This window comes from Ambystoma mexicanum, chromosome 2q, assembly GCF_040938575.1.
Source record: "Ambystoma mexicanum isolate Mex_15411 chromosome 2q, UKY_AmexF1_1, whole genome shotgun sequence".
NCBI classification, from domain to species: Eukaryota; Metazoa; Chordata; class Amphibia; order Caudata; family Ambystomatidae; genus Ambystoma; species Ambystoma mexicanum.
In genome coordinates this window covers 236,434,343-236,506,431 of record NC_090924.1, presented here as the reverse complement: position 1 = coordinate 236,506,431, position 72,089 = coordinate 236,434,343, and positions in this window count along the sequence as shown.

Sequence of the window (72,089 nt, the reverse complement as noted above, 5' to 3'; positions counted from 1 at the left end):
GTTACCCCTGATTCCCAAAAAGTCCAAATTAATACCACATTTGGCATTCTAATGTGCCTTTATTCATGACAGTCAGGAAAAAACAAACTTTAAAACAAATGTATATACTTTTGTCTATTTTCCATCACATACCCCTCATTCCACCGCGAAGCCAACACTTTTACATTTCGATTCCAACACTTACATGTACACGTTGGCCCACAGTTTTTTATTTATTCCATTGTTCCCTGAACCCCTCAGATGGGCGATCAACGCAGACGTAGCAGGGGGGTGAGTGCTGGGGGAAGAGGATCTTCTAGTGCCCTAGATCATCAGAGAATGTGCATTTGCTGTTCCAACCCATGTCCAGCACTGTAATGCTGCTTTCTCAGGGGTAACCCCTCCCCCCGGCTCACTCTCCATAGATTGACTGTAAGACCAATTGCATTTTTACCCCCTCACCCCACCGCCTCACCTCAAGCCATCCTGGCATGCCTCAGCATGGTGGAGTCTCTTCATCATATTCTCCTTTAATGCCCCAAACATGAATTGCTCACACAGTCAATTCTTCCTCTGTCAGCGGCTCAACATTACCGGTTCCCCCAACCTCTCCCCACGAGCACATCTGAAGGCCCTCACACAGAGCCATCACTTGATGTCAACTGATTCCAACAGCACATTGCACTAGGGCAGCTATCAATCCTTCAACATATTCCACAGTGATGACTATCCCTCAGCATCCTGTTTCGTCTCCCTCTTTTGGTGATTAGAGTCTGGGGGCCTCATCATAAGTTGGGCGGAGCAGTAAAAATGGACAGTAACGCTATTACCGTGGCATTACCGCTCCCCCCCAACTATGAGTTGGGAGAAAAGTCGCCCAGCTCTACCTACAGCTTTGAGCTGGATGTAAATCTGGCGAGTTACCGCCCATTTGCAGCGCTATTTCCGCAGAATTGTGCCACAGTAATAGCGACCCAAATGTGCCTTTGGGTCCAATGGACCCAATAGGAGTGGAGACTTCCCGCTCCCCTCAACTCAGGATCCGGCGTTAATTGTGTCAGACCGAGTTGCAGTAACGCTATTAGCATTGGGCGGTATCCTGGCGCATTTAACACTGGGATACCGCCCAACCACTGATGAGGACCTGTTTGTCTCATCCCTCATCTCTCCCTATCTTTTCCCTGTCACTGCTACCCTTTTTCCATTTTTCTTTTCATCCCACGGACCATAGTCTGGTTGTCTCTCCAAGCAGGGTCACAAATCACCACAAGGTCCAGTGCTTTGAGACGAGACCACAACAGTGGTGATGTGTGCAGTAGAAAAGGCAAATAACATAACATCGCTTACGTGTTTAAATCTTTTATTTTATTTAAGTGTTTGCGGTTGGGCAATCAACCTTTTACACTACACGTATTAAAGCTGTACAAAATAAACTGAAAGTCACAAAAACAACATTTTCCACAATCAAGACATGCTAATACTTTTCACTTAAAATAGAATATAAAAAGCCTAAATTGTCAAATACACATTCAAGAGGGAACAGCATCCAACATTGTGTAGTAGGTACTTGTATTGAGTACACAAATGTAAGTATCAGCCTAGAAGCCTGGAATCCTATCCTACACTACACCAAGGTTCCAGTAGTGTCAGTTGGGACAGACAGGATGGGAGGGAGACTAGAGAAGATGTATATACCTTGAGCTCCTACCTCCTTTCTATAGCTTGCCCTGTAACTAAATAAAGTAACTTCCTTTTATACATACCTGTCTCCATTATGGTTCCTGTGTACCTGATGAACCCTAATACTTCACATTTCTTTTTGCCCGCAGGCATATGTAGTAAGCAGCACCAACGATTCCGCGCTGCACCCGCAAAACTGGTCAGACTGGTAACTTTGAAATTTAAAATAGCCTTTCTCGTGGTTAGGTCTGAGCACTATGCATTCCGTTAGTATGTGGCGCAAGGTTTCCACTTGAAATTTGCACAAACGGCAAAGGCGCTCCTAGCACAATACACCCTTCCAGGGACCTGTACACTCACATATCGGTAAAATGCTCAAGCGCTGAAATAAGATAAATCAAATTAGCGCCGGAGTGTGCAGCTTGATCAAGTAACTGAAAATTCCTTGTTGTGTATATAGAACATTCTTGTTGGCCAATCCAGCAAGAGAAAACACTTGATCACATACTATAGACTTTGCTCCTACATTTTTAAAAAATAGGGCCTTCTTCGAGGCCAACGGAACTGGCAAACCTATGTCCTCACAGTGGCTGCTAACAGTTGCCTCCATGGCCCTGTACCAAAGACTCCCGGATGGAAACTTTGCATGGCCAAGTGTCAAACCCACTAAAGACCCACTGGGTGGCCCGGCTGTGTTAATTTGGACCCAAAGCTTACAAACAGACATCTTTCATAGCAACATCAGGGACTGCAGTCACAATTCCAGTCTAATAGCCTCCACTGGAACCGCCTCAGGGAGACCAAGTAATGATCGCAATATTTTGGCCTCTAACTTGTGCAGCCATAGGACTGCCTTCTCCGGAGGGACGTCCAAAGTGTACAGAATGCCTGGTATTATAGAGATCTTATATGCAGTAACCTTGGCCCCAATGGAGCGGCCCCCACAGTTGTCTATTACTCTTTTTATCACGAGCCATTTCTGCCAGGCTTTAGGGGGGATCACCTCAGAATGGTATAGAAGTGAAGGAGATGCCTTAATGAGTACTTGTTTTAAACGGGTGCCTCCAATCCCCCACAAATAAGATGTGCCTCCATATGCTCTTTTACCAATTGTCATTATTTTTGTTGAGTTCATGCGATGGCCATTTTGCTCAACATACGGTTGTAGGACATCTAGCGCATGCTGTCAACCACAGCCAGAGGCGTTGCTAGGGGGGTGCTGAGGGGCTATAACCCTATAACCCTGGGTATGTTGGTTGTAGCCCTAGATAGAAGCTCAGGGTCTTCAACCAAAAGGCGAGCTAGCCCCGAGTCCCGTCAGTCCCGTCAGTCCCGACATTAGCGTAGCCTCAGATCTTTTCCAGACCTAGCAACACCCCTGCCCACAGCCATCCTGTCTAGTAAGACAGTGCCGTCCGCGTATGTGAAACAGAGTATGCTCTCACTACCAAACTGAGGGGGAAAGTTGTGGGCAGTTTTCAGGATTGTGGCTAAGTCTGCTCAGGCAGAGTGTTTTCGAAATGGCTTCTTGTTCTGTCACACTCACCTGGGTCTCTGTGGGAGCGATGAAGCCTTCCAGACCCCTTCCCTACTTCCTGGGGTTAGTAGAGTGGTACTACAGGTACCTGTCAAGAGAGAGAGGTGAGATGCTTAGTCTACCTGGATTTGGACCCCAAACCCTCTTTCTCCCTCCTCCCCTTGTGTGCACTGTGGTGGTGAAGTGTAGGAGTATGGCTCACCTTTAGGATTGATTAGGCGAACTCTCCAAGAACTAGGCAGGGGCACTGTGTCTCTGTGACCCTCAGATCGGTACTTCCTTAGACCCTGGGTAAGTCTCTGTTCTGCCACTCACTGTGTTCCTTCACCCAGTGATGATATAGCTGATAAGTTCGAATTCCAGTTGCTTCACTGGTGCTGTTTGCAGGTAAGTTCTGGTTTCCAGTTGCTTCACTGAATCTGGTGCATTGGCAGGTAAGTTCTGGTTATTCTGTGTGTTTGCTGCAAATTCTTATAATGCAGCGAGTCCTGTTCGCAGAAGGAAATTGCAGATACTAATTATAATCCTGTTCTTTCTCCACAGGTTGTTTTCAGAAGAGTCAGCGGAAAGAAGACGTGCGCGAGAACTCTGAATGCTGCTTTGAAGTTTCCAAGAAGCTCGGGTAAGTGATGCTGCAGATTGCCTGCCCGCTTGCAAGAAGAAGTTGGTTTTCAGCGCGAGCGCTTACAGGTACTGATTTTCCTAGATCCGCCAGCTTTTTTGAAGCAGAACCTGGGTACTGTCAGGCAGGAGGTGTTAGTGGATCTAGTGGTTCTGGCAGCTGGTTTCTGCGTGAATTTGTCTGTGAGATATGGTGGGGCTAGGTGGTTCAGGGCTTTGTACGTGAGGCAAAGGGTTTTTAAGTCAATTTTGTTTTGTATAGAGAGCCATTGCATAGCGTTCCTGTGGTGGAGATATGCTCTCTTCTAGGAATGTTGAGTGCGGCTCTAAGTGCATTATTTTGTAGAACCTGTAATTTATTGATTATAGATTTGTTGGCACCTAAATAGAGGTCGTTGCAATAGTCCAGTTTGCACTGTATAAGTGCTCTGGCCAATATAAGGCAACTGTTTGAGGAGGGAGAGGGTCTGCAAGCTCTAATTAGCTTCCCTGTGTAGGCGGTGGCTGAGGCAGTCATGTTTACTTGTTTGGTGATATTAATGTTGGCATCAAGGTAAAAGCCAGGGGTTTTCACATTTTTGGCAATTTGGATGTTGTTACCATCAATGGGGATGCTGTTATAGTTGGGACTGAGTTTGAACAGGTTGTTAGGTGAGCCAACTAGGAGAAGCTCTGTTTTATCATCATTCAGGCAGAGGCCATGTGTGGCCATCCATGCCTGAATGATGGTATAGACTTCATTGATCCGGCAGACATCAGAGTGGTATGGCCCTGATAGTGTTAGGAGTTTCTGGGTGTCATCTGCATAGTTTGTGTAGGTTACACCCAGAGGGTCCAATTTGTCGAAAAGGGGCTTTGTAAAAATATTGTACAAAGTGGGCGATACACATGAGCCTTGAGGGACACCGCATGTGATGGGAATTGGGTCAGCCGCCGCTGTGGGAGAGAGCACCCGCATGGTTCTGTTTGCGAAGAAGGATTCAATCCACATAATAGCAGCGTTGGAGAAGTGTGCTGCCGATGTTAAGTGGTCGCATAAGATGTTATGGTCCACCAGATGAAAGTCAGCAGATAAATCTAGCAGTAGTAGGATGGCGACTTTACCTTTGTCTTTAAGGTCGTCAATTTGGCTCTTGAGGTCAACAAGTCCCATGTTGAGGTCTAAAGCCGGATTGGCGTGTCCCTGGGAGTTGGTTTGTCTCTAGATAGTCTTGTATTTGCAAGTATGCAACTCTGTCTAAGATTTTCAATAAGAAAGGGACTGTGGTTATTGGTCTATAATTTGTGGGTATAGAGGGATCTAGAGTTTGTTTTTTGAGTAACGGGAGAACCCAGGATTGTTTCAGGTTACTTGGGACAGTGTTACTGGCGAATGAGGAATTTATGAGTTTAGTGATAAACGGAGATAGGTCTCTGGCTGCACCTTTTATGATTTGTGCCGGGCAGCTACAACCTTTGCAATTAGATGGTTTCCATGAAGCTATGATTTTTTGAACCTCAGGTATGGATACCTGGTTGAATGAGGAACCTGAGTGGTGGGTTTCGGATGGTGGCATGGTTGGATTGGAAGGATTGCTAGTGGCAAGTTGGAGTCATTTGTTAGCTATTTTGGTCTGGAGCCCTATGATTTTGTTTGAGAGAGCATTTTGAATGCTGGTGAACCAGAGTTTGTCCTTAGTGCAAGTGTCAATAGGTGGATTGGGGTTTTCCAGTTCCATTAAGATGTTAAAGAGTTCTTTCGTGCTGGAACCTGCCTGGTTTATTCTAAGATCAAAGGATTCTTTCTTAGTACGGATAAGTAATCCACCCACCTTACCTGTCACCCCCGCCTGCCATAGCAACCGCAACCCAACCTACCTTCGACTCGTTCACACCAATATCAACAGACCAATTTCTCAAACTTCTCTCTTCCCAGAAACCATCCAGCTACCCCCTAGACCCTTGCCCAGCCTCAACCCTCAAAGAAATATTTGCATCTACCTGCGCAGGACAGTGCGCAAGAACCATCATAAATGACTCCCTCTCATCAGGAATTTTCCCTGACGCCTTCAAAACTGCTCATGTCAAGCCTCTTCAGAAAAAAAACTTCCCTCGACCCTCCCGACCCCAAAAACTACCACCCCATCTCAAACACTAGGTTCCTTGCTAAACTCATTGATCGAACTGCATTCTCCCAACTAAATGCCTTTGTCGAAGCCAACAATCTCCTAGACCCTGCACAATCAGGATTCAGACCTCGACACAGAACCGAAACCACTCTGACTTCAATCTGGGACGACCTTAAGATCACTGCAAACTCTGCGGGATGCAATGCACTAATCCTTCTACACCTATCCGCCGCCTTTGACACAATCAACCACTCAATCCTCCTCAACCGCCTCCGCTCCCTAGGAATCCGTAGAGACACTCTCAAGTGGATAGCATCCTTCCTCAACAATAGGAACCAAATAATCCTCCTCTCCTCCTTTGCCTCCGCCGCCCGTCCAGTCAATACCGGAGTTCCACAGGGAGTGTGCCTATCAGCCCTCCTGTTCAACCTCTATATGTCCATCCTCCCAAGAATAATATGCTTGCACAATTTCCTGTGCTATAACTATGTCAATTAATCCTAAAACTCATCAACTCAAACCCCAACTGTCAGCCCGACCTCGCTGACTGCCTCCTTGACATTGATCGCTGGATGACCACAAACCACCTCCTCCTAAACCCCACCAAAACTTGAATCATAGTATGCGGCAACACCAAGCTTCTCCCCCACCCTCTACACTGGCCATCATCCATGGCAATCCACCGACCACCTCAACCTCAGTAAAAAACTTTGGATGCACTCTCGACTCTGAGCTAACCTTCTCTTGCCAAATCAACAATGTCTCTAAGTCCTGCCATTACCACCTCAAAATTCAGAGACACATTTTTCCATACCTCTCCTTTCCCAACAGACTTGCTGCTGTCCAATCTATTGTAATGTCAAGACTGGACTATGCCAACTCCCTCTACCTCGGGGTCCAAGCACACCGCCTCATTAAACTATAAAGAGCACAAACCGCTGCAGCAAAATTGCTTCTAGCACTTGGCCCAAGAGATCACACCTCTCCAGCTCTCAGAACTCTCCACTGGCTCCCAGTTGGACAAAGAGTGACTTTCAAAACTTTGTGCATCTCCCACCGATAAATGCATAAAATTGGACCTCTATATCTACAGGACAAGCTAATACCCAACCACCCACTGCGCACCCTAAGATCAAGCTCTGCCCTCCTCCTAGTGATACTAAACACCAACTCTGTCAGGTTAGGAGGATCATCATTCTCGGCCTTGGCTCCCACTCTGTGGAACTCGCTTCCACCCCACATTTGACACACCGAAGAAATTACTGAAAACGTGGCTCTTCCCTTAAAGAATCGATGCTTAGAACAAACGGAATATATAACCACAATAAACAGAAACCCAAGGTTGTTGAACAAAGAAAACTAAGAGCAAAGGGAGTCGATCGAACAGATAGAAAGACTGAAATGGATAGTGTAACTAAAACGGATAGACTGAGTAGAACGAATGAAGTGGATGGAACGGACGAAGTGGATGAAATGGACGAAGTGGAAGGAACGGATGAAGTGGATGGAACGGATGAAGTGAATAGAACGGATGAAGTGGATAAAACGGATGAAGTGGATGGAGGGATGAAGTGGATGGAAGGGATGAAAAAAGAACAGAAAGGATGGAAAAGATGGAAAGAATGGAATGGATGAAGTGGATGGAACGGAGGAAGGGGATGGAACAGGTGAATGGATGGAATGGACGAAGTGGATGGAATAGATGAACTGAATGGAACGGATGAACTGAATGGAACGGATGAAGTAGATGGAACGGATGAAGAGGATCAAATGGATAAAGTAGATGGAAAGGATGCACTAGACGGAATTGACGAAGTGGACGGGACGGACGAAGTGGATGGGACAAACGAAGTGGATGGAACCAACGAAGTGGATAGAACGGACAGAGTGGATGGAACGAACAGAGTGGATGGAACAGACATAGTGGACGGAAACAGACGGAGTGGATGGAACGGATGGAGAAGACGGAATGGATAGAGAAGATGGAATGGATAGAGAAGACGGAATGGATAAAGTAGATGTAACCAGATGGAACCGGATGGAACGGATGAAGCGGATGAAACGGATGAAGTGGATGGAATGGATGAAGTGGATGCAACGGATGAAGTGGATGGAACGGATGAAGTCGATGGAACGGAAGAAGTGGATGGAATGGATGAAGTGGATGCAACGGATGAAGTGGATGGAACAAATAGAGTGGTTGGAACGGATAGAGTAAATAAAACGGATAGACTGGAACAGATGAAGCGGATGGAACAGATGAAGCAGATGGAATGGATGAAGCGGATGGAATGGATGAAGCGGATGGAACGGATTAAATGGATGAAGCGGATGGAACGGATGAAACGGATGCAGCAGATGAAGCGGATGGAACGGATGGAACGGATGAAGCAGATGGAACGGAAGAAGCAGATGGAACGGATGAAGCGGATGGAACAGAGGAATGGAACGGACTGGAGTTTATGGAATAGATGGAAAAGATAGAGTGAATGAATGATAGAGTGGATGGAGTGGATGGACTAGATGGAAAAAAGGAAAACAAAGGAAAGGGATGGAAAGGATGGAAAAGATAGAGAGAATGGAATTGTTAGAATGGATGGAATGGATGGAAAGGATGGAGTAGATGAAAACGATGGAATGGATGGAAAGGATCGAGTGGATAGAAAGGATGAAGTGGTTGGAAGGATGGAGTGAATGGAAATGATAGAGTGGATGGAAAGCATGGAGTGGATGGAACGGGTTAAGTGGATGAAGCGGATGGAATGGATGGGATAAATGGAATGATGGAGTGGATAGGAAGGATTGAGTGAATGAAAGAGTGGAGTGGATGGAAAGGATGGAGTGGATGGAAAGGATGAAGCGGATGGAAAGAATGGAGTGGATAGAAAGGATTGAGTGGATGAAAAGGATGGAGTAGATGGAGTAAATGAAGTGGATGGAATGGATAGAACGGATGAAGTGGATGGAACGAATGGAACAGTTAGAGTGGATGGATGGATGGATGGATGGATGGATGGATGGATGGATGGATGGATGGATGGATGGATGGATGGAGTGGATGGAATGGATGGAGTGGATGGAACAGATGGAACGGATGAAAAAAGTGAATAGAGTGGAAGGAAAGGATAGAGTGAACTGAGTGGATGGAAAGGACAGAGTTGATGGAGTGGATATACCTCGATATATCCCGGTATCTCATATTTATGCTATGTGTATGCTATGTACCTGTATCCCCATGTTATCTGTATCACATGTTTAGCCTCTCCATCCTGTCACTGTATATTTATACCGCTATATGTGTACGCCCTTATCCTGCTCTCGTGCTTGGTCTCAGACGCTTTACTGATAACCACCATATCACACTACTATGCTTACTCTCTCCTATACACCATCACTCAACTAGAACACAGCAATACTATGACACATTCGGTATAGCTGTTCTCATACTAACATGACCCCACAAACTCCTCATCATCTTAATAAAACACAGCTAGCTGAGCACCTACCGCTAGCTTTAGGCGTTTCCTCAGGCCTAACGCAGCCAGAACTCAGTCTGGGTGTCCACCTTCCACACTGACCACATCCAACTGATTTCCTCAGCACCACACCTACCGCTAAGAAGCAGCTACCATGCAACAACCACACCAGCTGCACACATATCTGGTGCACCCACGCACTATACAACACTCTCTCTCTCTCTACTGACTTGAACTGGGGTTCCCGAGGGCGTTCAACATACCAGCGCTTTGAGGTCATACCAATGATACATAAGGCGCTATATAAATGCCAAATAACATAACAAGTAACATAACAAATATAAATTATTATATGACTACTCTTGGTTATTGGAATGTATGTATGTACGTCATTTGAAAAAAAGATTGATAAGTTATATTGAATTACTGACTGGTATATCCAGTAATAATGGTGTACAGGGGCACAGGTCTATCTCTGTAAAGATACCACAATGGATGCCCTGGACAGCAACCATACTGTATGTCTTCTCAGTGTCTCCGTTTATTTTCCTGTGGGTTGTCTGTCTCTTGATTGAGCGATCAACAAATTCATGGATATTAATGTGTGTTTGTGTGTACGCATTGTGAGCATTGCAGTTAGTTTTATGCACTTGGCAGTAGTACATTCCAGAATTGCTTAAAGGAATGGTTCGCCCAAAAAATTTTATTGCAAAAAAAGATGGGCAATAATAAAAAAAATCAATTGCCACTTTTTTTTTTAAGTCCCTATGTAAAATTTTGAGAAAATGAAGCTCAAAATTTTAAAAAGTAAGCACATGGGGGCATCAATTTTGTGAAATGGATGCCCGCCTGTGCTTGCTTTTGCGGCACCAATGAAGGAAAAGCCAGCCAGCTGTAATAAACAAAAGCTACCACTGGGTGGCTTTTCTTTCATTGGTGCCGGGACTCGGAGGACGCAGACCGGAGACTACAGGCAGAAAAGCTGCAGCTGCATCTCGGTAAGTGCTATTTATTTTTAAAAAAATAAGCACTAGCTGCGTTTTTTTTTCTATGTTTTCACTGCTGGAGGAGCCCGGAAAACTTTGAAATAAGACTGCAGCTTTAAAAATGTTGTATTTATGTGTGCAGTAGCTTTTGAAGCTACAGCACACATAAATACAACGTTATTGTGTTTGAAAACGCTGCGGTTTTTCTTTCCAAGTTTCTCAGGCTCCTCCGGCTCGGAGGACCCTGAGAAACCGCTACGGGGAGCCCGAAAGCCCCAATGGGAAAGCAGCTTTAGGCAGAAACACAACGCGGTTGTTTTCTGATATGCTAAACGCTGCAGTGTTTCTGCCTAAAGCTGCTTTCCCATTTGGGGCTTTCGGACTCCCGGTGGGGAGCCCGAGAGCCACAAATGGGAAAACAGCTTTAGACAGAAACACTGCAGCATGGAAACACAACCGCGTTGTGTTTCAAAAATGCTGCAGTTTTTCTTTCCAAGTTTCTCAGGCTCCTCCGAGACGGAGGAGCCTGAGAAACTTGGAAAGAAAAACCGCAACGTTTTCAAACACAATAACGTCGTATTTATGTGTGCGGTAGCTTCAAAAGCTACCGCAAACATAAATACGTTTTTAAAGCTGCAGTTTTATTTCTAAGTTTTCAGGGCTCCTCCAGCCCGGAAAACTTAGAAAAAAAAACGCAGCTAGTGTTTATTTTTATTTAAAAAATAGCACTTACCGAGATGCAGCTGCAGCTTTTCTGCCTGTAGTCTCCGGTCTCCGTCCTCCGAGTCCCGGCACCAATGAAGGAAAAGCCACCCAGTGGTAGCTTTTGTTTACTACAGCTGGCTGGCTTTTCCTTCATTAGTGCCGCAAAAGCCAAAGCAAGCACAGCGGCGGGCATCCATTTCACAAAATGGATGCCCCCATGTGCTTCCCTTTGAGCTTCATTTTCTAAAAATTTTACATAGGGACTTAAAAAAAAAAGTGGCAGTCGATTTTGTTATTATTGCCCATCTTCTTTTGCAATAACATTTTTCCTTTAAGTTTTTCTGACTTACAGCGCACGTGTTTCATGTTGGGTATGATAGATGTGGATATTTATCGGTCTGTGAAAACTGTCTTTTCTTTGTTTCGACAAACTTACTGTGCATGTATTCCACATTGGGTCTGTGGTTTGTGAATATGCCTGCCTGGTTGGCTGCCCAAACCGCCTTTCTTTTTGCAATCCTTTGGCCTTACGGTAAATGGCATGTGCGAATATAGCAATATTTGTTGGCATTAAAAGTGACTATCTTGAGTTTGGATGATGTAATTTTCAAAATATTTGCGGCATACGTTGCCTAAAAGCCTCTACAGTTAGTTCACTGCATTTTCTCCAGCCTTTTCTCTTTCGGCACTAACACGTTGATGAAACACCAAATTTAGCATGAGTGTTGGGATTGGGCCAGAGCAGTGGTGCACCACATTTTGCACACTTTCATAGATGGGAACGCATGGTACAGAGGAAAGCATGTTTGCATGTTCATACATATAAGTTCATATAACATGTAGTGAGGGGGTTGTCGCCACATTCAACATAAAAGGATACCAAAAGAAAACTCAGACTAGAATTGTCTTGTGGTCCAACAACTGTGAACAGAGAACAAAAGGTTTAGGGGACGGCAGATTTCAGGTGGAGTTGGATCTTTCAAAAATACTTTTAAACATAAATTGGCACCTATTACATGAAGGCTTTGATTGCGTTGAGCTATTTCCATGAAAGTGCGTCATTGATGGCTCCAGTATATCGAACTGGGAATATTGCGATCTCTACTTTTAAAAGTAACGCGGAAAAGTACTTTTCAATGAGTACACATATGTTTTGTAATTTCCAACCATAGGACGTGTGTGTGCCAGTGCACACAGATGTGCAACTAATAATGCACGTAGAGCATATGAAAGTCCTTTTTACTGGCCTCATTTACCTCAGGTGACCTCATTAGCAGCAGTGCATTCTAATTCTGGATCTGCGCGCTTTCTCCCAATCTGAAGACACCACGGTAGTCGGGGGCAGGGTTTTTAAAAAAATGTTCATACTATTTTTTTGTGGGAGAGCAACTGCTTGGTTTTGAAGCTAAACATGGCCTCCTTTTTTTCAGAGGCCCCTATGACATTGCATCCGTACTACCAGGCTCACTGTCAAAAATATATTGCATCTTATTAATTGGTGCCTTCGCCCGCAATCATGCGTGTTGGGAAGCAGGGGATAAAAGATCTGGGTCTGTGTAACATAGGGTTGGCAGTGTAACCTGGTAGACGGGTAAAAATTGCCTCAAAACAAAATTGCATGTATGTTACACATATGTCCACCCAAGCAATGTTTACATAGGTACTCATTCTGCCAGTTGAAGATTGGTCTGTGCCAATGTAAAGTCCCTCGTTTGTTGCATGTGTGAGAAAACAATTGTTATTCACCCCCCCATTTGAGAAAGAAACGTTTGACAGTGTTTGTGAATACTACTGGATTTCCTGGATTTTGTCCTTTTTTTGTAAAAATTGTAATACAATTAAAATCAAAATAAAAAGTCAAATAAAAAATACTACAAAGACAGCATTGCCAGCGAAGGCTGGGCAATACAACATGAAAGGTAACTTGTTGAATAGAAGCTATTCAGCATTTTACCAGAACGGAGCGTGCGCACTAGGAAATTCAGCGTACAGCCGGGGTGCTAACAGAAACGTTGCACTGGTGAAAGTGCAATCAGAATTCGGGCAAAAATGTACCTAGTGCAAAAGAAAAATATTTCAATGTATCTTTGAAACAGGAAAAGGAGTATCGCCAGGGCAAACATTAGCCTTTTGCAAAATACGATAAAAGAATCTGTTCTTCACAGTGGGGTCATTTTTGCCCTAGTGGTTGTTGCACTTGAAGTGGTGCACAATTTCTGCAATACCACCCAAGCAGTTAAAAGTGGGTCAGTCATCATTTGCACATGTGTTTGCATTGTAACTGTGACCCATTGTCCGCGAAACCAGCTTATTTGCAAGAATGTCCACATTGCAGAACCGTGAACTAAAAAGAAAAAAGAAGTCATCTTCCCTGTGGTCGTGTCACGCGTTGAGCTCAGTGTGACAAGGATGCCATTTGACATTACTGTGACCTGGGTCTTGCCAATGCACAACATTCTGATTCCATTTTGCTCCGCTGAGACAATGGTTGCAGGCATTCCAGCAACTTGGGCGGGAAAGAAAGGCCTCAAGGCAGGGGCAGCATCAGCAGCTGCTTTGCAGCAGCGTCACTGACACACATATGAACTATTTAGGTCTCTGAACTCAGGCATCATTGCTTCGCAGACATGTTCAGTTAAATGAATGGTGCTGTTTCATTAAGCTACTACCCTGATGCTACAAATACTGGCTATGCAATGTGAAGCGCCCGGAGGCTGCGCCCGTAGAACACGACACTGAGACAACATGCCACTTTCCCTTCTCCCGTCTGACAAGAATCAGTCACATGACTCTTACAAAGCTAGATTTATAGAATAATGACCGGAATACTTAATGTGCCTGTTATTTCATTACAACTCTCCACCCTGCGGTTGCTTCTCTATATGCTGTATTCCTCTCTCTCTCCAACCTACTGCTAGATCTGGGGCAAGATTACAGAACCTTTGCACCGGTGCACCTGGAAAGTTGCACGGTATTAGCACTAGGGCAAAGTTTGCCCTATTTTTTAAAACGCTGGGACACATTAGAAAACCACTGCACCGCGACAAGCACAGTTTTGGCATATTAAAAGCACCAGGGCATTAAATGACCCTGTGAAAAAAAGATACATTTTTTATGCTTTTTTGAACCAGGGCAAAGTTTGCCCTAGTGCTAATACCATTCCGTATTAGCACTAGGGCAAACTTTGCCTTGGCGCCACAATGCAGTGAAAATACATGTTTTTTGCACTAGGGCAATTTTTGCCCTGGTGCTTTTAATATGCCAAACTACGCTTGTCGCGGTACAATGCTTTTTTTTTTTTTTTTTTTTTTTTTTACACTTTGGTTTTATTGGCATTTTATTAGTTTTACAAACCGGGTTGAGTAACCCATAAGGCACACAAAGCGATTGACTGTCCCATTCAACCCTTAACCCCCCCCTTCCCTCCGCCCCTCTCCCAACAAAGCCCCCCCCCCGCAATCCTGCAATAACTTCAAACGAGAGAGACAATGAGCGGCTTTATCCTCCCCTGTGCTCAGGAGACAATGTGGTAGGTGACAATTCTTTCCGGCTGTGGTCGATGGTGCCGTACCCTCGGTCGTGGGCATTCAATACGGGCCCAGCTGGGCTCCGAGCCCTCCTCCCCTCCCTCGGTGCGGGCCAGTGTCTCAAGTCAGTGTACATCCCATCCCCAAGATTGTTGCACCCCATACCAATGTGCCATGAAAGGCCCTGAGTCATTGTTCACCATAGCAGTGAGTTTGTCCATCAAGAACATATTCTTTACTTTCTTCAGCCATTCCTCCTTGGAGGGGAGTTCCGGGCTCTTCCACTTCTGAGCCAGGGCCACCCTCCCCGCCCGCAGCATTGTTTCCATCATCCTTGGATATCTATATATTTCCATATCTTCCGGGGGTACCCCCAACAACATTGACAAAGGGTCCTGGGGGAGGGGTTCGTCCGACACCTCCGCGATCCAGGTCCGTACTCTTCCCCAGAAGACCTGAACTTTCGGACAGAGCCACCACATGTGCTTCCTGGATCCCCTCTAGCCACAACCCCTCGGGCACACTGGAGTAACACCTGGGAACATTTTAGACAATTTTACTGGGTCCCTGTGCCACCCCTGCAATACCTTGAAGTTATGCTCCATGTCTGCGGTGAACAAGTTCCCATGGAAAGCGATTTTGAAAATTCTTGACCAGGTATCTTCTGAGATGACCTCTCCCACCAAATCGTCCCAAAAAGAGCAGAAGCCCCTTCTCCCGGGGAGGTTGAAAGTGTTCAAGATTTTACATGTTCGACACCGCGCCCTTTCTCGAGGTCGCTGTATCTAAGAACTTTTCAAAGGGGGTCAGCTGCCTCCTCAAGTTTTGGCCCCATGATTGGTCACACAGTATACCCTTGAGGCGGAGGTATTCAAAAATGGTGAGGGACCCCCGGCCGAGGGCCTCCCTCAGGTCCTTGTATGAGAGAAACTCTCCCTCCCTGAACATCTGTCCAGCCCATTCCATCCCCAAGTCGGACCAGATCTGGGAATTCCGAAACCCCCTCCCACCCAGGTCAAGTGGGAGCCCCCAAAGGGAGGACATCGGGGACGGCCATGAAGTGAGGTAGGCGGTCTGTGGGCCCTCCCTCCAAATTTCCCAAAGAACTCCCAGGGTCGGGTGACCTCTTAACTTCCCCGGGATAGATTTGCGTGGGGCCCACAGGAGATCCCTAACCTTCAGGGGGTGGGCGTCCATGTCCTCTAAGTAAGACCAGTATGTCCCCATCCCTTCTTTCATGTGTTCCAAGAGTACCCTCAATTGTGCAGCCTGGAAGTACAGGTGGAAATCAGGGAGCCCAAATCCCCCCTCCTCCCTCGGCAATGTCAGGGTCGCTCTCCCGGTCCTTAGGGTTTTCCCCTGCCATATAAATTCTTGGACTGCGTTTTGTAGGACCCTGAAGGTCTGCTCTGGGATGATGGTGGGGAGCGCTGTGAACAGGTACAAAAGCCTTGGTAAGACATTCATCTTGACCGCTGTCATCCGGCCGTACCAGGACAGGATCATCTTGTCCCATCTCCTCAGGTCCGACCTGATCCCTGCAATTATAGGGTCATAGTTAGTGGAGGCTAATTTAGATAGGTCCCTAGTTAGCAGGACTCCCAGGTATAGGATGAAGGTCTTTCCCACCGCGATTCCCTCGAATCTGTCCAGGGGGTCCAACTCGGGGTCTCATACTTTCATTGGGAGGAGGACTGATTTGGTTGTGTTGATTCTCAGTCTGGAGAAGCGGCCAAATGTGGACACCAGGGACAAAAAGGGGGGGAGCGAGATGGCCGGGTCCACCACATAAGCGAGGATGTCGTCTGCAAAGAGGGAGAGCTTAAACTCTACGTCGCCTCTGCTAATCCCCTGATGCCCGCATGCGCTCTGATCGCTATAGCTAACGGTTCTATCGTGAGGACGTATATCAAGGGGGAGAGGGGACAACCCTGCCTGGTCCCTCGTGAAAGTGCGAAGGACTCGGACAACCTCCCATTCACCTGGACCCTCACCGTGGGGGCTCTATAGAGTGCCGATACCCAGCTCCTAATGTGCGACCCAAAGCCCATTTTCTGGAGAAGGAGTTCCATGTATCTCCACTCCACCCTGTCGAAAGCTTTTTCGGAGTCTAACGAGAGGACACATGCATCCAGGTCAGATTCCTGTACGAAGTGGAGCAGATCTATTGTTTTACGGATATTGTCCGACCCCTGTCTCCCTCTTATGAAGCCCACCTGGTCCCCATGAACCAACCTCGGCATTATCCCCTCCATCTGCCTCCCCACCACCTTGGCCAAGATCTTGACGTCCGTGTTCAATAATGATATTGGGCGGTATGAGGAGCACTCTGCGGGATCTTTCCCCTCCTTGGGCAGTACTGCTATAATGGCTCCCATCATGGAGTCGGGGAGAGTACCTCCTTCGAGGACAGAATTGAAGAGCCTTGCCAGATGCGGGGCCAAACTGGAGCAGAACCTCTTGTAAAAGTACACTGTATAACCATCCTCCCCCGGGGAGGTTCCCACCTTCATCCCGCTAATCACTTTGTCTATCTCCTCCTCGGTGACCGGGCCCTCTAACCCCTCCGACATCTCTTTTGTTAGGGCCGGGACTTGAATAGATTCCAGAAAGCCCTCTATCTGGGCATCGCCCTCGTCATATTCTGAGGTATATAGTTTCTCATAGTAGTGGCGGAAGGCCTCTCCTATGTGGGGAGCGTCATAGCCTATCGTCCCCTGGACGTCCTTCACTGCCTTGACCATTCTGCTTCGTTGGACTTCCCTCAGTTTCCAGGCTAGGATACTATCTGCCTTATCCCCTTTGTCGTAATATTTTTGTCTCACCATCTGGAGGCTCCTCTCTGTTTTGTGCAGGAGGAGGTTTTTAAGTTGGAGTCTGTAATCCTCCAGGGCAGTGACCTGGTCACGTTCAAGTGGCCGTTCCGGAAGGCCGCCAGGCCGATGCTGGGCTATCTTATCCCTTAGGGTCTTTTCCAGGGTCTCCCTTTCTCTTTTCTTCTGGGCTCCTATTTTAATGAGCACGCCTCGTAGGGTTGCCTTGAAAGCGTCCCACAGTGTGTGTATGCCGACTTCCCCATTGTTGTTCAAGTCAAAGAACTCCGTTATGGCATCTAGCACTTCCTGTGCAACGACCTCGTCTTTGAGAAGGGAGTCGTTACATTTCCAGCAGCCTCTGCGTTCCACGTGCCAGCCCTCAGCTATAGTGACGCGGGCCATGTCATGGTCCGTCCAGGGGATCGAGTCCACACTGTAGCCCGAGATGTGTGGGCGAAGCGTCTCGTCCACCAGAATATAATCGATTCTGGAGAATGAGGTATGTATGGCCGAGTAGTACGTGAACGAGGGGACGTCGGACCTGGGGGGTGGAATCGTGTCGACCAGGCCCAGCTCGGTGTTGACTCTCCGGAAGCAGCGTGCCGTGGCCTCGTCCACCGGTCTGACGTTCGGAGAGCCAAGTCGCTTCCTATCTAAGGCCGGATCTAGGACCATGTTGAAATCCCCCCCTACCACTATTTTACCGTGAACAAAGAGTTTAAGCCTGTCCCTTACTTCCTCCCAGAACTAGGCTTGGCCTTCATTTGGGCCATATACAACTGCAAGGGTTAAGGAAGCCCCCTGTAGTGAGCCCCTCACCATTAGGTAGCGTCCCTCGGGGTCCTTCAGGGTCGCCTCCTGCTCAAAGCCTACGCTCCTTGCTAGCAGAATTGCCACTCCCCTCTTCTTAGACTTATGTGATGCACAAAAAATCTCGCCGATTCCTCCTCCCCTCATCTTGGGTTCCTTCCCCCGGGCCCAATGAGTCTCCTGCAGGAAAAGCAGGTCTAGCCTAGCTCTTCTGAACTCCCTGCAAACCAGGGACCTCTTTGTGGGGGTATTCAGACCTCGCACATTCAAGGTGCCCACCCCCAGGGCCGGCAAGCCATCAGCCATTGTCTATGTAACTCTCCCAGCTGGCCACCCAGTTCATGTCAAAAAACCTGTATCGCTTCATTTGTCTCACTTCTAAATTGCTTGGATTCTCCCTACCCCCTTCCCCCGGGGCCCTAAAACTGACCCCAAACATCCCCTCCTCCCCCCTCCCTGAAAAAACATCCCCTGCCAACTTGAAAGAACCCCCCACCCCCCTACCCGACGTCCAGCCAGTAAGTTCCGCCATCACTGGCTTGTGGCCGGACCACCAGCCTGACCTCCCCTGGCTAGGCCCACAGTACAATGCTCATCTCCTTGAGCCTCCCTTTCCCCCCCGGCCTCTTCCCCGTCGGTTGCCCACTGTATACTTGCTGTTCCAGGGGACAGAGTCGTCACTAGGACCTCACGTACTTCCACACCTGTCCCGCAGCTTGTCGGGGCTCCCCTGCCGTCAACCCTCCGAGTCCATTTGCTCTCCCTCCTGGGCGGGAGGTGGAGTATTCAATTTTTTGTATTTTCGTGAAGCTGTTTTCCTTCTCCTGGGTCCCGACTGACCTGGCCCACCCCTGGCCAGTGCCTCCGGGCCGATTGGGCTTCTTCGGGGGGCTGGGTCCACCACGTAGTCGTGTATGGCTCCTCTAATATCCACTTCTGTGACCAACGTAGTGCTTTGGCCCATGTATTCGAAGGACAGGGAGAAAGGATACCCCCACCTGTAGCGCACCCCCTTCTCCTTGAGTAGCTGTGTCAGGGTACGGCACATTCTGCGCTTCGCCAAGGTGTAGGCGGAGAAGTCCTGAAAAATAGTGATCTGGGCATTGTTGTAGGTGATCACCCCTGCCTTCCTCGCTTCTTCCAAAACCTTGGTCTTTTCCGTATAGTAGTGGAATCGGGTTAGGACAGATCGGGGGTTCCCTGCCCTGCCCCCTGCTCTATGCACCCTGTCGAACGTGGGTTCTGTGGTCATCTCCTCCGCGAACAGGAGGGTGATAATGTCTTTCACGACTCGGGTTAGGTCTCTCTCTGTCTCCCCCTCCGTTTCCGGGATCCCGAAAAATCTTAAGTTATTCCTCCTTTCCCTGTTTTCAAAGTCGTCAAACTGTCTGGCCTTCTCCTCATCCCTTTTCTCCAAGGCCGAGAGCCTCATGTCAAATTGGACCTCCTGTGCCGTTGACGAGGACTGGTTGGTTTCTACCCGTAGGAGCCTCTCCTCCACTTTGTCCACCCTCTGTTCCATTTTTTCGAATTTCTGGGCGATGTCTGATCGCATTTCCCTAATTTCCTGAAGGATGGAGGCGAAGCCCCTCTCCATCACCGTCGAGGATTCCGACATGTTTCCCGGGTGGGTCGGATCACTGGAGCCCGTGTGGCTATTGTTGCGATCCCTGTACCTAAACGCTTGCAGAGATTCTAGCCAGTTCATGCGATCCCCCTCTGTGCCCCTCTCGGGGTCCGTCGCTGGCCAAGAGCCCCCACGTCTTGGTGCGGTCCCGTGGGGAGGGGGGGGCTGCCAACGTCGTGTTCCAGCCTCTGTTTACTGTCTGAGTTCTCCCCCCGGGGGGGGAGTCAGGCGGGCACACCCCCCGGGGTTGTCACCGGGGGCCACCACCTGATTAAGCCTGGTCTCTGTACCTCCGGGCTCGCTGGGTTCCTTGTTGGGTGGGTGGGTGATATCCCCTCTCCCCGGCGTGTTTGCGCTGGGCGGCAAGGCCAGGGCCCCAATGGGTCTGTGGTAACGGGGTGGGGTGTGCTGCGGGGGTAGCCTTGGCAGCCGCCGATCCCAGGTGTGCTCCCCTTTTCCCTGCGACTGTTTCCTGGGGGTATAAGGGGGGCGACGTTTTCAGGCCCCGGATGCTGGGCTCGGGGCCGCCGGTTGGATCGTTCCGGCCCGGTGCGGGAGCAAGAGCTGAGGGCCCGGTTCCCCTCTCGGGAGCTATTGCCCGGGGTGGGTCCGGAGTGTGGAGCTGGTGCCGGCGGGAGGGGCTGTTCCTGCCCGTCCAGCGCTTCGCCTTTTCGGGCCGCTTCCTGCCGCCGGGGTCTGGCAGGGGTGGGCCTGGGCCGATCCTTTGAGGTGATCCGTCGGAGTCTGTCTGGGGATGGCCTAGCCCGCGGGCCGCCTCGCTGCCGCGGCCCCCCTACCTCCTCCGCCCAGTGTTGGTGGCCGACTCTGTTCGCCCGCCCCTTCTGGGTCGGCGGGGCGCTGCACTCCGGCTGGCAGTCGGGGTCCTCTGCTGGGCTCCGCACGTCCGCAGGCCTCTCCCCGTCCTCACTCGCTCGGCCGCGGCTCCGACACGGCCCGAACTCCGGTTCTCGGGGGGCGGCGAGATCCGCTCCTTCGTGCCGGCATCTCACGGGGGGGTCCCCAATCGATGGCCAGTTAGCTGTTCCACCTGGGAGGTCCGGGGGGGGCTCAGTCCCGCTAAAAGGCCCTGTCCTGGCGGGAGCTCGGCACTAGGCAGCCATTGCCTCTGCGCCCCCTGGTGGTCTCCGTGCAATGCTTTTCTAATGGTACTCCCGGTTAAGTGGTGAAGATACATGCCCGCTGTACAAAGGAAGGGGGAAAATATTGCATTTGAATTGAAAGGGTTTGTGTGGCTGTTTCCCACATATTGACAAACCCTAATGAAGTAAGAACTGCAACGATGAATAGAAACGAAATTCTAATGGTATTTTACAATAATGGTACACTTCTGTATTATCTTTCCTTTAAAGGGACATGCTTCATGTAGCATTATAGCATGACACGACAATCCTATGGAGATAGCTTGTTTTTGCCTGAACATTTAAATCAGTTCTTTCCAAATTCCAAATATTATTAGAGAGGGGTGCATGGTAGAAGGCTCAAATGGGAGCTCCCTGGCAAGTTCTAGAAACTTCTAGGATGGTTTAACGCGCATAAAGCAAGAGCGGTAATATGAAGGGTAGGTAGGTAAAATATGTAAAATCAAGGGGACGGAAGAAAAAGGCAGACCGAGATTCTGAGCCAGAAGGAATCTGAACCATGCACTAGACGAATAACCTGGAATCCAAATGGCGGTGTACAAAGGTTGGAGATGAGACCTACAGATACAAAGCGAAGCTCAATGCCTCTGTGCAGGTTACTTTAACAGATACTACCCTGCAAGCCCATGGAAATGGCCAGCAAGAGAGGCTTCTGTGTCTGGGCCCTAAAGCACAAATACAAAGTGGAAACAACAATTGGTTGCCTCCTGGAGTAAAGGACCCATTCTCTGAACAAAGGAATAGAAAGAGATACAGGTGACAACATGGTGGGACACTTGCCAATCATTAAGAGCCAACGCAGGGTACACGTCAGGCCTCAGATCTAAAAAAGGTTTAAGGTGAAAAGAATTCCATACAGTTAAGCAGGAGTAAGGATGAGGATACCTATAAAAGGGTACTAGAAATAGATATTTGTGGGAAGATACAAGAACAAGTTAACTACAGGAAGGGACTGCAAACTAGATAAATGAATCAAGCTGTAGGGCGGGACTAAAAAGAAGCGAGCTATAGAAAGCAGGGTATAGGGCACAGCATTCAATGAAAGCTAAAAATAGAAAACAGAAGCAAGAGAAGCAGAGGATGACTATATGGAATAAGGCTTGACCCTACATAGACCTGGGGAAGAGGTAAGGGAGCAAAACTAGGGGAAATGGCGGACACTGCAACACCAGAGCATAAGAAATAGGGAACGGAGACTGCAGGAATACAGTGCAAGAAGCAGGACCTGGAGGCTGCAGGGAACAGACCTGTGCCTCCAATGCGGGGCTTTTTGAAAATGGAGCATGGCAGCACAGGATTAGGATATGGAAACTGGCAAAGCCCAATAAGACAGCACAGGATGAGGACCCACAAACTGGCAAAGTGCAGAGTAGAACGATCAGCAAAGCAGAAAGGCATGCATAGCTGAAGAGTTTTAAAAATCAATGTCTGAGCAAAGAGCTTAAGGGAGTGGCAATTTACTCATAAGCAGCCCTTGCAAAGGGGAAATCAAGGTTCAGTCATGTGATCGGGCTTTACTCAGGCAGTCACAAATGTTGTTTGTTCTACATTGACTTTGGGAGTGGAGTGGAGCCAGTGCTGACGAACACCAGGAGCTGAAGTGTTGAAAAGAAAACACAGTAATGACCATGTCATTGTGAGTATTGCATTCCTTTGAAAGATAATTCACTTGTTTGTTTGTATGTTTTATTATTTATAATGCGTTCCAGACCCAAGGGTATCAGGGCGCAGAAAGGACACAAGAGTATTTTCAGTTTGGTTACAGTGCTGTACAGGTATATACAGTAGTTATACGTGTATGTACAGTAGGGATAAGGTCAGCAGATTAAATACACACACAGTAAAGTAAGAGAGAAATGAGGTAAGTGTAAGATGTAACATATACAATATATACAAAGCATAAAATGTACGATATACTATATATATATATATATATATATATATATACAAAACAAAGCTAGGGCTGACACAGGTGGCGGCAGTCCTTTAGACAGTATGTACAAAAAGCTAGTGTGAGGTGTGGGCTGTTAGGGTGGGGCTGGCGGGGGGGGCTAGTGTTTAGCGGTCATTTTCTTTCTTTACTTCTTCAAGAAACCTGTATACTTACCAATTGAAGTCAGAGAGGACTTTTGGATTGGGGTGCCATATTCCAGAGGCGTTGCTAGGGGTGCGAGGGCTATAGCCCCAGGTCTTTTGGTTGCAGCCCTGGATAGAAGCTCAGGTACTGCAACCAAAAGGCTATAGCTACCCTTGAATCTCACCAGTCTCGACATTAACTTAGCCCCTGATCTTTTCCAGACCTAGCAACACCCCTGCCAGATTCACCGCACATCTTGCAAGGGCATTATGGAAATGGTAGCCCATTATTCTGGTATAACAGGGCTGTGCAAGCAGAGATCGAATTGAGATGCTGGGTCATATTTAGCAATAATTGGCAGCAGAGAACTGGTTTGCAGAAAGCACGGGCGAGAGGAAGTCTCTGGTGGGAGTGGCAAATTGTTCTAAACTTAATAAGTGCCCACATGCTACTTAGTGCATAACAAACATTCTCCCAGTAATAAAGCTTAATTCATTTGATTTACGCCACTGTGAGTAAGTTGAGTGTGGCTAAAGTTGAAAAAACTGCCTCCCGACACAGAATAGACTTTTTTCTTTTGGTGGGAAAGAACTTGTAGCAGATAAGGCATATGGCAGGGACAGACCTTGAGGCGTGGTTGGGGTTCGTAGTTGGATGGGCCTTGGAGTCAAGATGTGTCATGATGCAGGGATGGACCTCATGGTAGTGGTGGATCTCAATCCAAAGGAGGGCCTTTGGGTGGACATAGGCCACAATGTCTTGATAGGCATCAGGGAAGGGATGGGACTAAGGGCAGGATGGGTCTTGAGCTTTGATGTGCCTCAGAGGAAGTATAAGCTTCTCAAGGGAATGGGCTGCAGGCAAGGAGCAAAGATGGCACGTGGGTGAAGTGGTTGTCCAGGACTAAGAGGAATGTTTGGTATGCTCATCTTTGGCTGGGGGAGGCAGTGAAATAGTGTCTCCCATCTACACTGCAGTGAGACTTCAGAACACATGGATTATGTTACAATCGGCTAGTCATAACTAGCTCTTTATCACAATGTTCTGAATGGCTGAGTATGTATATAGTATGTTACACATGGTATTACATTTGGGATAAAATACTCTCTACCTTATGATATGCAGATATTCAAAGTCAGTAAGGGGTTCCTGGACTGCACAGAGGAACACAGATATTGCAAAACTGTATTTATGGGCCCAGAAACTCTGATGCAATGCATGGAGCACATCTTTGACATCATACAAGAAGCATATGTCTGGCAAAACCTTTTACAACTTGCAGATACACCTGAAACTAAGTAACTGTAACCATGCCCCGGCCCTCTGACAACACTTCATTGGATAAGTACTACCCACCCTACAGTGGAAGCTGTGAAGACCCCAATATAAAGCTCAGGCCCATACTGCATCAGTAAAAACATGCATGGCTCACATCACAGCCCACCACTGAAAAATGTAGATACAATGACAAGCTTCAGTGCCATTTTGGAGCACCCCACCAACTCTACCTTATGCTTTCTGATCATGACAAGTGCGAAATATATGTTCAAATATGTGTTCAGGACACCTGACTTCAGGCTTTTGGTTATAGTTTGCATCTCCACTCTGCTTTCCGCCTCGGTCTTGGGAGAGGACTAATTGTTGCATGTGATTTTCATTGTAATCCGTGATAGAAAATGACTTAAAACATGGTACCGGTGCGTGGTCATTTTGGACATTCACTTCTAACCGCAATAAAATTCTACATTTCTGGGAGCTCAGTTAAAAGGCAGACATGAGTTCTGCAACGGTTGCAATATTTTAGTGCGAAGCAGATGAGCTTATTGTGGAGGACAGTTTTCACATTGTTCACTCAAGGACGAGCCGAGAGGGGAGTCATAGATGTGCAGGCTCATTAATAAGGGGCGCTGAGAATGTGTGCGGCAGAGATGAGCTGGCCTTCTCCACTATTGTCTGGATATTTCCGCTTTTGCCTCCATTGCTTGCTGCCTGTCCTTTGGCCGGGGGCAGTCGGCAAATTATGAGGGGTGGGAATTTGTCCCCCTTAAGAAGAGAACTACCCCTAGAGAAAACAGAGAATTGGAACCACGGATGAAGAAGTCTCTTTAAGAGGGGTGACGCTCCGCTCCAGGTCCCGTTAGTTGAGATGTGGCCTCTCTACCTACCTGCTTGGGACTGGGTAGCGTTGTTGTGACCGAGATCAAGTTTTCTCCTACAACTGCACTAATGATGATGTATATCTATCATACCTGTTCTTTTTCATGTATTCATGTATAACTAGTTGCATTTATTCTACAGTTTATGTAAGCCTATTTTAGTATGAATAAAGGGCTTGTAAAGAGCGAAATACTTTCTGACTAATGGTCTGAGTGTGCATTATTGCCTTCCTGTGTCCTAGTACTTTTAGTCCGAGTAATAGGGGACGTAATTCTAAGTTCATTACATGAGTATTAAAAGCACAATAAAATGGTGTTGTGAGCAGGGTATTTTTGATGAAATTGGTTCCAAATACTAAACAGAAGCGACATTTTCTTGTGTTTTTGTGTTTTGGCGAATTACGCAATTGTGTTTAAGGTATTTTGATAAGGACGTGAAACATTCATTGAAACAATGAGTTCCTTATTTAGGAAAAAGTGAAGTTCCGCAGCCGGAGATTGTCCCGAAGTGATGATTCCAGGGTGGACAAAGAGCTCATATGACAAACTTGCACAGACTTGGGCATGTGGTGCAGGTTTGAGTGAGACTTGGGATATGAGTATAGGAGTAGCAAGTCCAGCTGAGGTGGCGGCTTGCTCGCAACAAGTACTCATAGAGAAGGGAAAGGAGTGCTCAGCTTTGGGCAGAAGAGGTTGAGTTTTGTTGCATGCATTTAGAAAGGTGCATCAGCAGAATGTAGAATTGCAGGCAAGTGTCTTGAGGTTGGAAAAAGAGCTGTCTGCTGAGAAACAGATTGTGTTATTGCAGCAACTGCAGATGAAATTGTGTCATGACAAGGCAGATAAATATCAGGCAGTAGCCGAAAGAGCGGCTGTAAGCGTGGCTCGATAGAAATATCGAAAGAGAAGAGGGAGAATGAACACCGTGGCAAGAGTGAATGCCTCTGCGATGGTTGATTGGGATCCCGACCAATGGGAGGGAGATGTATTTGACAGCATCAGTTCAGAGAGTGGTTGAGACAGGGAAACACCATCTAAACCAGAGCCTGACAGGAAAGAGGTGACAGTTAAACCAGTTACATGTAGGCGAGCAGGGCCACATCTGAATAATCCCGGGGGTGGTCTAATGGATTTGACAATGTTGGAAGATTATTCTCAACAAGAGGTTGGTGAAATAATTAATCGATTGAAACAGAGGGCTGGTGAGTCTCTGATGAAATAGATGGTTAGGTTATTTAATTGAGGTGTGGCAGGCCTTCTTGTAGATCCAACAGATTCTCCAAGATTTCTGTCAGTGTCCCATGAGACCCATATTCAAGAAGTATTGTATGCAGGGCCGCCTCTGGATGGTCAAGGGAGAGAGTCACAAGTGTCTTTGATACAGTTAGCCGCTCACAGATGTAATCGCAAATATCCAATCATGTCGGATTGGCTTAGTGAGGAGAAGAGGTGGTACACACTGCGAGAGGCAATCCAAAGGCTTAGGGAACATGCTATGAAAGAAGCCATTCATATTGATGATCCACAACATATTGGAGTAGTGGCATTGTCGGTCGTAGCACGAAATACAATCATTCGAACCACCCCACTGGCTTATAAGAATGTAATTATGACCTTGCTGGTGTGAATGACAGGTAAATTAACGGGATGAGGTGGTGAATGCTATCAGACAGTTAGCAGACCTAGGGGAATGGGATAAAGCTGACGAGAGCCCCTGTGAAAGAGAGAGAGAGAGGAACGAAGTGACAAATGGACCCTGGAAAGAGGTCAGAGACTCTAGTGTATCAAGAAAATACATGCTCTTGGCGCTACTAAAAGATGGAGTGCCGCGAGAAGACATTGATGGACTTGAAAACTGTGAAATGTATCAGCTGTGTAAAAAGCGAGGGTTTGAAGTGAAAGAGCAGCACAAACAAGTTAAAAGACATGCTATGAACAAGCGGGCTGGGGGCAAGTCCCCTTCTGTGCCGCCTGAAGAGGACATGGATGAAGAGTCCATGGGGACACCTTCACCATATCATCCGACTTATGCTGATTTACAAAAAGTGGTGAATAGGATGTTGGATACAGATTCCAAATACACGCATTCGAAATACAAATCGGATTGTGGTCAAACTCTGGTAGCGTCTGCCCGGATTAAGGTAGACAGACGGCCTCATATGAATGTGAAACTATTCTGGCAATTAGGGAATACACAAAAGGTTCAAGCTTTGATTGATACCAGGGCAGAGGCTTCATTGATCCATGGCAATCCCTCGAGATTTAATGGTAGACATTTTATTATAACTGGGCTGGGAGGAAAAGCGACCCCTGCAGTCCATACGAAAGTTGATGTGAAAATTGGAAATTTGAAAAGGAAGAAATAGCAAGTGTTGATTGTTCCCATCCCTGAATATATTATTGGCTTTGATATTCTGGAGGGATTGCCATTAGGGCTTGGAGGTAAGACCTAGCTGTTTGGGGTGAGTGCATTGATGTGTACCCCTGGTATTGTGGGAAAATTGAAGATGTGCCCAGTGCGTGCAGGTTCCTTTGGCAACAAAACGTGTGTCGATAAAGCAATATCATATTCCCAGTGGACATAAGGAAATATCAGATATTATCAAGGGATATGTTGAAGCAGGCGTGTTGCATCCTGTAACCATGGCTTGGAACAACCCGGTCTGGCAGGTTAAGAAGCCAGACAGCAGCTATATAGGATGACTGTAGATTATCGGGAGTTAAATAAGTACGCTCCTCCGTTAATACCTGCAGTCACAGATGCTGTTACTTTGATTGAAAATGTGCAGAAATTTGAGGAAACTTGGAATGCAGTGATAGATTTGGCAAATGCATTTTTCACCGTAGCAATTGCAGAAGAGTGATAAGTGCAGTTTGCATTTTCTTGGAATGGGAGGCAGTATATGTTTCAAAGTTTGCCCATAGGATACTTGCACAGTCCGCCAATCTGGCACTGGCTGGTGGAAGAACATTTGAATAAGATACCGTGCAAACATGATGTACAGATTTTAAATTATATCGATGTCATTTTAATTCAAGGAAAGGATGAGCAGTGTGCAAACGCACCTAGAGGTGATTTTTGAAGGATTGAGAAAAGAAGGGTGGGAAATTAATGAAACTACAATTCAAGGGCAAGCAGAGACCGACATTTTTCTGGGAATTCAGTGGCATAATGGTCATCGTGAAATGGTGCCAAAGGCCAAATAAAAGATTCTGGAGTTCACTACACCTGTAAATAAGAAACAGGCTCAACAGTTTATAGGGTTGTTTGATTTTGGAGACAGCATATACCACATTTGGGGCAGATTCTAGCACCTCTTTACAAAGTGACCCGAAAGAAATTCTACTTTGAATGGGGTGATGAGCAAGAGAAAGCATTTCAACTAGTGAAAGATACGATTCAAAAAGTGCTTGATTTAGTCAGGTGAGGATGAATTAAATGTATCTGTGCATGACAATTATGCCAATTGGAGTTTGTGGCAAAAACAGGACTGGAAGCAGGCTCCTTTGGGATTTTGGAGTCGTAAGTTACCCGAAGCCGGTGACAGACACACTGCCTTTGAAAGGCAGTTGTTGGCATGCTATTGGGCTCTTGTAGATACAGAGCAAATGACAGTGGGTCATGATGTATTGATACGATCCGAAATCTGATCACGCAATGGGTACTGAGCTCTCCTAAAACAAATCAAATAGGACATGCTCAAGAGGCTAGCATCATTAAATGGATATGGTCCATTCCGCATCGGGCCAAAACAGGGAAAGGTGGAATTGCAAAATTACATGAGCAAGTGGCTGCCGTTCCGGTGGTTGGAACCACCCGATGGGACTGAAATCTGTGAGTCTCTGGTGAAATGGGGGGTCCCTTATGGAGATTTGATGAGTGAACAAACTGAACATGCTTGGTTCACGGATGGTTCAGCCAAATATGTTGGGACTGAGCGACACTGGAAGGCAGTGTCGTATATTTCCAAAACCGAGAAAATATTGACAACATCAGGGAAAGGGATGAGCAGTGTCACGACCCTCGCCCAAAACCCTCTCTGGCCAACCCATTGGCCAGGTGGAGTCAGGACTCGGGCCTCTAGAGCCTGGCATCCTCTTCAAAAGCCCTCATGTATTGTCAGAACAACATGGAGGCATCCACATAGCTTGGTTCCTAAGAACCAAGCTATGCGGTCTAGTGTTTTGGGTGTGGTAGCCTAGGGACTACTTTACCTGGACTATTTTGTTGGGACTATTTAAACCACACCCAAGCAAGACAACACGCTGCGCATTACTTTGCAGCTTGCAACGAGACGCTCACCGTGTCCAGCTATTCCCTCGAACCTCGGAGAAGCAGAACCTGCAAGGAGACAAAAGGAACATCAATAGCATCAGCATCCTACCTGCAGTCTTCATCTTTAAACACTCGCAGCTACTGAGAACAGCTTCCTCAAAACTGCACGCCTCCCAGACAGAACGACCTGAAGGAGGAAGATAGAGGCAACATTAAAGAAAGCAGTAGAGACATTTACAAATTATGAATTGCTCAAAAGGCTTACCTGGCTGGTTGCCTCTCGGCTGGCACCACTCCGGACTTTCCACTCATGCTGAAGAACACCGCGACGTACAGGGAAGGAAAACACAGCTTAGCAAAGGCAAGACTTTGCAGCGCTGCGCATAGCGCTTTCTTACCGCATAATAGCGCTCTTAATGCGCCATTATTTACCAGCGGGGCTCAACCAAGCCAGTTCGCCGCGCTGAAGCTCTGCATGCCTAAGGGAGAAAAAAGAGACATTTTAAACAAAGAAATGCATGCAGGATAGAAACAAAACTAAAGAACAGCAATAAGACCTAGCTGAACAATATCAAACGGGCCAGCGTCAGTGAAGTAACTGGACCACACTCGCCCATGAAAGACAACACGCCCCTGCAAAGAAGTCAGGACGGAGAGCACGCCTAATTCTACCACAAGGTAAGGAGAGGGCGCCAGAGGGACTGAAATCATACGGGGGTGGAGGGAGGATACTTACCCCAGTCGGTCAGTTTTGAACACAGTCCTCCTGTATTTTCAGGCAGAACCTTCCCTGCAGACCACATCAGGGCAAAGCTGAGAAGCATACCAGCGAGTAACCCGGCTGGGTGGCGTCCCTGTGGATACCAGGTGAGCGTAACAGAACGCGAAGCCTACCATAACAAATCCACCTGGGCGCCATGGAGACATCAGAAATGGACCAATTGGCCCAATTACTAGGAGAACTTCATGCTGAGGTTCATTCTGCCCGACAAGAGTCTAATGCCCTCAGGAGAGACCTAATAGTGACCAAAGAACGCACTGAAGAGATTAGAAGGCAATACTTGCAATCACAGGCAGGACAGATGCCTCTACCTGGAAGCAATCCAACGATGCAAAACCCCACCATACCACCCACTCCGGTACAGATCACGTTACCTGGAACAGTGCCCCTGGCACCACCAGAAAGGTTCTCAGGTGACCCACGGAAGTATGCGGCATTCATCAATCAGTGCCGCCTTCATTTTCTTTGTAGGCCTCGAGCATTTCCAAATGACCAAGCTCGGGTAGCTTTTGTCTTATCATACCTGAGTGGTAGTGCAGCAGATTGGTCGGTGCCGTTGGTAACCCATGACGATCCTCTATTACATGACTTTGGGGGGTTCCAGAGAAAAATGGAAAAACATTTTGCTCGCCATACCCAGGAACAAGCAGTAGACAATGAACTCTTGTCCCTCCGACAGGGGAATCAGGACTTGTTAACGTACATTGCTATCTTCAACAGACTGGTTGCCGAAGCTAGGTGGCCAGAAAACAAAAGAACCACGTTATTCCATCGAGGCTTATGAGGCAAATTAAAGGACGTCTTAGCCCAGGTGGTTGATCCAACCAGAGACTGTGCAGAATTCATAAATCTGGCCGTGCAGCTAGACCACCGGTTGCAGGACCGAAAGGCAGACTGGTCTAAGATGGACACTCGGACCATGTATGTTCGATCAAGGGAAAACACACCCCGTGTACCTGAAAATGCTGTAGAACCCATGCAGATTGGAGGAATACGGCCTCCATTAACAAAACAAGAGCGGGACAAAAGAAGACAACAACACCTTTGTTTGTATGAATCGGAAAACTACCAAGCTCGACAAACGTAGAGATCAGTTTGTCGAGTGAGAAGAAAGAGTTGCTGACCTCGCACTTTGCAATACCAGTGATCTTAATTAACCACCAACAGTCGTCAAGAATGCATGCCTTTGAAGCATACATCGATAGCAGAGCAGTTGGAAATTATATTGATCAAGAACAGCAGAGATGGGGCTTCCTTTGTGTTGTAAGCCAACTATGGACAAGGTAACCACCGTGGACGGGGCAGAAATCGCTTCTGTACCAGTAACCCAGTGCACAGCCAGGGTAACCTTGCTGTGCCAGGACGGACATCGGGAGTCTATTTCATTCGATCTCATCAAGGCACCTCAGTTCAGGCTAATACTAGGGATGCCATGGTTGGTTGCTCACAACCCTTTGATAGACTGGCGGGCACGAAAATTAACCTTCCCTGGTGACTGTTCCCCTGCCTGCTATTACCAAGAGGAGATACCCAACGTCTGTATCCGCATGACTCCCGGAGCAACAGTATTAACCCTGGGAGCAACTAATACCTTGCCAAGTGAATACCATGATTTCCAGGATGTTTTCCGAAAGGAACAAGCCAATACATTGCCGCCGCACAGGCCCTATGACTGTCAGATCGACCTTGTTCCTGGTGCACAAATCCCTTGCGGCAGGATCTACGCTCTCGCAGAACCAGAAAAGCTTCATTTGAAATCCTATTTAGACCAGTACCTTGCAAACGGATTTATCCGTCCTTCGAAGTCCCCCGCAGCCAGTCCTTTGTTCTTCGTACCGAAAAAGGAAGGAGACTTGATAACCTGTATTGGCTACCGCGCATTGAACCAGATCACAGTGAAGAACCGCTACCCCTTGCCACTTATCCCTGAGATGCTAGACCAAGTTAAAGATGCCCAGATTTATACCGAATTGGACCTTCGAGGAGCGTACCACCTGGTCCGAGTCAGAAAAGGAGATGAATGGAAAACCACCTTCCGTACTAAGTATGGCTTGTTTGACTATCAAGTCATGCCCTTCGGGTTATGCAACGCTCCTGCGGCATTCCAGTATTTCATGAATGACGTCTTAAGGGAGTTAATTGATGTGTGCGCCTTAGTGTACATAGATGACATCTTAGTATACTCATCCTCGGAACAAGATCATGTCAGGCACGTTCGTTCAGTCCTCACCAAGCTCTGTCAACATCGCTTGTTTGCAAAGCTTGAAAAATGCTTTTTTCACGTCACCTAAGTAGAATTTCTTGATTTTATCCTTACTCCAGGAGGCATCAGAATGGACATGCACAAGGTAGATGCCATTCTGAAATGGCCTTCACCGACGTCTTTGAAAGGGGTACAAAGGATGCTGGGCTTTGCGAACTTCTACCGCCGGTTCATCCAAGACTTCTCTCAGGTTGTGCACCCAATCACAGTACTATTACGAAAAAAACAATAAAACGTTTGCTTGGACCGAAGAAGCAGAAGAAGCCTTTCAGGAACTTAAACAAAGGTTTACCTCCACTCCAATCCTGCGACATCCTCGTCCAGACCTCCCTTATGTCTTTGAAACTGATGCGTCCAGTCTCGCAATGGGGGCTGTCCTTTCACAGATAGACCCAGAAACCGGCCAGCTACATTCTGTGGCCTTCTGGTCAAAAAAGTTCTCACCTCCAGAGATTAATTATGCCATCACGGACAAGGAACTCCTGGCTATGAAATCTGCCTTTAAAGCCTGGAGGCACTACCTTCTGGGGGCCAGACACACCGTTACAGTCATCACAGACCACCGAAACCTGCAATATCTCAAAACAGCGAAGGCCCAGTCCTCGCGCAAATTACGGTGGGCCCTTTTCTTCGCCGAATATGATTATGTAATCACATTTCGACCAGGAGTCAGAAACAGAAAGGCGGATGCCTTATCTCGCATGGGCATAGATGAAATAGTATATACAACTCCAGACCCAGTACCTATTATACCTGAAGACAAACTCTTGGGTATCATGACAGCCTTAACACAAGAAGATCTACGAAAAGAAATCCAACGGACAATGAATCCTGATGCGTACTTCGCATGGCAAACTCAAGGAGAACAATATTCCATCAAGGACCATCTACCCTTTTTTAGGGAACGCCTATATGTACCCAAGAAGGAATTACAACAGCATATTATCTCAAACTATCATGATTCACTGATCAAAGGGCATCCTGGGATCGCCAAAAACCCTAGCTAAGGTGAAAGAGAACTTTTGGTGGCCTACCTGGCGTAAGGACATCATTCAGTATATTCAGTCCAGCGGTGTCTGCGCACAAAATAAATCACAGAAAGAAAAACCATCTGGCCTGCTACAACCATTGGACATTCCTCCAGTTCCATGGCACACTCTTTCCCTTGACTTCATCACTGATCTACCTCCAAGCCAAGGGTTCAACACCATCCTTGTAGTTGTGGACTTATTCTCGAAGATGGCCCATTTTATTCCTCTCAAAGGCCTCCCAGACGCAGCCACTTTAGCAAAAGTGTTCCTGGCGGGCGTTGTTAAGCTACATGGCTTCCCTTCGGTTCTGGTCTCTGATCGAGGCAGCCAGTTTGTTTCCAACTTCTGGAAAAAATGTTGTGCAATGGCGCAGATCGACGTTCGGCTATCTACCAGTCACCATCCCCAAACGGACGGCCAAACCGAGAGAACCAATCAGACACTCGAGCAATATTTACGGTGCATGCTGCACCACGAACAAAGGAATTGGAAAGACCTACTATGGATAGCCGAATATGCATATAACAATTCTTTGCATTCAAGCACGGGACAAACGCCCTTCTATACCCTTTATGGCAGACATCCACGTACCTCTGAATTAGACCTTCCAGCCAGCTTGGAAATGCCAGCGGTAAAGACTCTACTCACAACCATTGCTCAGGCTTTCAAAAGGGCAAAGGAACACCTTATTCATGCCAAAGAAAAACAAAAGAGATTTGCCGACCAATACTGGAAAAAGTCCCCTGATTATCAAGTAGGAGACAAAGTTTGGTTAACTGCTAAATTCGTACCCATCAAGGGAACCCGGACCTTTCATCCCAGATTCTTAGGACCCTATACCATTAAGGCAATTATCAACCCAGCAGCTGTGAAACTGGATTTACCACCTAATCTACACATCCACCCGGTATTCCATGTGTCCCTCCTGAAACCAATGCAACCCGGCACACGGATTGGGACACCACCTAAGCCCATACTTGTTGACGGAGAACCAGAATTCGAAGTCAAAGATATCTTGGACTCTAAATACTCTACGACCAAGCTATATTATCTCGTCGATTGGAAAGGATTTGGACCACAAGATAGATCCACCAAGTCTAATCAGGAAATTCCATCGGAACTTCCCAACCAAACCTGGGCCGGACAGAAGGAACACCATGGGAGGGGCCTTAGGGGGGAGTGCTGTCACGACCCTCGCCCAAAACCCCCTCCGGCCAACCCATTGGCCAGCTGGAGTCAGGAGTCGGGCCTCTAGAGCCTGGCATCCTCTTCAAAAGCCCTCATGGGGCCAGTCCTGGTGCCTATGGCGCCAGGCTCATACACCATGAAAAACAATGTGCTTGGGAACTACTTTATTGTATTGTCAGCCAACATGGAGGCATCCACATAGCTTGGTTCCTAAGAACCAAGCTATGCGGTCTAGTGTTTTGGGTGTGGTAGCCTAGGGACTACTTTACCTGGACTATTTTGTTGGGACTATTTAAACCACACCCAAGCAAGACAACATGCTTCGCGTTACTTTGCAGCTTGCAACGTGACGCTCACCGTGTCCAGCTAGTCCCTCGAACCTCGGAAAAGCAGAACCTGCAAGGAGAAAAAATGAACATCATTAGCATCAGCATCATACATGCAGTCTTCATCTTTAAACACTTGCAGCTACTGAGAACAGCTTCCTCGAATATGCACGCCTCCTGGATAGAACGACCTGAAAGAGGAAGACAGAGGCAACATTAAAGAAAGCAGTAGAGACATTTACAAATTACGAACTGCTCAAAAGGCTTACCTGGCTGGTCGCCTCTCGGCTGCCACCACTCCGGACATTCCACTCGCGCTGAAGAACACTGCGACCTACAAGGAAGGAAAACACAGGTTAGCAAAGGGAAGACTTTGCAGCGCTGCGCCTAGCGCTTTCTTACCGCATCATAGTGCTCTTAATGCGCCATTATTTACCAGCGGGGCTCAACCAAGCCAGTTCACCACGCTGAAGCTCTGCATGCCTAAGGGAGAAAAAAGAGACATTTTAAACAAAGAAAGGCATGCAGGATAGCAACAAAACTAAAGAAAAGCAATAAGACCTACCGGAACAATATCAAATGGGCCAGCGTCAGTGAAGTAAATGGACCGCACTTGCCCATGAAAGACAACGCGCCCCTGCAAAGAAGGCAGGACGGAGAGCACGCCTAATTCTACCACAAGGTGAGGGGAGGGCACCAGAGGGACTGAAATCATACAGGGGTGGAGGGAGGATACTTACCCCAGTCGGTCAGTCTTGAACACAGTCCTCCTGTATTTTCAGGCAGAACCTTCCCTGCAGACCACATCAGGGCAAGGCTGAGAAGCATACCAGCGAGTAACCCGGCTGGGTGGCGTCCCTGTGGATACCAGGTGAGCGTAACAAGCAGTCAGTTTGCTGAATTGTATGCAGTTTGTCAGGCATTGAAGCAAGAAGCACTTGGTCATTGTTATGTATATACTGACACATGGTCTGTGGCGAATGTACTAGCTGTTTGGCTTCCTACATGGCAGAAGAATGGATGGAAGATTCATGCAAAAGAATTATGGGGAAACAAACTGTGGCAAGATATTGACAAAATGTTGATGCATAGGACAGTGACCGTGTATCATGTAGATGCACATTGTGCGACAAACTCATTGGAACGTTGGTTCAACTCTGTTGCAGATGAACATGCCAAAATTTCAGCTATGGACATGAGGTCTGAGGAAGATGATCTGGAAGGGATTGCTAAGTGGGCACACTAGAAATGTGGGCATCTTGGAGAGAAGGCTACTATCAGGTGGGCGCAAGATTAAGGAATTAGCGTTCCTCTAGAAATAGTGAAAACATTGATTTTACAATGTTCAATGTGCCAGCATCAGAAACAGAGATCTATTCCACATGTGATTCAAGGCACATTGAAATGAGTTAAATCACCTGGACAAATTTGGCAGATTGATTACATCGGTCTGTTGCCAATCAGCAGAGGATGTCGGTGTGTTTTTAAGATTGTGGACACGTATTCAGGATACTTGATAGTTTTACCATGCAAAGAGCTAAGCAATTGAATACCATTAAATTATTAGCTCAAGTGGCAGTGTACTGTGGTATACCTTTACAAATTCAAAGTGACAATGCGTCACATTTCAAAGGAAAACTGATTCAGGTCTATTGTCAGGAGAAGGGCGTCAAATGGATTTTCCACATCCCTTATCACCCAGAAGCTTCGGGATTGATTGAAAGAATGAATGGTTTGTTAATAGAACAGTTGCGAAAGACTGTTGATGGTGACTTGAAAGGGTGGCGTGAGAGCATTCTGGATGCACGGCAGGTGTTAAATAACAGACGATTGCAAATGGTGAGACTCCATTGATGCGTATGTTAACGCCAGCTTTGCAGATGAAACCAAACAGGGCATTTGAAACATTGATGTATTGGGAAATGTCACCTGGGGCTCTAGCTCCTTATCGAGCGACACCAGAGTCTGCAGAGGTGGATTTTCATGTTATGGAGGGGATTAGACTTGAACAAAGAGGAATCAGTGTAAATTGACACAGGAATTGGAGTACAAATTCCATCAGATCATATGGGATTAATTGCCCATAAATCTGGGTTAGCATTGAGAGGAATCCAGGTACCGGGATGGATTATTGATGCGGATTATCAAAGTGAAATAAAAGTGATCCTAATCAATAGTTGAGAGAAAATTCTGCCTGTCCATAAAGGTGATAGGGTGGCACAGTTAATTATTGTCCCTGTGAAATTGTCTATGGTAAAGAAGGGAGAGCCACCCACAGTGGTAACTACACGGTGGGATAAAGGTTTTGGCTCATCAGACAAAATGGTTCCAGGAGCGAAAGTTTGGGTTCAGAAACCTAGTGGCCCGCCGGTTCGGGCAGATGTAATTGCGGCAGTGGAGGATCAAGTTGTTCTAGTGGTGGAACCACGAAAGAGGAAATGGAGCCACATTCCCACTGACAAATGTTATTTACGTCAGTGATGTACTTCAATGATATCTTGTTTTTTTAAAATAATTTTTTCTCCAGATTCCGTGTGTGATGTTTGTGCTTGGGGATTTGTGTGGAGTCCATTCGGGAGGGTCCGGGTACAGGCGCAAAGATGTGGCACATCTCTCCATCCTGCAACTGAATCTGCTGAGCTGGATGATGACTAGCGCCTTGAATGTTACTACGTTGCCTGAGTCGACTGCAGTGTACCGCAGTTTTTTTGAGAAAATGTCATGGTCATGGGCGTGATGTTTTTCCCTCATTTTGCGACTTCTATGTCTTTTGTGCGGCATGGCTATACTGAGATTGTTGAGCAGCCTGAAAATGTATGGCCTTTTCTAGCCCGTCGAGTATTGAACATCTCACACTTCTGCCTAGCTGATATTCATGATGCTGCAAACTTGATTTCAACGTGTCTTGTGGTCGTACCTATGCCGGCCTCTGTGCTGCGACACGTTTTTGGGGTACTGCATAATAATTCCTTAGTAGCGGATTCAGAAATCCCTTTTCTGTTTATGAACACTGTTAATTTTGTGCTGACACCGAGTGCAAATGGAGAAATATGACGTGTATTGTCATCTATGCCGTTGCTCCACTTGACGTCTGCTATATGATGACTTGTGATCCTTGATGTATTGGCAAATGCCAGCAACTGGACTTTACGGATGAGAGGAGCAGAACTAATTTTGAGAAGCGTTTATGTGCACGTTTTACTAATGCTTGTACTGATGTGTCTAATGCAATGTTATGTAATTTTACTATTATAACTGCCAGCCATCTTCGACATGTAAAACTTCAAATGGGTTCTTTATTTTCCTTTGGTAACTTTACCTACACTTACATTCCTGTGAATATTTGTGGTGGCCCTTGTGCCTTAACACGACTCAGTGTGATGATATGTCCTTTAAAGCCTGTTATTCATTGAGCTACCCGTTCTGTTCATCACTTTGACCTTTCGTCGGACTGTGATTCTAATGTACATCTGTTGTCTGAACCTAGGTTTTAGCGCTTGCTCCTTAGTAGGTGTATGGGGGTTAGCTGGTGGTGGTTATAAATCCTTGATTAGAATAGCATGTGTTATGGTAAATGGGCTTAATGAGACCTTTCAGGCTTTGACGGAGTTGCTGTTTGACAGCAGAAATTTTAGAAAGGCTATTTTGCAAAACAGGGATGCTATAGATTATTTGTTTTTATAGCACAATTTGAGTTGCAATGTTGTTGAAGTGATGTGTTGTTTTGATTTGGATGACCATTCCCATTCTATTGAGAAGCATATTGGTGATTTAAATTACCTGATTTCCCAAGTCACTCAGGACCGGGCGGCAGCTGGTGGGATCAATTGTTTTCTTGGATTCCTGAGGTGTTGCGCTATGCTTTCATTTGTGTTTTTGCACTTGTGTGTGTTTTGGTTGTTTGTTGTTGTTGTATTTCTTGTGTTCCCAATTTGGTAAGGATGTTTTATCAGTTTTGGAAACCGTCTTTTGTTTCATTGGGATATGGTAGTTGATTGTCCAAAGGGTGGATTGTAGTGCGTGTGCAAAAATGTGTTAAAACTGGCGCCAGTGCGCATCCATTTTGGACGTTCACTTCCAAACCACAATGAAAGTCTACATTTCTGTGAGCTCAGTTAAAAGGCAGACATGAGTTCTGCAACGGTTGCAATATTTTAGTGTGAAGCAGATGAGCTTATCATGGAGGACAGTTTTCGCATTGTTCACTCAAGGACGAGCCGAGATGGGAGTCTGAGATGGGCAGGTGCATTGATAAGGGGTGCTGGGAACGAGCGCGCGAGATACGAGCTGGGTTTTTCCACTACTGTCTGGATTTTTCCACTCTTGCCTCCAATACTTACTGTCTGTCCTTCGGCTGGGGGCAGTTGGCAACTTTAATCTTCATGCTTACACTCTGCTTTGAGTATGTGTGTGTTGAAAACTGAATGCAGTGGGACATGAACATTTAAGTGCATTGGTTGGTGGTCCACTGCATGCAATTAACTTATCTTTTAAAATGACTGCTACACTCCTTTCCTTCCTGCTCTGCCTGTAAAATCTTTTTGATTTACGCCTGCATGAGATTTCAGCATTCATAAAACAAATGGACTCCTATGGAATCTACCTGCATTTAGCAGCTAAGGCAATTAAATAAGAAGGCATTGTAAATGCTGCCTGCAAAGCATTATTTGAAGGTGTCATGTACAACTTTTACTGAACAGCATTTAAATCTATTTACTCTTTTACTCCTTATTTATGCTCTCCGATTTGCTCAAGTAGAAATGATGGGGACCCTACATGTTGTAGGGTCTAACTTTTGCGGTTCAGTGTTTGCATTAAGCATTTCTTTAGAAAATGAGCCCTTGCGCCCTTTGAAGTCGGAGGAGAAATGAATGGCCGAATTGATAAATCTGTCTATTGCTTCTTCCCCCACCAAATAGCTCTCAAATAGCTCTCAAATGCCTTGCAGTGTAGATGTAAGGTTTAGATAGCTAATGCCTTGCTTTTCCACCTTCCGCATTCTGGGGCTTAGAAAACAAGCCCCAAAGTGCATCAATCTATTTGCTAGTGAGTCTACAGTAAGTGGGGACATTTCATAACAAATGACAAGTGCATACAGGGCACTGCCATCTGTAATAAAATGTATACAAGGATGCAGAGAAAAGCTATGAATTTAAAAACAAAAATGTGAGTGCCAGCTTGCGCAATGCATCTGAAAAAAAGGACAATTACGAGGAAATGTGTGATGTTAGCAACCCATCGACAATCAGAATACATAGCCAAAGTTTCTGACAAAGACAAGACGTTAAGTCCTTCCAGTTAACAGAAAGTATCCAGCAATTGTTGTTGAAGGGAGATCAGTCCAATCGAGGATGAAAAACACAGAATTTCCTTTACAGAATTGAGAACCAGATTTGTATGAAGAAACATCCAGAGATTTAAAACAGTAAAACATTTGACAGGAGCTTGATTGCAGATAAAAAATTATAATGTTGTTGTGTTAAAAGTGGCAATTGTAACGGGGAAACAAAAATTACTTTAAAATGCAGTCATGAATAACACAGCAGCTTTAGGCCTAGAAGGCAAATGGTATTCCCCCTCTCTCCCAGCCACAGCAACACAGCAACAAAAGGGGGATATCTTACTTCAGTGAAGAGAAAACTAGGCCTTGAAATTCAACCATAAACTGTATGATGCAGCTTGTTTTCCTTGTTCTCAGAAAAAGGGCTGGGTAATAAAAACAAATACTTCCCCATCACAGCTTCCATAGGTCTCTGGGCCTAGGCTAAAACCCCTTAAAAATACAACTAATATGCTCTGGGAAGTGGCCTGCAATGTTCTGCTCTCCATGTATTCACATCTCCCATCACCCAGATCTTTCTAGGAGGATGCGATTCACATTTTAGGAGACTTGGAGTCTGGCTCAAGTGACACCAATTGACTGCAATTACACAATGAGCAGGGAGATAGCCTAATTTCAAAGAGCTTTCTGACACTGATCCCCTGGCAACCACATTCCCAGGAGTCCTAAATGGCCTAGCTATGGGTTTCAAAAGGGACTGATACCATGTGGCTGTTACAGGCCAGGAACTGTAAATATCATTCATATTTTGTTTAAGTCCCTACATGTAAAGGGAATTAACGACTGATTCAAAAACGTACATGTGAAGTCATGTTTTAATTTATAACTTTTGAAGGAAATGTTGTGGAAATTCACTTTTTAAAAATCGTTCAGGTTGAGAAGCTCTATCAGCTCAATTCAAAATGAAATGTTTTGATATTTGTTGAATTATGCAGATTAGGCAAATGTGGATATGTTTGTGCAGAAATTATGCCCACCTCTAAAGGGAGGTCTTTCTAATCTATAAAACGTCCAAATCCATAGATTCTGGGAACCCACTGGCTGACTCACTGACTGGGGTGGACTGACTGACAGACTGAGAGAAGAGAAATTGACAACAGAAAAAAGAAAGGACTAGACTGATGTCCTTTTGGGCCCATTTGTGGATTACTAGCAGTATACTGTAAGAAGAGGCCTTCCTGTAATTAAAGCCCAAGGCCTTCTTCGGTCGAAAAGACAGCCGACAAGCCCAATACTTAAACAGGGAAACCAGCATGTCAAGGGAAGCAGACCCACTCTTGCTGACTGATGCCCACCAGTTCCTAGAGGGGGAGAAGTAAACTGCTCCTTAAGAGGGTGTCCACCTGTCTTTGGAACTCCTCTGCAAGTGTAAAGCCAAGGGTAAATGTAAAATAAAGGACCTATACTCTAAAGGGAAATTGATTACACTGTAGTCCTTTTTATTTATGAAAGTACTGAGAGGGGTAAATACATTGACTGCACATTCTGGGAAATTACTAAATATTTCAGAAGTGTTTGTGCTTCTGAAATATAGAGTTTGTAGAATAGATATGATAGTGTGTGTATGAAGAAATCCCCCGACTCATGTGTAATGCACATGGACAGAAGAGGTATTTTGGGAGCCAAAAGGATAACTCACTGTGAACATACCTAGGAAAATAATGTAATTAAAATCATTCCCTGGTTACATCACCAAGCACACTTCTGTTACTGGCGCTGCATCACTCAAAACAAAGGGGAAAGGTTTATTATTTGCTACCCATTCTGACACCTTTAGGTAGCGCACTGAAAATGACAAATATACAATTTCATACATTAGTGCAATAGAGACACCACTAAAAGAACAGTTCGCAAACATACATGTTTAACACACTTTTTTCTCTTTACAAGTGATTTACATGCAGCAATTTCAAGAAGACTGTATTTCAAATGGGTTTTCTAGAGCACTGTTTGAAATTCTAACCAGTCCATTGAGTAAGGGGGTGGTATCTATTTTCAATAAAGGAGAAGTAGAGAGACTTGGAAAGACAGGGATGTTCTGATTTAATTTGGTGTTCTACTAAATGACAACTTCCCCAAGTCATCATACACTTTTCAACGCATGGTGGATGTGTATTCATGGTGAACCAAATATATAGATGGTGATGTGTGTCTTTACAAAAGTCCACATTTACGTAAATGTATAATTAAAAAGTGATATGACCAGTGTATTGATCATTCATCATTGTACTCATAGTGATATTGAAATTACATAGGTTCATTATTTGTTTATATTGAAATTGATTTAATTATTTCTATTTTATTAATACATAGACGTTCTATGCAACCTTGCATGTTTCTTGTCCTGACACATAGGGGAGACTGTAGGGTATCAATATTGTTACATTTGGCGTCCCCGGTTCATAAAATCATTAAAATAAATAAAATTGGGCACGCCTGATTTGATGTGGGTGGAAATTTCTCCAGAACTAGATGTCACCATATTAAGATATCCTAGAAACTGGAAGTTCCACTGAAATATGATTTCTGGGAGTAATAGTCTCATTGCAACAGAAACCTTTTAACTCAAGTTTTGTAGAGCTCACAAATGTGTGTGGAAACTTTTGTTGCATTTGAATTATATGGTATTGATACCGCAGCCTCATAAGGAGATACTATATAAGATTGTGTCAATTAGATTAAGGTTCGAATATGACATTTTAAGTGACTGACAGTTGTAAATCGGAGTAAGAAAATGGTTAATTTTTCTGTTTAGCGAGATTTGTGGAGGTAGAGTACTACATTTTAAAGAGAGATATATGACATAGAAATGTCTGTTGTTAAAGCCCTTGCTCTTTCAAAGTTATATTCAAAGGGGATTGGACAGCACAGATATTAAAATATGAAAGACAGAAAGAATGGCAAGAGTAGCATCTGTAGATTTAGATAAATGGGCTGCAAAAGGCCTGTTAAAGCAGTCCCTACAAAGGCTATGTATGACCTCAACAGTCAAATAAGGACATTTTAATCTGATACAGCTTCAATTGGCAGCAGCCAGATTAGCAGACACGGCTACTCAGATTAAATAGTGGCTGCTAATTGGCAAGCAATTGTTTAATGCCAAACTAGAAGACATTTGGGCATGCAAGATACACTTACATTAAGTCAGGTGTGATTACTGCAACAGCAAAATGTCATTGATCAGATTCAAGATGAAATCAAGACTGATCGCAAGGAGCCGCAGAACCAAGTGACATCGTTTTTAGTCTCCAGGACACTTTTAATCAGCGAATGGACACCCAAAATGAGATTCAGGAAAATATAATGACCGGTCTGCAAGTAATAATGCCCTATCGACAACATTGTGGCATTGAAATAACATATTGTGGAATTAAAGCAAGAAAATAACACACTAATTATCAAAAAGGTTGAATCCCATACTGCATTTTATCAAATTATTCAATTAACAGAGGGACCAGCTCCCACAGGAACGTGATGATATAATTAATGAGGAACATTAACTGATTCAAGAAGTAAATCAGGCATATGCAAATCAGGTTTTGAGACAAATTTCTTCCAAAGAATTAGCCAAAGTGAAAGATGACAATTTGCGCCTACAAGATCAATTTGAACAAATGGAGACTAATCTGAAACAGGCAGTCCAAAAAATAGTCCTTTTTAAAACAAATTCTGCACTGGCAAGAGAAGAAGCATGAGGTCTAGCATATTTCAAAAGTGTCAGCATGATAATGAATTTTAACAAGAGGAACTGCAAGCTAAAAATTATTTGTTAACTTCCCATAGCAAAGAACTAGAAGCCAATCAGGCCACTGCCTGTGATTGGAGAGAACAATTAGTCCATTATAAGCAGAAAATGATTACCGAAATGGAGAAAAAAATGAAACATTATGCCAGAATGTAAAATGCCTGACCCTCCCTACGTACAAGCTGCTACAAGGTGTCTATTATCCCCTCTCCCAAATATTTCTGTTCGAAGGTAGAGAATTCCTTATTAGACGTAGATAACCTTTCGACCTCACCAGCAAGAAGGGGAGAGGATGCTCCATTCAGCATGTCAGGAGGGGACAGAAGTGGAGATGAAAATTCATCTGGACCTACGGAAAAATATCAAGAAGAATTGAGAGACTGAGAACTGCAGAAAATGAACCTGCAGAGAAATCATCTAGCCCACTTGGCTGATTTAGAAATACAAAATCTTCAGCTCAGTGAGAGTATTTTAAAAGTCTCTTCCCAACAGCGAGACTGTGAGGGCTCTTCTAGGTCAACTTGGAGAAGAGACAGTGTTTTATTTTCAACCCTTGAGGAAGAAACCAACTATTATCCAACCTCTAAAAAGGGATCCTGGGAAAAGGGAAAATAACCCTAAGAAGTTCCAGAGAAAATAACAAAAGGAGGGGCCTATGCTCTATGCATTTGAAAGGCATTCCTGAAATCAGCATAGTAGGGAGGACCCAGATGACAACAGGGAATGGGTTTCCAGCAGTAGCTCGACTCTGAGGGACAATGGCCTCAGGTTCAAAGAGGCAAGAAGGGCAAATCCCACAAGACATTTATGGAAAAGACCCAATCAAACAAATAAGAGGTGATAAGGGGTCAAAATGTATTGACAGCTTATTACAAAAATGTGAAATATTATGTGTGGGAACATCTAGAATTGTATGAACAAACAATGTCCTCATTTGGAAAAAAAGAGCTATTTCAATAACAAGGAGTATGCAAAATGGACATACGCGCCTGAGTTTTTCTGATAATTTTCAGGTCTGGATTACCAAAACTGGTATCAGGTAATATTATCCCCACCAATAATATCGCCATATATATGGTCGTGGGGTAAGGCCATAGCTGTTATTATTAGTGGGGATCATTGATGGAGTTATTAGGACCGGGGGTTGGAAGGGTGTCCCCCGCTCCATCAAAAATATTATGGGGTTGCGGGGGTGTCCCCCGCAGGTTTCATGGCTTAATATTGGCGCAAAAATATGGCGATATTTTTGTATGGCGATATTTTTGCAGGGATATTAACACATGAAACCCCAAAACCACCATAAATGGTCGTCTCATAAAACGCTCATTAAAAACAGAGGAACACCCAAGAGACCTGCAAAGCTGCATATAATATGATCTGTGGCGAGGACCAATCTCCAACAGAATTTACCCAAGAGTTGAAGCGTGCATTCACACAGACCAGTTCACAAAGTCTCAAATGGGTGATTTATCAAACTACACAGTTTATGAGGGCCAAAGCCTACAGAAATTAAAAATAATCAGAAAAGCCCCGCCTCCAGCAGCTACCATTACAAAAGTGGAGGCGGTGAAGAGCACACCTCCTTTGGATCTGGACTCGGGGTGTGGGGATGGGAAATGCCCCATTCTACTACCAAACAGAATGACAGACTGGCCGTCTGCCCAGTCCCAATCTAGTAATGTTCCACCTGTGTTCAAAAATACAGAACATTCTGACACCAATACATATGTAAGTCCATGGTACATGGGTTCTAGACCCATAATGGGCTACATATGCACCCTCTGGTAAAAAGTGGGGAACCAAATCAAGCATAGTTCCCCCAAGAAATCCTAATCAGAATGTCTTGCTCGAAAGAAACCTAACACTCCCTCCAAATCAACATTTCCAAAATGCATGTCCTCATAATCAATATTTCCACAACACCTTCCCAGGACAATGGAGCTTGGAATCAAGTTGATTGGAGAACCAGAAATTAAGGTTACAGTACTTTTCAACAATAACTGAGTAACTTGGCTAGGAGGGAAAGTTACCCTTCCTGGCAGCAACAATGGTATGACCAAATACCTCCCTAAAGTTCTCAGGGAGGTGAAACGATCTCTCAACTTGGGCAACAGGTCAAACAATTGACAGAGGACATTGCACAGATTTTGAGGGACCAGCATAACCCTGTGACTGTGAGCATTCGACAAAATACCCCAGGTCAGAGGAAAAAGGGGATATAGAGGAAATTATTTGCCAACCCTTTGAGAAAGCTTCCTTTTTGACCCATAAAAAGACCCCTTAATTAAATAAAGAAATGCCAGAAACCAATAGCTACAGTCCTTGCCAATGAGAACTAGAACCAAAAGAACAGAGAAAAATAGTGAAATTCAAAGAAATAAGAATACAATAGTCACCATTGAAAGAAAGTAGAACACAAAAAGTGAACATTTGAAAACAAAGCCTTGCTTGCCCTGCTCTACAAAGACCTTCACTACCTAGTATAAAGGCTAAAGGGACATTCTATTGCATGGGATAACTGGTCCTCACACTAAACAACAAACATACAAAGAAGATATATGGCAACACAATATAATAAACAATATTAACACAATGTCTGGTTGACCTTTTCCTGGCCTCTGTAAGGTCCCTTCCCCAGGATTCAAAGTTAACTCAAAATGTTCAGCAAAGGAAAAGAAAGGTTTTGAACCAGTTCTTGAAAGTTCACGTCCAAAATAACAGTAGATCAAAAGAAGTTCCATTGGTAACAATTCTATGTTCCTGGATGAACGATCCACTTCCAACCTTTACAAAAGAAATAGCACCAATGGTAATCCTGGTCAAAAATATTGGTCTATTCTTCCAAACAGTTTGTCACAGTTCAAAAAGAAGATGTAATATCCCCATTATCAACAACACACAGTTCTTAATCAACAGCAACCTTCATTTAAAAAACAAAAAAAACTTTCGCCAAATCGTTTCAGGAAGGGGGATGAGCCATAAAATCCCTCTCAAACATCTTCTAGGAGAATTTCAAAACTTGGATGGAAATTATATTTCCATCAATGGGATTGTGGATATGGAGATCAGAAATGGGGCGACACTGTCTGAAGCATCCGGTGTTCGTCATGGTTCCAGAGGGCACTGTGAGTGGTCACTAATGCGAGGTGGACAACTGCTTGTGGATTTCTCAAAATATACCATTTAATTAAATTGAACATTTGAAAACAAAGCCTTGCTTGCCCTGCTCTACTAAGACCTTCACTACCTAGTATAAAGGCTGAAGGGACATTCTCTCGCATGGGATAACTGGTCCTCACACTAAACAATAAACATACAAAGAAGATATATGGCAACACAATATAATAAACAATATTAACACAATGTCTGGTTGACCTTTTCCTGTCCTCTGTAAGGTCCCTTCCCCAGGATTCAAAGTTAACTCAAAATGTTCAGCAAAGGAAAAGAAAGGTTTTGAACCAGTTCTTGAAAGTTCACGTCCAAAATAACAGTAGATCAAAAGAAGTTCCATTGGTAACAATTCTATGTTCCTGGATGAACGATCCACTTCCAACCTTTACAAAAGAAATAGCACCAATGGTAATCCTGGTCAAGAATATTGGTCTATTCTTCCAAACAGTTTGCCACAGTTCAAAAAGAAGATGTAATATCCCCATTATCAACAAAACACAGTTCTTAATCAACAGCTAGGACTTTGTTATGTACAGTTTCTACAGTGGTATATATGTCAGGCTGCTTTCTTAGTGTTACAATTTCAACTTCCACTACCACAATTCTACTGGTGCTACTATGAGAACAGTAACCTTTGTCCCACAGTATGTTACTTGTTCAGACTACTTCAAAGTTGCATCCACTGACAACTTAATATACCACTTCAGTTTCAATACTGCTACCACAGCTCAGTATTCTGAATTGCTGGAAAGGCTTTGGCAAGACTCTTCAAATCCCTTTAGGCAGGCAAGGCAGTCTTCCTTTTAACAACTTTCTTAAAAAGGGGCAGCCTCTCTAACTCCCTTGTCTCTTTGACAATAACAATCTGTTTCTGCCCATAAGACGCACTCCTCACAGTCTTTGGCGTTAGATGTTATAGCTACATCAGAATACTTCTTTACAAGCAGTCAGTTCCCCATCCCCAGCTTTACTCACACCTTTCTGCCAGTTATATTCCCAAGTAATCATCCAGAAGCCTTGGTGCCACTCTCTTAGCTTCAGGTAATACATGTGTCTTTTAAGCCACTTTGTTGTTACCAACTTCACAGTGCAGCAGGGTGGCTCTTTAACACTTAGAAAGGCTGGTTTCACTATCAACAGGGGTTGCCTTTTGGTTTGGTTAATGCTTGTTCTTGTCTTCAATAGTTTAGACTCTTTACTTTGTAGAAATGAAAGATATGGGATGTGGCTTGGAGCTGGAGTGAGAATATGGCTCCTTGTAGGCTCCCGGCCTGGCAGCCAAGCATGTAGAGGCTTACTGAGAGTGCAACCCAAACTGAAACTACGCTATAGAGTGTATGTGGCATGGGGGCATGCCGGTAGCAGCGGGGTCCGCTGAGCCCTTTCGGTTCTCGGGTTTGGCTCGATGGTGACCCAGAGTAGTGAAAATGGGGGAGGACGCTTGCGGAGGGAACCTGCACGAATGCAGCCCTACCCCGTGGGGGTCTGTTCTGAACATGTGGCTGCCTCCTTCCCCCCGTTCTAACACCCGCAGGGTTCGGTCTGCCACCTGATGGCTGCCGCAGGTCCTGGGAGGCTCTGGTGTAGGCGTGGGTGTCCTGGAGCCCCGGCGGAGTTGTGGACGGTTCCTTCCGGGCCATAAAACTGCTGGAACAGCTGGGACTGAGGAGGAGCATGCCATAAACTGGGGGAAGCTAATGGATCCATGATGCTTGGGTTCACTGCCCCGCGGGGGAATTATGCCACGCTGGATGGAGGAGAAGTGCCCATGCAGCATGGACCTGGGTTCTGAACCGCAATTTCAGGGGTAAGTCAGCCGCTGCAGTGTTTGCTCAGGGCCGGGGTGTCTTCCCTTGGATGCTGCTCAGTTGAAAGCTGTGGCGACATGGAGAGGAGTGTGGGAGAAGTAGCAGCTGATCAGCTCAAGTCATAAGGGTAGTTCCCTTCTCCCCCTCAGTGGAGGGCTAGCGTGGAGTCCCGGGAGGAAGCAGCCCATTTAGCCTGCTTGATCTGCTCGTTGAAGCTTACTCCGGAGGAATGTGACAATGAAGCATCCCAACCAGCCCACTAGTGGCTGCTTTGGCAAGAGAGGCCGCTGGAAACGCCTGGTGGCGCAGCAGCTGTGAGCCAGTACATGTTGGCTAAATCCAGTGGCTACAGGCGACTGCAAGTGCTACTTGGCAACAGGGACATGGCAAATCCACTCAGTGCAATGGCAAAGATCCCCAGAGCAGCAAAGCAGGTGGACATCACCACCTTGCTAGCGGCAAGCGCGTGGAAAAGACGAGAAGAGCAGAGTGCACTGAGGCCATGATTCACGTGGAGCACTCTGATCCAGCCCCCGCACTGCCCATGCAGGCGGTGTAAAAATCTGATCTGCGGGACCTCCTGGCGGTGATGATGAGGGAATACAAGAAAGGTATGGACAAGCTCTTGGGGCGTCTCATCTGCAGTCCCTGACACAGAGCTGTAAGAATTTGTCCGTAACCTGTTCCACTTCATACTAGCTCTCCCTGACAGTGCCCCAGTGGAATTGGACAGAGTACACCGCACCCAACCACGTCTACCACAGGTCTCCCCTCCGGACGTCCTTGCAAGGGTCCACTTCTGTAAAGTTAAAGAAGAGATATTGAAAGCAGTCAGAGACACTCCTCGGATCCAATTTCGGGATGCCTCAATAGCAATATACCAAGATCTGGCCGCCACCATGCTAGCGAAAAGGAAGAGGTTGAAACCACTCACGGAATGGCTGTGGAAAAGGAAGATGGCATATCGCTGGGGGTTCCCCATGATGCTGCAATTTACAGTAGAGGGAAAACACTGAAAGATATGCACCATGAAAGAAGCAGAAAAGCTCCTGGGCCCATCTGGCCCAGACGAAGAGGGGATGGTAATGACATGCTGGGTCCAACTCCCCCGATGGGGACCGCAGAGTCCTGGACTCAGGAGAGCAGAAGGTGGAGACCCAGGGGTCAGTCCCGCAAGAACAAGGAAGGTGTTGTTGACTGAAACACGGAGGCCTACCAGAAAGCCGGAAGTCCTACACCTGCACTTGTAATCCAGGATTACCTCTCCTCCCTCTTTTCTTGAGCTAGGGGGGGACTGAGCTCCGTATGAAGGAGGTGGGGGGGGGGCTCTTGGACCTGGGCAATGGAGCCTGGGGCATTGTTGAATTTAGGAGAGGCTGGTGAGCATCTACGCCTGGGACACAAAGCGGTGTTGGCTCTATCCATGTCGGCTCTTGGTGCTGATGGTCGATGAGATGGGTGGACACTCCGGAGTGACTGTTTTAGTCACACAGTAGTTAAACTGGTTAATTTGGGGACATTGGCTGTTGTGGCTGGGCCGGTTGCACCAGTTAATGTTTCTTTTTCTCTAGTTGGGTGGAGGGGATTGTTGGGGGAGGGTATAAGACGGGGGGAATGTTTGGGGGAATGTTCTGGGGAGTGCGACGTAGCACACAGTCACTCATGTAGCAGCACCTTAACAGATGGACAAAGGTTCATCCCCTCGTATGGCCCTGCATAGGGGGTCCTGTGTCGGGGGAAAAGTGCAGCTCACTGGCAATTACATATGAGGGATAGTACAATTAGGGAGCTTAGCAGGGTCACCTGGAACATGCAGGGTCTCAACTCAGTAGGGCTCAAACTGGCTGAACTGGCTGTGGACACAGTCTGCTTGCAGGAGACACATCTCCTAGCCGCCGATCAGTGGCAGGTAAAATTAGGATGGTTCACTAGAAGCTATTTTGACACATCAGGGGAAAAGAAGAAGGGGGTCACACAGAGTTTACAGTGAAGTGGGACCCTATGGGACAGTACATCTTGGTGAAGGGGTGCCGGCACGAGCAGGCCCTTACATTCACCTCCATTTCTGCCCGAAAACCGCTCAAGACCGCTCATTTGCAGAGGGACAAATTACGGTGGGTGGAGATTTCCATCTGGTTCCTGACCGAGACAATGAGAGGTGGGGATAGTGGACATGTGGCGATAATCCAACGCAGGCACACACGACAAAATATTCTATTCTCACATGCATAAAGGTCTCTCAAGAATAGATTTGATAGTGATGTCTTTCCTGTGCCTGGAGGGGGGTCAGTATCTTGCAGAGGATTATATTGGACTACGCTATGGGGTTGGCCCGCATCCAGGCAAGCCCTACAAATTGCAAGATTCACTCTTGCAAGACTCATCAAGCAGGGGGGACATTTCTACTGTCTTGGATAATTATTTTAGGGAAAATTCCTCCATGGTTTGCTCCCTGTCAATGATCTGGGACGCCATAAAGGTGGTAATACAGGGGGAGTTGATAACAAGTGCAGCAGCACTTTGGAGAAGCGGGCAGCTACAGCAAGCTCAGCTAGAGGAAAGGGTGGCGGAGCTAGAAAGGGTGCATAAAACTAACCAATCTCGGAAACAATGGGGAGTTCTTAAAAAAGCAAAATCCTTGCTAGAACTGAATTTAGCCGACTAATCCGCCCGAGCCCTAGCACACACCAAACAATTTTACTACATACACAGTAACAAGGCAAACCGATTACTGGCGTATAAACTGAAAAAAATACACACTCAGAATAATATCTGCCCGAATGGATCCCTTTTGGTTACGGAGGGGGACAAGTCAAAAGCGATGATGGATCGCCCCAGGGGAGTCATGAGTGGGACCCCAATTGATAGTGAGTTAGTTTCCAAATACTTAACCACACTCCCCCTACAGGGATTCCACCAGAACAGCTGTCTCCCCTCGAACTCCTTATCTCGCTCGAAAAGGTAACTGGGGCAATTAATGCTGTTAAAAACATGGCACCAGCCCATACGGTTTTACTGGCTGATTTTTCAAACCCCATGCCCATACTTTAGCCCCCCGCCTAACAAATCTTTTCAACACCTTCTTAACCACCGAGCACAGTAGACCATCCATGGAGGAATCCTGACAGTTCTTATACTAAAGCCCGGGAAAGATCCGGAAGATTGCAGCTCGTATCGACCCATAACGACCCAAAAAGCGACTTTTGTCCTCCCTCCTCATAGATTGTTTGATTTTATTTAGGTGCCTTTTTACTTTGGGTTAATACTCATTTTAAAGTGTTGGAAACTATGACTTTTAAATTGAAGCCCATTATGTGTAATTTGATTATTCTATCACGTGTACTTGCCACTGTGTTTTCACCTTAGAAGTAGCCTAAATAGTGCGATTTGAATCAGAATCACTATTCGAACTCTGCACGCACTAAGCTTCGGGAAACTACAATCCCCACAAGGATTGTAGTCCCGAAGCGTTCATCTCCTCAATACCAAATCTTCTGCCCCTTCACACTCATGGGATTAGAAGAACTGTTTGAAGCTATTAAAGCAGAGCGTAATAAATGTTATCTACGCTCAGCAGTCATCTCCCACAAACTACAGGTAGGTGGCTACCGGCACACCAGCATGCGTGCAATAAACCATCTGCAACTATACCTGCACCGCTACCTCCCCAAGGGAAAATCCGGGACGCCTAAGAGGATTGCGAGCAGCTAGTGTCTGCCAATGCTGTAGAGGACCTGGGTGCCGCCAATCTAGACCTTGTTCCTACCCCCGGATACTGAATGCTGGCAGGACTTGGCCACAAACATCCATATTAAAGACGCAAGAATACATCACCATAGATATACACGAAACACAGGGAAGTACTACGCCGCAGGTTCCATACTTGAAGTAGTTACGCCAGTTATTGATTTACGTTGTATGTTACTCAATACCCGCTCCCTTCTTAAGCACGCCATTGAGATCTCTAATTTCATAGAACAATATAACCTGGATTTATGCGCCTTGACAGAGACCTAGGGGTCTAGTGCTTCTGGCCCCACCCTTAATTTAGCAATCCCTGCAGGCTATGTAATGATTCGAAAAGACAGACCTGAAGGTACTGGTAGGGAGTCGCCTTTATCCTGAAAGAGTCACTCTAAGTGTGGGATTCCACTGGACTCCTCTTAGAGGGAATGGATACCTTCCATATAAAAGTAGGAATGAATGCTGAATCCACCACAAATATTCTTCTCCTGTATCGCCCTCCTTCACTGAACGTAAATCTGGCAGAAGCTATTAGCAGCTTTGTCTTACCTCTTATGAAACCCACTTCTCGCTTCATAATTCTTTGTGATGTCAATCACTGGTTGGGAGATGTTGGCGATCAACCAGATAGAGATTTACAACAGTCCCTCTCTGATTTAGGTTTCACCCAGCATGTATTAACACCTACACACGTGCTTGGCCATACACTGGACTGGCTTGCAGTCCTTAATACTGCCTGTGTTAATGTGCTAACCATGCACTGTCCATGGTCAGACCATTTTGTGGAACACTTCACTCTCTCGGTTCTGTTCCCTTTGAAATCTAGGAATATGCAGAGAGATTTTATGTCACAAAATCTAAAACGCCTCACAGCGAATAATATCGAACCTTTATTAGGCAGCTCTCTTAATTTTACTTTAGAGACGTCTCTTCAGGATATGTCCACCTCCATAGCTTTGAATATGTCAATTATTACTAATATTCTAGCCCCGCTGAAGCAGAAAAAACAATATAAAGAGGATAATAGATGTAAACGGTGGTTTTCGATAGAGCTGCGAGATCAAAAAACTCTGACCATGAAGGCTTTTCATGCTTGGAAACAATCCCTGAGCCCAGCCTTGTTAATAGCTTGCAAAAATTTAGTAAGGGTATATAAATCGGCTATCCTGGAAACTAAAAAGAACTTCCACAATGTTAGAATCACCAATGCCTAGTCAGATGTGAAAGAAATCTTCAAAATCCTGAAAGAACAGGAGATAGTTTTGCCCCCCCCCCTCCCCCCCCGCTGACCAACTAGTGAGAAAGGCTAATAACTGGTGTCAGTTTATACAAACGGGCCTGCAAATTAATTGTTTGGCATAAGAACAGATATGCTAGAAAAAAGAGGGAGCTTCTACCACCTGGGTTAAATGAGACAAAGAAATTATTTCAGCGCAATCCTGCGGTGGGAATATTTTACTTTCAACCTATTTCAGAGATAGCTCTGACGAAAGTTATTGAACAGTTTAAGGCAACCCGATGTAGAGGGGATGCTTGCTCCTCCCTCATAACAAAAACATGCCCTCTGTCCCTGGTAAAAGCAATTTGCATATTTATTAACACATCTTTGAGCGATGGCAAGGTCCCGGATGACATAAAACAAACTATGGTCACCCCCATTTTGAAGAAACTAGGGCTAGCTAGGGACAATCCCCTGAATTATCATCCCATATCCAATACCCCATTTCTGCTCAAAATATTGGACAGGGTTGCTTATGGACAGATTTCGGAGCACCTAAACCAGTTCTCTATCCTGAACCCCCACCAATCCGGCTTTAGGAAAAAATGTAGCCCTCTTAGAGTTGAAGTCAAGATTATTGGAGCAGATGGACAAGGGTGCTCTTTCTCTCCTAATATCCTTGGACCAATCTGCAGAATTTGACCTGATCGAACACTTCATACTGACCTCTAGATTGGAGGAGATAGCCAATTTCTCCCCCATGGCAGTTTCCTGGGTTGCTTCATTTTTAGAGCATAGATTTAGTAGAGTCTGTTCGGACGTTGCTGAGGCCTCTCCCATTCCTGTTCTCTTTGGTGTAAAACAGGGGCCAGCACTTCTCCATGCCTGCAAAATTTATAAATGGCTCCCTTCTTGGTGTCTAGTCAAAGGATCGAATTCAAAGGGTCGACAGGTCAAAGGATCGACACCAAAGGGAAGACAGGTCAAAGGGTCGAATTTTTTTTTTTAATTATATATATTTTTTTGGGGCTTCGTTTAGGGAAAAAAAGTGATTTTTAGCACAAAAAGGGGTGTTGGGGGAAACCTCCCTAAAAAAAAAAATGTAAAAAAAATAAATAATTCGATCCTTTGACCTGTCGACCCTTTGGTGACGATCCTTTGAACTCTCGACCCTTTTACTGTCGATCCTTTGACCTAGAACCTCCCTTCTTTTTTATGCTTGAGTCAGAGGGAGTCATGTTTTCGAACTATGCTGACGACACGCAATGTGTCGTCCCTCTTTCGGGCTTTCATGCACAGGATGAAAAGGAAATTAACATAGTATTTTACATCATAGAGAAATGGATGCTAGAAAACTGCATCATTTTAAACAAGGGGAAGACCGAGCTGATGATAGTAGGAAGCTCAGCCTCCTTACGTAAGTTGGACCAGACTTACAGCTCTTTTACGCTAGGTGATAATATCATCAGTCCTCTCCCTAAAACAAAGATCCTGGGAGTGACACTCGACCAGACTCTCTCCATGAAATCCCACGTAACCAGTGTAGTATCTGCATCAGTATATTATGTTAAATTGTCATCTCTTCTAAGGCCCCTTATCACTCAGGCAAGTGCTGAAACCATTGCCAGAGCCATAATAGGGGCCAAGATCGATTACTATTGAGGCCTGCTGTCTGGTGTATGTAAGCAGGACCTTTACAGACTCCAGATAGTTCAAAACCGGGCAGTAAGAGTTGTGATAGGCCTGTCCTGCCGCCATACCTGCAGATCTATATTCTTCACAAGGTTAATGGTAGGACCCTGAGATCCTGCACTCAGAACTATCTATTTCTCCCCCGGTGCAAAACAGTGAAAGCTGAGAATGGTGCATTCTTTTTGATAGCACCTAAGCTCTGTCAGCAATGACCAGTAGAAATGAGAAGTCAACGGTCCTTACATGCTTTTAAGAGAGATTCGAAAAAATGCTGTTATTCTCTTAATTTGTTGAGTATTTCTAACTCCAGCCTGGATCTTAGTCTTCAGACATCATAGTCTATTTAGGCTCGCTCTGAGTGTAGTCTTTTTGTGTCAAATTTCTCTGCGCCTTTATGTCTCAGGGTCCACAGTGCGCATTACAAATGCTGTAATGTAATGTAATAACATTAATGAACAACGACGCAAAGATCTTTTCCAAAATACTGGCAAGCAGCCTCACTAGGATCCTGCCCAAATTGGTTCTTCCCGACCAAACGGGATTCATATTTGGCCGCACCACCCAAGACAATATCAGATGCATACTCATCCTCATCGAATGTGCTTCATGGGAGGGAGTGGAAATGTGGGTGTTCCCGCTAGACACTCACAAAGCGTTTGATCTACTCGACTGGGGGTACAGAGGTAGGATGCTGGCCCATTATGGTTTTAGCACGAAGTATACGAAATGGGTCTTAGGTAATTACCAGCATCATACCACATCTCTTAGAATAAATGGGATATGATCCCCAAAGCTGGATATTTCGGGGGGGTAACCGCCAGGGTTGTCCCATGTCACCTTTAATATTCGTGTTGTCAATGGAGCCGTTTGCCACCACGATTCGCACTGATGCGGATACAAAATCTGCTAGTAGGAGGTCACCACTACAAAGTCTCCTTGTACACCGATGACGTCCTTAGTATCTCTATGGCATGAAATCTCAGAATTTGGAGAAGCATCAGGCTTTAGGGTAAATATTTCTAAATCCAACGCTCTGGGGGTGAACATCACCCAAAAAGTGAAGGGAAGCCTTGACAAGCAGTGGGCTGATCCCATGGGAAAGGACCCATATTACCTATCTGGGGTCTGGATCCCGAATAAGGTTAAGAAGGTGTACCAGGCCCACTTCCTGCAACTATTTACAGACCTCCTGAGCGATCCAGACAGGTGGCACAAGCAAGGGGTGTTGTGGTTGGGGAAGATTGCGGCGCTCAAGGTGGACCTAGTTCTGAACAAGCTTTTCCACTGTCTATGTCTGCCTGTGACAATTCCAGAGAGGGCACTACAGGAAACTACAAAAAGGGATGATGAGGTATAAATGGGGGAGGAAAAAAACTTGAGTTGCAGGGAAAGTCATGCTCCGGGGGATCCACAGCGGCAGCCTTGGCGTCCCAGACATCTACAAAAACTGCCTAGCAGCGCAGCTGTCTCACTCCTTCGCATGGACCAAGAATCCGCCCCGTTGGAAACAAATAGAAGAGACATATAGCTTAACTTCTCTCTCAGCTCTACCCCATTTTATGCCGACTTGCCATATCTCAGTATCTGGCCCACGGCAGTCCACCAAGAACACGGTTCAATGCTGGAGGAGGGCGGTTCGACGGTGGGGATCCAGCTGCAACTTGGGGCTGCTCACACTAGTTTAGGACAACCCAGATTCACGCCAGGAGTCGAATCAGCGGGGTTCCATAGATGGAGTGAGAGAGGCTTGGCACAAGTGAAAGATTTCTTTAAGAATGGGGCACCCCTATTCTGTGAAGAATGCAAAATGGAGGTTTCGGTACACTCAGATCGGGCACTGGATGCCACAACGCGAAACAAAAACACACGGTGGAAGGGAGCTCAATGTATTTGAATGCACCCTTACAGTACCCGCAACTAGGGGAAGAATCTCAACCTTATACAAGCTCCTAGAGAGAGCCGACCCCACAAAGAAAGAGAATTACATGCTAAAATGGGAAAGGGACCTGTGACAAGAGCTCGGGCGGAGGAATGGAATCGGATCTGGGTCCGCTCGCTCCGCAGTTCTAAATGTGTCACAAACAAGGAAGTAGCGATAAAAGTATGCTACAGGTGGTACATCACACCAGAAATCTTTTTAAAAAAAGCAACCCAGTGCTGTCTCAGTGACGCTGGAGCGGTTGCAAAGCCACATGGTCACTCATCCACCTCCTGTGTTCCTGACCAAAATCAGACCAATTCTGGAAGGACCCAGGGATAACACTGTTGGGAGACTCGGGGTGGGGCCTTCCCATTAACATTTTATATGGCAGATTTAAACACCCACCTCCTTTCGGCAGCAAAGATATCTATCATCCGCCTCTGGAAGTGTGCAACGGGGCTAGCGATCACTATGTGGTGGCCGAAATGCAGTGGCAGAGAAAATCACAGCAGCACGCCTAGGGTATTTGGGGAAATTCTACTGCATCTGGTCCCCCTTCCTCGGGGATGCATAGCGGTTCCCGGGGTGGTGTGGAAACTGCCAACCCTAAGGTGGTGCTCAAAGAACTAATCTTTGTGCGGGTTGGAATGGCCCTGCGGAAGAGGCCCTGAACTTATTTGTGAAGGAAATGTTCTCATGACACCGGTTTATTCCACCGGACTCAAGGACGGAAGATGAACTTAGAAATGTGTGCAAGGAAAGGGAATGCATTATTTGTGCTTGGCAACGTAACTGTTCCTGCTGTTTCCTATCGCCTCCCCGGGTTATGTTATATTTTTCATTCAATTGTGTAATTTCTTGTTTGTTTTAACTTGGAAAAGGAAAATTAAGTTGAAATTGAAAAAATAAAGAAATTAAAGATATATTACTTTTAGATACATTAACAGATTCAGTCTTTTGGTTGAAAACACAATTGGGCACACATGACCTCTCTTTAAAGTAGATTTCATGGTTTAAAGAGTAAGAGAGAATTGTATTTCCATGTAACAGCAAAGGATAAAGTGCTGACTTTCTATCGAAATTACAATTAGGCAAATGCAACCTCTTTTTGTTGTAGTTTTTGGCCTTTAAAACGTGTTACTCTTGCATTGTCAAGGTTAGGTATTCAGTAATAGTTTAGATTGTGTTCCCTCTTCTTAATTAGGGACACATGACCACTCCGTTTGACATCATCAATCTTTAAGTAGTTCAACAATGGATTTCTATGACTTTAGCTCTCATATAAATGTTAGATCTTTCACAGTATACGCTAGTGCTACATTTCCATTGTTAATAAGACTTTGGATTCAACTAACAGCTTTCACTCGATTAAAGTAATAAGTAAGTAAGTATCTGGCTACAGTTACCGGCAAGGCTTGCGCAGTGTTTTAGAACACCCTGCTTCACTCATCGGCGTCTCAGACACTTGTTTTGCACGTTGCACTGCCCTCCTGACTTCCGCTACCACTTCTACTGCTTCTGGCTCTCTGGGAACCCACACCCTTCTTTTGCACGTGTGTCTCCAGTTTGGCCACTTGATTTTGGAGTTCCTTTTCCTCCTGAGACCCTCAGCTTACCACTTGCTTCTGGCCTTAGTTTTCTGCATGTTCACAGCTCTGCAATAACAGCAATCAGGCTCATATGGGGAAAACTTAGTCTCTTGCACGTCTTCCGCTGCACAGCCTCTGCACTTCATATTTTGGGAGAATAGGACTCTCTCAGAACTTGCAGGTGAAATCTGCTGTCTCCATATTTCAGCGTCCCTCTTGTGCTGCCACTTCTGCATGGTTTGCCAGCCTCATGCTTCTTCTCTGTTTATACTACTACAGCCTACTTCCAGCTAACGTTCCAGCTCCTTCTACTCCTTCCTTCCTGAGGGGGCTTTTTATGCCCCCCAAGTTTAGTACCAACTTTCAGGTGTGGGCTGTTAAGCTCAATTGCCTGACTACTGCAATGGCTACTAGGCTTAATTGCCTGGCTACTACATCTGCATGCCTCTTCAGCCCTCTTCCTCCTCTCAATACCTCTAGGAATCTGGGGTGTAGCCCCCTTCAGTAAAACTAGTTCTTTTGACATTTGAGTTAGTTTTAAGGGTAGATGTAATTTCCCAGAACTCATTAAGATAAGGACTGTTAGAAATAGTTGTTGTAGAGGAAGGTAACATACTAAAGACAACATTTCCAGATTCCTTTATATTGTACCATTGGGAGTAATGAGGGTGTTTGATTTGGGATACCCAAAAATATCTTTCCTTTGGTAAAGCTTGTTCAGTTTTTATAAGACTAGTGTTCCCATTTCTACTTTTAACATAAAAGTCAGGGACATTACAACAACAATAAGCCAGTATCTCTTTAGATACATTTGGAAGAGTCTTCCTGTCAGTGGAAACATGCTGTGCCTTATCCGATAGAATCTCCTCACCACCCTGAGCCTTGTCTTCACCCAGGTGATCCTCCCGCAGTGCACCAACCCTAGGGTTGGGATCAGGAAGTGTCTGCCTTCCCCTGGTCACCTGGGGAGAGACTTTAGGCAGGGTTTCAGTAAGGGATCCGTAGGGTTCTTCACTGCACACTCTGTGTACTTGGGATTTTTTTTCCTTTGGAGTCTGCCCTCTCTGTTTTATTGTGTAAACCAGGTTATCTGGACCCAAACAAACCATCCAATCAAGTTGAAGAGGAGTGCTAATCATGCCCACCTGAATTATACTTGTTACTTGATTGAAAGATATCCCAACTAAATTGAATTTCATTTTCAGAATAATCAGGTTCACAAGATCATCATTATCCCAGTAGTAGAACAAAGTGGTGAGGAGAACTCATCCCAACTCCTGAAAATGAATCTTTCTCCCAACAACAAGTGGTCTTTCAAGTTGGAATGGGATTTCTTGAAGCTCTACGCTCAGGAGGACCCCAAAGAAATCCAAAGTTCTCCTGAAAGAGGTCCAGCAAAACATTCAGAGAAAGGGACGAACACAGATTCTTCCCCATTCAGATAAATGGAGTGAAAGTTTCTGTGCTTGCCAGAGCCTCTCTAAACAATGGAAAAAGCTTCATAATAGAAGAACTGATTCAGCAACTCGAAAAAGATCACACTATTCCCACTTTTATGTTGACAAATAAATGGGAAGTTGGTCTGGAAACCCAACATTCAAAACATGACTACTGGGAAGGTTCATGTTAAAAATGTCAACTGACAATAAAACGATCAACCGTAATTGTTGGATCATTAGGGATGTCACTTGTGAATTGTATATGCGTAGCTATATTCTCCATGTATTTGCAATTCATTTGGAATTTATTCATAATAAAGTTTGGTCAAGACTGGAAGGTAACACAATGGGCTTTCACAATGTTGAGAAAGCATTTCAGTCAGCTGAACTGTTGCATTATGCTGTTTAAATCCTAGCAAAATAAGAAGTTGCTATCCAAGCACAGGTGTTAAAAGGTACAGTAGCAATCAAAATTAATTAAAACACTCATAAATCTGAAGCATTAATACATTTTGATCATACTCTCCAACAACAAGGATTGTCCCTACATCCAACACCACTTGTCAATTTAAATGAGGACACCAATCAACTATTGGTGGATCAGAGTGATGCTCAAATTGTTACTTTGAGCACAGACACATCTATTGGATTTGGACGAACGACTCCCAATGCTATTCTATTGATTTAAAAATGAAAATGACTCTGGTGTTTGTAAGACAATACGGGTTGCCTCTCACGTCTATGGAATTACTCTTGGAGATTATCAGAAATCTGGAATCCCACGGGATAATGCATCCTATCCAAAATACCTTTAATAATCCAGTACTAGGGATCCTAAAATCAAATGGAAAAAGGAGGCTTTGTTCTGGTCTGAGTGAGTTGGATAAATGGTGCCATATGTCAAGGTGGCCTCTACCCTATATTTACCAAGGACTGGCACAGGCACATGGATCAAAACTGTACTCACTCCTTGACCTGACAAATGGTTATTGACAGCGCCAGTGAATAGGGAAGATTATTATAAGCTTTCCTTTACCTTCGGGGGGCAACAATATGCTTGGACCCACAAGCTTTTTAGATACATTAATTCAGGAAATTAGTTCAACATTTTTCTTCACAAGGCTGCATCTGATTTGACGAAACCAGAAACGTGGCCTGTGTTCATTATCTCTGCAGTTCAAAAACACAACTGTGGAAGAATATATTTTAGAAATCCGATATGATGTTGTCCTGTTGCCAAAAACTGGTGTGACATCTTTTTCCAGAAAGCACAGCTGTGCAAACCCAGAGAGAACTCTCTTGGACAAGAGGGTCTCCATCACCAGAAAATGTTGATGCACTTCTCAAATTAAAGAACCCCACAACTCTGTCCGAGTTCAAAAGCCTCCTTGGACTGACAATTTGTTGAAGTGAAGTCTATCAGATGTTTCACGTTTTGCTTACTCCATCAAGTCAAAAAGGAAATCTCCTATTCGAGCAAAACATTATCCTCCATAGAAAAGAAATTCAATGATTGCAAGCACTCCTGGCAATGGTGTGGGCATTGAAAAAATACCGCCCATTTATCCAAGGGGAGCACATCATAGTAGAGACCTCCCACCAACCTTTACAATATCTACAAAGTGATAGAATTCAGGCTGAGAATGTCTCTAACTGAATAATTACTTCTTGTATTCTGTCAATGCAGGGCTTTCCCGTGGAGGTCAGGTACAGCCAAAATAGCAAGAGCCCAATTTCTGAAAGCTTGGCAGACGCACATGCTTGTGCTTTAGAAGACTTTCTTGAGGAGGAAAGCCTAATGAACATTGATAATATGGATGCATACCCGGTGTCCTTACATAAGTTATATGAAGAAAATGATTGTCAGGGGAAATCCACAGTTTAAGTGGATGGATGTACCTGCCATATTACTAAAGAAGATGAAAAATAATTGGTCGCTGACATTGGGAACGTGTGGGGAATGATCTTCCTGAACCCTCTACTGGTTAGAAAATAGGTCCCTGAAGTAATCAGGTGGCAGAGCTGATGACAATTTATCAAGCTGGCCTTACTGCCATAAACCACCAACTCACAGAACTGGTGATTATCACAGATTCTGATTATGTATGGAATTGGTTTGTGGAACACCTGATTAATTGGAAAACAGAGGCATGTTTGTGTTAATAATAAATCATTTAAACGTGTTAGTGATCCAGACTACTGATTATCTGGTGAACTCTAATGAAATGACCATCTATTGGAAAAATACTCGCATCTAGCCCACAGAGTGTCCAAAATAATATTTTGCTGCCTTGTCATCACACCACTATTAATGTAGTGCTACTACTTGCATTTAGCCCAAGAGTGCCCTAAAAAGTAGACTTTGCTGCCTTGTTATCACAACACTGCAGCTATTTTGGCAATACTCCCATCCAGCCCACAGAGTGTTCACAATTGGATTTGGCTGCCTTATCATGATACTATTAGTGTAGTGCCACTACTTGCATTGAGCCCTAGCGTGCGTAAAAAGTAGTCTTTGATGCCTTCTTATCACACCACTGCAGGCATTTTGGCAATACTTGCAACTAGCCCAAAGTGTGTGCAAAAGTAGATTTTGCTATCTTGTCATCACGCAACAATTAGTGTAGTGCCACTACTTGTATTTAGCCCCTAAATTGTCCCACAAGTAGATCTCACTACCAGATACGTCACCACTGTTTTTTTTATTTTGGTACTAGCTACATCTAACGCCGCCAGGACCACAAAGGTAGTTTTTGCTGCCTTAATATCATGCTACTGTCACAACCATGCAATAAGTTCCACAGGTATTTTTCCGGCCCAGGGAAACCGAAATTATCAAGACCAAAACAAAAATACAACCTGGAGACAAGACCATAGAGAGAAACAAGCCACCACAACCCCAAATCATTGACTTATCGCAGTACACCAACTTACCACCAAGATCAGGAAAGTAATCAACTCAGGAGGGCACCTACCCCTGGAACATAACACAAACCCCACCCAAGACTGAGGTAAAACAAGCAAGTCACCACAATCTTACAACACAGCAAGGCAGGCGCCAGAGTGAGTTGCAGCACATTGATCTATCACTGATCTCAGTGAAGAAATAAACACAGGAGGGTACCCTTCTTTGGAAAATATCACAAACCCGAACACAATATCGAGATGAAAAGCAAGGCACCACAACACTACAACGACAGCTAGGAACGTACCACTGTGGATACAGCACATAGTCCTAACACTGAGGCAAAGAAAAAAGCTGTCTCAGGAAGTCCACGCACATTGAACAAAGGACAAAGCTGCAAGACCTGAGACAAAGCAACCCACCACAAACCTAGAACCACACGGAGGAACTTGCCATTACATCTAAGCCCACATCAATCTTCCCAATCAAAAACCATTTAACACCACGACTCACCTAATCACATCAATACACCAAAAATAATGTAATCACACAACCAAACTAGACGTACAACACAGAGCCTCTACAGGTTAACACACAAAGACCACAAATATGCCACGATACAAGAAGGAGAAAGAAGCAAGAATGGAAAACAGAATAAGAAAGAAGAATAAAATCACACCTCCGCTGAACAAGAGCCACCTAACATAATTTACGATACCTCAATATCCCCCCCATCCACCACTAAGTGGACTAAAGATACGGACCAAGACAAGAACAAAAAGAGCATACATCTCATGCTACCTTTCCCCCTACAATCCATCCACAAAGTAAAACAAACAACCCACAACTGAGGGCCCAAGGAATCCTGGAGTGGACCCAACCAGACCACCAAATCATATACCACAACACACAGAACCCAGCAACTCTAAAGAGATTTTCAGATTAGCCCCATGTCACACACTCACCCTCACCCCTCAGTGTTCCTAGTGTTCCCCCTGCCCGTTCTCACACCTCCACCCCATCCAGTCCTCTTGCCCGGTTCCGGGACTCACTTGTGCTTTCCCCGAGTTCCCATGTGACACCGCGCATGGTTCGACATGCTGGCTACTCGCGGAGACGCCCGTTCCATTGGCGTGTTCCTTGGCGATTGCAAGACCGGCTTCTTCCGCGTCACATGACCAGCATTCCCCGCTCACGTGTTTCTAAGTTACGCTCACGTGATGCGGTTACGACTCATGTGACCGGAAGGTAATAGGCAGCACCGGTATTTAAACAGCCGCATCGCAACACTTCGGTGCTTCACAGCTGTTTATTTGGACACCTGTTCGGCGCTACATTTATTCCTTCGGATTACTTGGACACTGACCTCGGATTACTCTACGGACTGCTATTGGATTTCCCCTGGCTTCTGGTTCTTGCTTCATTGGATTCCTTGCTACGATTCACAGCCTTCCTTCTGGACATTCTACTTCCTTAATCCTTTGGTACTATGTTCTGCTCAGCTTCTTTGTCCGAACTCTGACAACAGGTGGGCCCGGCACACGCAGCTCAGTGACACCTACTGCCCTGCAAAAGGAAACAGCCTTGCTGGGTCCCGGAACCTCCTCTATAGGTGTAGCAGATATTCCACGGCCACTTATTGGTAAAACCGTTCCACTTCCTTGTTGTCTGGTTTGTTATTGCTGTTTTAGGCTTGTTACTTAACCAGTGCTTTCTTTACAGTGGTTCGGGTTTCCCAGAGGTCCACGGTTCCGGAAGATCATCTCCCACCAGTGGCATCAAAGGTTGTACAGAGAGTGATTAAGATTCTCTCTATGCGGCACTTGTGGACAGAGGACTCTTCTGACTACACGACAGTCAAGACACAGCACCCCAACAAGAATCAAAGATAGGCTACAATCCCTAACCATCAACACTCCGTACATAACAAGATAGGCGCCAACTAAACAACCAGCAAATAACAGCAAGAATACTCAACAAAGAACAAAGAAAATCACACACTGGCTAAACACAAAACAGAACTTTATGACCTGCTAAGCGAGGGCAGCACTGGCAGACTCTTCCTCACAAAAGCATGCCTATCGGACAATTACAAAACAATATCCCATGAAGCCATACCCGACAAATCCAAACTAAGACATTCTAACACAATAACCTGGGGAGGAGGAGGTATCAAAATAGTGCACAAAGACCACTTTGGCTCCATACCACTCCCCTCAACCAACATAGAATATTGTGAATCACTCCTAATCAACATCAAGCTCAACAAACAATCCAACCTACTGTTCATCCTGATCTACAGACTACAATCCTACAACCCCAACTTTTCCACAAATCTCACAGACACCATTGCCAACCTCTCCACTTATCATGACAACATAATTATTAAGGGGGACTTCAACAACCACAGCAGACTCCCTCAGCACCCTATTGGAAATTCTCCAATTCAAATAAATAGTAAGCGGCCCCACTGACAGCACTGGACACACTTTAGATTCAATATTCTGCAGAGATGGACTCTCAACCACTGCCCCACCAGCACATATCATATAGAGCAATCACCATATGATCCCATTCACTGTCAAAACCCCAAACCTGCATGATGCCCACAATTGTAAAACTTCCCTGAGATAAACAAATGAAACTGGAAGAGACTTGACCCGACAGAGCTACTGGAATCAACCAAACGAAAGAACTTCCAGCTAAATACAATGACTCCAGACTCAGCAGAAGAGAAACTTGACACTTGGATTACAGCTGACCTATACCAATTAACACCTGCAAAACTCTTCAAATCCACCCCAAAGAAAATTGCAGCAAGATGGTTCACATAAGAATAAGAATGGAGGGAACAAAAAGAAACGCAAACTGGAAAAACAATGGAAAAGTCTCTACTATCGGAAAAAAACAAATACCAAGAACAAATTCAAATTTACAAATCAGAAGCCCTGAAAGCAAGAAAAGAAAACTACACTGCAATAATACAATCAGTAACAAACCCACAAAGGGAATTATTCAGAATCATCAAGGAAATCAAAAACCAAAGCTTGGGCAACCAGGGACGTCATTTAGGGGTCACCAGGGGTCGCATGTTTGACCTCCCTTGCTACCCCTAAAATAAATGGACCTCCTGGGTTGTTGCCACGTGCCTCTTTGTTTCTAGAGTGGCTGGCTTTCTTGTTCATGCTTCTCAAAAAAACAGGGGCTTCCACAAGGGTAACACTTTGAGTAGCGACCCTAAATAAGACAAAATAGGAATTCAATACCATAATTGCTAGACTCATTAAAGGTTTATTTCAGGCACACTTCAGAGGGTGAAACCTCTGTTCATGTTCCATTGCTTCACGTGATGTCGTAAACACCCCAAATTCACAATGCAGACAAAATCCTCCAAAAAGCATTTATACTAGAAAAAGCATCCATTTCAGACTATGTATTTTGCTTTTTGCTAGTTGCAGTTATAGCATGTTTTTTTTCTGCTGATACATATGGTGATCCATTTTTATACGAAATGTATATCATGTTACAGTGATGCTGTAACCATATTTTTCATAGTGTACTTAGAAACAATGGTATGTGATGCCACTTCCTGTTTTGTCAAGGGATAAATGATCATGTTCTATTGCTTCACGTGATGTCACTTCGAGAGGTGGTCTCATGAATTCACTTCCTGTGATGTCATCAGAGGTCAAGGGCCATGTGATGTCACTTCTGCTACGCCTGGCGTTTTGGTGAAATGACGTCCTTGCAGGCAACAAATGTGTCGTACCATCACCGCCCCAACTGAATCGTGAGAAATGAAACTTAACAAAGCACAACCCAACTTGCAAACATCACACTTCATCCTACTCAATGTGCAAGCAATGACAAAGCACAAAACAGAAAGGTACGACCTCTAAAACAAAACCAGAACAGATGCGCTCTTTCTCACAGAAACATCGCTATCTGACAACTACAATGTAATCTTCCACAGAGCCATAACCGACAACTACAAACTAATCTACCCTAACAGAGAAAACGGAAGCGGTGGAGGAATCGCCCGTGTGCACAAAAATCGCATCTGCTCAACATCCCTCAACCGACACGTAAGACTGAAAATCACTCGTAGTCAATCTTAAGCTCCATGACAAATTCCACTTACTGTTCCTTCTGCTCCTTCTGCTCTATGGACTGCCCACCTACAACCGTAACTTCACCACAAATATCACTGATGCCATTGCCAACTTCTCTACAGCACATGACAGCATAATTGTTCTGCGAGGACTACAACATTTGTTTCAAAAGAGAAAATAAAACCACTAAAAACTCCCTTAGCACCCTAATTGAAACCCTTCACTTCAAACAAATAGTAAATGTTCCCACCTACAGAGCTGGAAACACTTTAGACGCAATCTTCTGCCCCACCAGTACCAATCAAATGGAGTGAGCATCATATGATCCCATTCACCTTCAAAATCTCAAGCTGCATGATGCCCACACACATAAAACTCTCAGCGACAGAAAAAAGAAACTGGAAAATACTTTACCTGGAAGTCCTAACAGATATTTTGGAATCTACCAAACCCGTCACCTCCCAGCTAAATAGAATGACACCGGGCTCAGTGGAAGAGATGCTTCACACCTGGGTCACAGATGGGCTGGATCAATTAGCAACGCTAAAACTCTTTAAAAACACACTCCAAAGAAAATCACAGCAAGATGGTTCACAGTAGAACTGAGGGAACTCCAAAAAAAACATAAACTGGAAAAAAAAATTGGAAAAGCACTATGACCAATTGGACAGAACCAACTACCATTGATGAATACGAATATACAAATCAGCAGTCCTGAAAGCCAAAAAAGCATACTACACTTCAAGAATGTATTTATTTTATTTTTCATTAATAACGCACTTTATACCAGCAAGTGGTTTCTAAGCGTGGTATGGGGATTCAACGCTGTGTTGCACAACGTTGTCTTGTTTCTAAGACAAACGCATTGCCCCTGAGCTATCCTTCCTCCCCACTGGAAGAATCCAATCAGCAACAAAATCGAAAAAGCATTGTACCATCACAATCCTATGTGACAATATAATGGCCCATCTAAGAGCAAAAACTGAAGCAATACAATGGACCATCGACACAGGACGAAGTACCCCAAACACTCTCCCAGAAAACCAACACTCCATCAACCACCACAACTCTCAATCGATTTGAACCTATAGTCAAGGAAAGGTTTGTCAAACTAATAAAAGGCACCAACATTGCAGGATCTCCCAGTGACCAATGCCTGCCGGGTATCTACAAAGAACTTCTCAACCACAAAACACCAGCTTTATACTTCTGACTAGTAATTAATTTATTGCTAAAGAGAGGAATAGTACCAAAATCACTCAAATCAGCGTACATCAAATCCTTCCTAAGAGATGACACAGGAAATGCAGAAGACCGTAGTAACTACAGACCTATATCAAATATACCATATCCAAAGGACTTCTTACAGAGCCAAGTTTACAAAGAACTACTCAACATGTAGAAAGCAATGGAATACTTCACCAATCCCAAGTCGGCCTCAGATCCATGAGAGGAACTTAATCAGCACTCCACTCCATGGACATATCAACCGCCTTTGACGCAATCAGAAAAACAACGCAATCAAAGAGAATCAGGAATGCAGCATTAAAAGCTCTGCACTACAATGGCTGAAACCTTTCATCATCAACCGAACCGAAAGGAGACACCTCCCGCCATTTACATCAAACACTAAAAATTGCACCCGTGGTGTAACACAATGATCAAGCCTCTCCGTGCATCTCTTCCACTTCTACGTGACCCTCCTAATGAAACTAATTCAAACCCATGGACTGACAGCCTATAACTATGCAGATGACACCCACAAATCTTCAAGATAATGTCTGACTGAGACCCTGACAACACCCTCAACAAATGCACCACCGCCACAAACCCCTGGATTACAAACAGCAACCTCAAGTTGTATCGAACCAAAACAGAAATAATGATCTCCCCTCCATAAGACAATACAGCACTCGCTACCAGAGGAAATAAGAACGACAGAAGACCACCTAACATTCAGGAAATTACTAAAAGCCCTGCTATCCAACTCACTGAGATAAACATAGGCGCACCCCCTGCAAACGATACACCTGGACCAAAGCAAACAAGGGACACTACAGAATGAAAAAACAACAATAAAGCTATGAACAAGTTTGCCTCAGAGAGTATTGTGCTTGTCCTATGTATTCTCAATCAGTAATATAATACAATTCAAACGGTTAAGGACAACCTTTCAGTTTTACAAGAGCCAAGCTAGACAGGCAGCTGTATTTGGGGCCAAGCTCTGGGGCATGTGTAACACCAGTATGCAGCAGGTTGTGGAGCATACATTTTTAAAAAACATTTTGGGCCTTCCCATAAACGCTCCCGATGTTCCGGTCTCCTGCGATATGGATCTGCAGAGTATCGGTTTTATTTGTGGATTGCGGCCTGTGTTTTCATGGGTTCGATTATGGACCAATTGTAATAGGGACAATTACAGAAAAGCCGTAAAAGATGTTCTATCCCAGCCTGGAAGTTTAAAGCTACCTTGGCTGGCAGCTATTAAAAAAACTAGCTCTTTTCTATGGGGTAGGGAAGTTACTGACTGCAAACAATTACAACAAATTTTAAGACACAATTGAAAAAAGCTTATGAGAGAAGATGGTTGAGCAAAATTCAATTGAAACTAGCAAACTCAACTAGCCCAGCCTTATAGTCGTCATGTAAGATAACTTTTGGATTTTAATGTTACTTAGATAGAATGCGACTAATACTGATGAGAGAGCTTTATACCGAATTGCGCATCGGCATTCTGCCTCTAGCAAGTTTGAGTGGAAAACAAAGGGAGGGTTCCAACCACATATGAATTTGTTGACACTACAGTCCTATTTGTGCGTCTGCTACGTTGTGTCAGTTTCATTACGTATTAATGCTTCAAAAGTAAGCTAAGTATCCCATAGTGGAACAGTTTATTTGTGGATTTGATCCATACACATATCTTAGGGCAACAAATTTTGACAAAAAAACTGCTTTATTTAGCAGGTAGCGCCCAGTAACTGGGCAACCATCTATAGTATTCATTCTTCATGTTCATCAAGTTAAACAATACAGATAACATCAAACTTGGTACAGTACTGTATATAGCAACCAATATCGGAATCATGGGTGTGTTAGTACTGTCCTTGTGGTAAATATTACATCATATTATAAAAGCGCAGATGTTCAGCTAGGAAACCCCCTCACTGCTCATATTGAACCCTGCTGGTGGTTTCTGTGATGTATTGACGGCCAAATAGCTATTTGTGTACTTTGTTGAATACTGTTCAGTTTTGTAATAAAGATTCTGGGAATCTTTATAAAGCCCGTGACGGTGTATTTTCCTTTGCTCTGTGTTACAGCTGTAACATTGTATTTTTTAGGATTCCACAGATGGCGCCCGAATAGGGACCCTCAAGATTGACTCTCGTTGAAGGTTGGCTCGGCTATCGGACCGGGATCGGACGGTGTCAACAGAACCGGCCACTCTTAAGACGAGAAGTGAATTCCTCGACGAAACTGCACGATCCGATCCCTGGACGGTGAGCTATAGCCCGAGACGACGTCTTGATGAGGGTCCATATATTTGAGGTGGGTAAATTTGCCGAAAATCACCAGACATGTGGGTCCTTTGCATTGCCCTTAGTAACCCGATCGGGCCTCTCAGTCCTTTGGTCAGGTGAATCGTGTCCCGATTCTTAATTTAACCCTGACAAATTTGAATTTGGAGCATTGTACTCGCGAGCACAATTATTTAACCAGGTAACACCAGAACTTTGATATGCCTGGGAAATTGTCTGCCTGCTTTAGGGCATTTTTCCGCAGTGACAGACAATCTTTGGAAGATAGCCGTCCCACACCACAGGAGGGGTCGCCGGCATGTACTATGTACTGTAAGAAAGGCTTTGGTAGTATAGCATTTAATGACATTTGGCACAGACAAACCAGACATAATTCTAATCTTCGGTGGCCAACCAATGGTAGTTTTGAAATCCCTCGTATAGAATATTTAGAGTCTGTATTAATAAAGAAGAAGGCTAGGCCTGCAGCATTTGACGCATTGCATAGTTGGAAAATAGAAGCTTTGCAGCAACAAAAGAGTAGAGAGAAACATATGCATCGACATATGACGAGTGTCGAAAAAAGGCACGGTTATATGATCCAAATAAGCAATTGGAGTCAGTTAGGAACACGGACAGGGCATTTGAATTAGGCATTCAGAAAATCTATCCTTCAAAAGATTTTCATACGTCAGATGAATTGATTAATAAACTTTTGCATGAACGAAGGCCCGATGCCTCCACGCCACCTCCAT